The sequence below is a fragment of the Falco punctatus genome (assembly GCF_963210335.1).
Source record: "Falco punctatus genome assembly, chromosome: 18".
NCBI classification, from domain to species: Eukaryota; Metazoa; Chordata; class Aves; order Falconiformes; family Falconidae; genus Falco; species Falco punctatus.
The window spans coordinates 5,641,291-5,691,804 of record NC_137598.1 but is presented as its reverse complement, the minus strand read 5'-3'; the positions used below and the strand labels follow the sequence as shown (position 1 = coordinate 5,691,804).

General features: G+C 46.8%; 4 protein-coding genes across 4 annotated transcripts in view; all 4 read right to left on the bottom strand.

Annotated features, from left to right (window-relative positions):
* HOXC10 (homeobox C10) overlaps positions 1-5,800 on the bottom strand; it is a 9,941-nt gene extending 4,141 nt beyond the window's left edge. Inside the window, exon 1 of the mRNA XM_080368953.1 lies at positions 2,489-5,800. Coding sequence (XP_080225079.1) covers positions 2,489-3,269 — 781 coding nt within the window. The 5' untranslated portion in view covers positions 3,270-5,800. The remainder of the gene's footprint in view (positions 1-2,488) is intronic.
* A 5,858-nt stretch (positions 5,801-11,658) lies between these two features.
* On the bottom strand, positions 11,659-24,834 carry HOXC11 (homeobox C11). Its single transcript, XM_080368954.1, has 2 exons — positions 15,988-24,834; positions 11,659-14,619 (listed from the first exon to the last, which is right to left on the bottom strand). The coding sequence occupies exons 1-2, from the start codon at positions 16,661-16,663 to the stop codon at positions 14,387-14,389; spliced, it is 909 nt and encodes a 302-aa protein (XP_080225080.1). The 5' UTR covers positions 16,664-24,834; the 3' UTR covers positions 11,659-14,386.
* An 823-nt stretch (positions 24,835-25,657) lies between these two features.
* Positions 25,658-38,547, bottom strand: HOXC12 (homeobox C12). Its single transcript, XM_080368956.1, has 2 exons — positions 35,610-38,547; positions 25,658-34,834 (listed from the first exon to the last, which is right to left on the bottom strand). The coding sequence occupies exons 1-2, from the start codon at positions 36,172-36,174 to the stop codon at positions 34,596-34,598; spliced, it is 804 nt and encodes a 267-aa protein (XP_080225082.1). The 5' UTR covers positions 36,175-38,547; the 3' UTR covers positions 25,658-34,595.
* Positions 38,548-38,646: 99 nt separating this feature from the next.
* HOXC13 (homeobox C13) lies at positions 38,647-49,289 on the bottom strand. Its single transcript, XM_080368918.1, has 2 exons — positions 48,567-49,289; positions 38,647-46,327 (listed from the first exon to the last, which is right to left on the bottom strand). Exons 1-2 carry the CDS (start codon positions 49,195-49,197, stop codon positions 46,071-46,073), a joined length of 888 nt encoding a protein of 295 aa, XP_080225044.1. The 5' UTR covers positions 49,198-49,289; the 3' UTR covers positions 38,647-46,070.
* Between the last annotated feature and the right edge of the window lie 1,225 nt (positions 49,290-50,514).

Here is a 50,514-nt window from a genome sequence, read left to right as displayed (position 1 = left end):
ACCCCATCATTTATCTGGGCTTTCAAAACGAACCACAGACGCTGAAATATTTGCCTAAAGGCGTGATATTTTGTGGGAAATAGACCTATTTTCGCTGGTCCTGGAGATCCCCCGAGCAGCCTTTCTGCCAAGTGTATGTTTCGTGAGCCGGGGTTGTATGAAATAGATTTGCCTTTATGAGCTGTGTGGGCACATATAGGTAAATTCAGAGGTAATTGTAATCCCATATACACTCTCCTCACTCTACACACTCGTATAGATATGCACACATACACTTTGCAAAGGCAAACGTATTTCACACATACATAAATAAACACAGCAAATACTTGGGCTTTGAATTTGGTCATGAGAAAATCCTGGCACCAGCAGCCGGCCAATATTCCTGCCTAAACTGCAGGAAAAAAGCCAAGCGGACCGTGCAAGTGTAGCAACTTCCTCGGCACCGCAGTCACGCCCGAGTCGGGAAATTCACAGGAAAAACTTGATTTAGCCAAAGGCACCTTCCAAATATGCTGGTGTGACATGGACCCAATTCGCGCTTGGAGAAAACCTTGAATGCTACCAAGCCCTGGAAATCCCCTTGGAAACTCCATCACCCCCCCCAAACGCTTAAATTACAGGGAAAGGTCTCTTACCTTCTGCAAGAATAAAAATTCGGGTTCAACATAAACGAAAACTGAAGCTATACAAGATTTTAAAAGGAAGCAACAGAAACAGAAACAGGCAAAATCCGCCCCAAATTGGATCTGACCATTTGAAAACGCTGCAAACACCACGAAATGCCTTTTAAAACGCAAAAACACTGGGAAACTACATCTTTCTCCACGCACCCATTTTAAATTTAACATCTGAAGCGAAAGAAAACCTTTATCTGTATTTATTTATTCCTTTATTTACGCCCCAATTACAAATCCGACCCAATATTATCTTTCTTTCGGGTTAACTCCCACCAAAACCTCTCTTGGCGTGGTTGTTGAAGGCGCTTTGTGCAGATAAGTTTGGAGGGGTTTTGATAACCTTGACTTTGTGGGGATTTTTTTTTTGCTTTTTTTTTTTTTCCTGTGGGTATGGGTGAGGGGGTGTGTGCAATTGCAACTCAACTGCCAGATAATATCATTTCCCTTTGGATGCGGAATGGTATTAAAAAAAAAAGAAAAGAAAGAAAGAAAATAAAGAAAAAATAAAGGATAAAAAAGAGAAGTGTTTCTGGGGTTTGCTTTTAAAAAGGCCAATTTTGGAGAGGGAAGCGCCAGAGGATAGGTTTTGCTGGTGCCACAGACCCGAGGTGTGTGTGCATGGGGGTCCACACACGACCCACATGCATGCAGCCCTGCATGCACATACAACGCCACATTTCCCAGCCATCCTTCTGCTGCTGGAACCCTAATTATAGCACGGATCCTGACACACGGCGGATATTTTAATCCACATACCACAGGCAAACCATGCAACCCGTTGCTTAGATCTAGGCAGGATTTTCTACCAACTTTTTAGAGAAATTAAATTCATCCCTTCGCATGTTCCTCACTTATTGACCTGAAAGAAGCCTCAGAATCCACCTAGCTTCAATTTTGGACAGGAACAAACCCGAATATTCACATACACGTAGATTTCAAGCCATATGCAATCTCTATAGTGAAAATAAAACGTCTTCCATGAAAGCCTCTTTTCAGAAAATACCAAATTTAAAACATCTGCTCAACACACAGAAACATTTTTTGCCTTCGCAAACAAGATCTCAATTCGCCAGGAAAGAAAAAAAAAAAAGCAGCAGCTTTTTCCTCTCTGAGTCTCCCAACGAGCTTCCAAGCCACGAAATGAACCACACTGCACAACTCCAGCCTGAGATGTTTGCAACTGCAAATTAGACTCTACGCATTTTAATTTTTTACCCTACTTCAACACTGAGCAAAGCCAAAGAAGACAAATCCTCTTAGCACACGGAAATAAAGCATTTACATAGAAAGCGATATGAAAGGGAAAATAATCAGGGTTCATCTGCCTTAAAAACCACAACCCCCCCTGCAAGCGACACCCCCAAACAAACAAGCCCCAAGTCTCGGCAATTTCAAAGCAAAGCCACCTCATCTTATCACATTCTGCAGCGTTGACTGCAAGAACCTTTTTTTTTTTTTTTTTTTTTTTTGCATAAGTACATGCACAGCAAATTTTCTCCATAAAAAGAGCGAGGGGACGAGTTCTCAAATAGCTGTCTGCTCCTTTTTCTCAGCTCTTAAATATATATTAAAAAAAAAAAAACCACACCAACAAAACAAACAACCCAAAGCAAACCACCCAACAGTTCTAGGAAGATTTTTTTTCCCCAAAAAGACAGCAACAATACAGAACATTATTGTGCCAATTTCTGGAGGAGAAGTTGGCTGGGTAGAGAGCACGTTAGTGCATATTCGCAGTACTCTAGCTCTTATTAGCTATGGATGATTACTAATTGCTGAAATTAGCTACTGGTAATGAATGATTCCCTTACCTTTTGCTTCATTGTCAGAATTGTCAGTGCTGGTGTCAGTGTTTTTATTCAGCTCTTTCTCTGCTTCCGAAGGACTTATTTTGGGTGCTGGGGCGCTTTTTTCTGTTTTAATTTCGTTCGTGGATGTGTTCTGAGTATTATCTGTTTTTGTGTTTTCGGGAAAACTCACTTTAGCCACCGGGGGCGGAGGAGGAGGAGGAGGTGGTGGTGCTGGTTCCAGATGCTCATTCCTTGGGTTCAGGCTCGCCCTGGATTCAAAACTTGCCTCAAACTCATTTGGATTGCTGCAGTTTGACGTCTTCTCCATGGAGGGGTAACCTTGGCTCGCTCGGTAGTAGCTAGGAACGGGGACTTCATGGTCATTTAGGCAAGACTCAGGCATTTGGTTGGGGTAGAGGGCCGTCTCTGTGGCATTTTTTGCCCTTTTATCAGCGTTATACATACAGCAAACATTCTCTTCCTTGACATTGGTTGGGAAGGAGCAGGATGGGAGCTGTCTTGCAACAGGTTGCTCGATCCTGTACGTATTTTTGGGGTCACACCAAGTGTCTAGCTGAGAAAGGTAAGATGGATAGGTGCTGAGAGACAAGGTAGCGCTATTCACCTCGTCCCTTTTGGAAAGAGACGGGATAATTCCACAGTTCCTCATGACTCCGCAGCTGAAATCGCTCCCAGGCTGCATGTACATCCCTTGGCTGGAGGAATAATTCTCCCCTCTACAGGTACCGGCCAACGAGTCCATCAAAAACGAGTTAGAAGTCACATTGTTGGGACATGACATTTTCAGAGAGGGTTTTTAAGGAGGAATACTCCAGCCAGGGGCTGACATCTTTTTTTTAGGGGGAAAAAATATCAAGCACCATAATTATCCACGCATCGCTCTCCCCCCCTCCACCCCCCCACGTGATGCCCAGGCCAATGAGGATTGAAAATGGCCTTGATGATTCAGACGGGGGCGACGTCACGGGGGTCAAGTTGTCGGGACCGGGAGCGGCACCGTGGAGCAACAGCGACATCTGCCAGCACCGGGCCGGGACCTGCCGGCGAACAAAGGCAGAGCCCCGCCGCCCGCTCCCGCCCGCCCGTTTGTTTACCAACGGAGCCACGCGTGGAAACGGGGCAAAGGAGCGGGGCCACCGAAGAAAGAAAAAATTACAAAATTTATATCGATTTGGAAAAATTTTTAGTTTATTTTTTTTTTAAATGTATAGGGGGAGAGGGTAAAATTTAAATTAAAGAATCATCCCCTCCCCTTTTTTCCCCCTCTTCCCGTGCCTTCTCGGAATTACCTTTTTGCGCCCCAAAACCAATTTTTAATTGTTGCCTCCCGACGCCCCCCTCCTCTCTCCTTCTCCTTCCTCCGCTCGCCTGCATCTTCCCCGCCCTCCCCAGCGAGGCTGGGCATGGGCGAGCTCCTCTGGGCTGAGCCGGCTGCTGCGCTGCTGCTGCTGCTTGGCGTTATTTTTATGCGTATTAAAATTATTTGGGTTTTTTAGGGGGGTAGATGGGGTTTGGGGGGTGCGGTGGGGTGATGCACTCGGCGCGGCTTTGCTTTCGCTGTTTCGAGAGAGATGTGGGAAGGGGGGGGGCGGGAATTGGGGAATAATTCAGAGACCCTTCAGGCAGGCATTTCCCCGAAACCCCGAAGCTCCTTAGAGCAGGTTGGATATTTCCCAGGCAGCTTTTTTAATGAAGAAAAAGACGATGAAAACCTAGTTTTGCTTTATATTCCCTTTTCTTTTATTCCCGGCAGCAGAACAGCTTCGCCCTCCCTGACTCTGCGAAGACAGCTTTTTTTAATTATCCACTTTCATTCCCGAACTGTCTTAAGTTTCTGGGATAAAATGGCATGTGTGGTGTTGTGCAGGGGAATGAAAAAAAACCCAACCAACATAACTCCTCGTGGAAAGCAAAAAAAAGGGGGTCGAATTTGTGCAAAGGGAACGACTTTGGAGGGTGACCTGGTGGAGCGCGGCGGTGTGGTGGGTTCTCTCCCCTCTCGTCCCCCCGTCTGCTCCCTCTTTCTTTCCGGAAAATATCTACCGGGGAGGTGGGCGGCGGAGGGGGGGGGGGGGGGGGGGGAGGGAAGGGAGGAAAATCCAACCTGAGACTAGCTACATACCCTGCAGAAGGCTTTGCAAACTGAAACTCCCCTGATTTGGTCGGATTTTATTTGATTTTCATTTCCTCTTTTTTCCTGGAGTGATTTCACGAGGAAAGTTACTTTTCTCTTCAATATTTCCTCTCTCCTCTTTTGTGGCGCAATTCGCTGCGATGGCAGCTCAAGTTGCTGTTTTCTTTTAAATTTTAAATCTCCGAGCAAGATTTGATGCCTTAAAGACGACGGAATTTAAACATTGGTAGTTATCGTGCCCTTTCCCCCAACTTAATTTTCTTTATTATTTTCTAAATCGTGTAGTAATTAGGCTCTATAGGGTTTTTGTCATCATTCGTCCTGGCGTGTTCTAATGCTGGTGGGTGAACTCTGATTTTAGGCGAAGCGGCGGATTAAAGCAATGGTGAATAAATAAATAAAAAGGGAGATAGCCCGGAATTTCAAGATCATTACGATTAGAAAGAGACGGGTTCAGAGTCACTTTCAAGGGAAACAAAAAGAAAACGCCACCTTTCATTAAAAAAAAAAAAAAAAGAACAACGGGGGTGGGGGGGAGAGAGAAAAAGAAGGAAAAAAGGAAAAGAATGGGGAGAAAAAAGAAAAACAAGGGGGAGAAAGGAAAGGGAGCAAAATCGTGGAGAAAAAAAAAAGTACATTGGAGCAGAGAAAGTGGAACTTGACCGTTTGGGGTGATTTGTAACGGTTTAGAGCAAAGTCCTGCTTAAATATTCTCACGTCTGCAAACCTGTTTTCCCAAAGATTTTCAAAAGCAGGGCTGTAAAATTTCCCTCGACTTAACTTTCAAGAGCCTTGCAGGTCTTCTCTCCGCATCAAGTAGGACAAGTTTCAATATCTTAGGCCGAAAAAGCCTAAAAGTGCATAATCCTATTTCGTGTGCCCCCTTCCCCAGCACAGTAAAAGCTTTCGTAGGCTTCAGACGCCATTTGGTTCCCCTGGAAAGCTATTTGCGACTTTATTGCCTCTATTTGTGTTATCTGCATAGGTCTTTTTAAAACAGTTTGATAGAAATCGTTCAGTTTTATGATATCCAACGAAAATTCCACATAATATTTATAAGCAAAGAATAAAACTTTAGTATGGGAGCCAATATTTTCTCATTTATAGGTGATGAAATTAAAGACCAATGCAATTTTGTATTATATTGTGCTTTTTTCCCCCCGGTTTGATTCCCCCCCCCCCCCCCCCCCCCTTTATTTTTGCAGCTGATGTGGCTGGCCAATAATTTATGCTGCTCAGTCAAACAGTTACACATGTGCATTTTTTGGGACACCAAAATTTGACCTCATAGCTTCCTGTATTGCCTGCCTAAAGATTAAATACGTTTTCCTGATTTTTTCGCCCTGCATTCTGGTGTGTGCTTTGTCGAAGGAGATATGAAGGAGTTGCACGGAGCCCATCAAACGTGACATTAAATAATTTGAATTTGCTTCTCCGCAGAACCAGGCGCTTCGCAAGAGCATCTCGAGCAAACCTCCCCATCCGGGTTGCTGGAGAAAGCAAAAAACGGTGCTGGAAACCTCATCTTTTATGAATGTCTAAACGTTGTGAGTATAAAATAAAGATTTACACCGTTCATAGGCGTTTTGTTTACTAGGGTTTGCCAGCACAAGCTAGCGATGTAAACGTTTGGAGGGTTTCAAGCCTGGTTCCCGAGTTGCTAATCAGCATCTTCGGGAGCACAGTGGGATGAGTAAATATAAAATCAGGTTGTTCATAAAAATATGAGCTGAAAATGTCTCGAAACTTCACTGTGATGGGGTTTTTGGCCGTGGAAAAAGAAAGTTGACATTAGGAAGCAGCACAGAGGCGTCTCCAGGAGACCGAATATTGTTTAAAGTTTAAAATAATTAGAAGTATGATAAACATGGGTCATTAATGGAAAGAGAAATAAAATTCATCAGCCTAAGTGGAACCCCCGTTGGGAAAAATGCTTTACTCTAATTACAGAAAATAAATACGAACAAATGCTATTAAAACTTAAAAGGAGAGAGTCTACCCGTGGTAAGGACTTTAATAACCTACTTTGAATTTTACACACTTTTAGGGGAACCATATACACGTCCGATGTTCATCCCCCGCCACCGTCGGGCTGCCACCCTTACGCGTTTCCTCGAAAGCTGCTCTCCCACCCCCACCCCCCAGCCGCGTGGGTTCAACCTGGCCCTTTTGGGCCAGTTCAGGGGGTTTTACCCAATGAACTCCGAGGCACAGCAAAAAAAGTGGGGTTTTGCCCTTCCTTTCACGGCCCCTGTTCTCCCGGGGAGAGGGGATGCCTGAGCGGGCTGTCCCCGCGTCCTCCCATTGTCCCCAGAGTCCCAGACAGCGCAATTGCCCTAAAACGTCCCCAAACCAGCGCTGGGGATGCCCGGGAAGCCGCGGACCTTGCTAGGCAGGGACGAGGGGCTGGGGGGGGAGATGCCAGAAAACCCCGTCTTCTTCCCATCACCCCGAGGAGTATATAAATGTCTACGATTTCCAAGACAAAGCATCTCTCGGGCTTCCTCGGAATATTTTACCTGTCCCCTTTTCAATCTAATTATTTAACCGTGAGTTATGTATAGAAAGTGTTTCTTATGCCCATTGTATTTTTTACCAAGTTTTCTTACGTTTTTATGACAAACATTCATTTTCGCTTCGAGGAAGTATTTGGTAGCAACACTTTAATGATTACCTTAAATTTGTATTTCTGCCCGGTATTATGCCCTATGTTGTAGCGGAAATAATTCTGATTTATGACAAAGTACACTGGAGTACAATAACAGCGATGCAAAAATAAAACCCACGCCTTTATATGTTGGCTTAGAAACTGTAAACTATCACCACAAGAAATCTATCAAACTTTACAATCCCTCTTACCCTGCTTCCTTCTTTCTGAGTAACTTAAGTCAAAGAATTATGGAATGATATTATGTTCCTTGAGGTGGTATTGAAAACTGTGTTCAAGCTTTTCTACCCCCAACATAGCACCCATGGACTGGATGGAGGTTGGACCCCTTTCCTTTCCCTTTGATCATTAAGGCGAAATTTGGAAAGTGTAATTCATACATAAGCAAGAGCAGGCAGGGTGACAGAGCACAACGATGTGACACGGGGATTTTGGAGGAGTTTATTCAGTGCTGAAATGTTTCCTTTAATTTTCCAGCCGCGTTAACAAACTTAAATATTGTGCCCACACACACACACAAAAAAAAAAAAAAAACAACCCACAGAGAGAGAGAATAATTTCTACCAGAGGTGTGTAGGTTCGGGTGGAAGCTCTGGAAACGTGGATTATTGCACGTTTGGAAAATTAAAGTTTTTTTTTGTGGGGGTTTTGGGGTTTGGGATTGTTTTTGGGGGGTTGGCGGTTTTTTGTTTTTGTTTTTAGTCTGGGAAATACTGGTGGCCGCGCTGCGGTTTTTAAGCTGCAAAATAACTGAGCAATGTGGATTTTGGAGAGCCCCTTTTATAAAGTTAAAAAAAAAAAAAAAGAAAAGAAGTGAAGTTGAAAGAGGCGAAGAGTAACGATGAAAGGTAAAAACTGCAAACAATGAAGGACGTGCTAAAATGTGGGTCTGCCCTGCGAGTTAAGAGCAAACCTCAAAGAATTCCTATTTTTCACATATGACGATAGGAAAATGATTCCTTTCAAAGTTTTTTAAAACACTGATAATTTAACAGGCGTCTTTGAAGCGGCAACGCCGGTCTGCTGAGCGCCTCAAAATAAACATTATTGTTTCAATTACAGTTTTAGCAGAATATCGAGAGCACCGCGAGGACGGGCGATTAACACTCCCGTTTCTTCTTCAGCAAGAAAAAGAAGCAATTTGGGCAAAATAAAATCCCAATAAATAGAAATTTCACACCTAGCCATGGAAATACGCTGGAGAGATCGGAGCTGAAGCTTGACCTTTTTCTTTTGCTGTATTTGCCTACATTTGCGAGTCTCTACCTTCCAAACGCACACACTGCCGCAGAGGTGGAGAGTGCTGGGAAACGTATGTGCAGGGAGAGGAATTCTCCTTTTTATTTTTTTTTTAATATATTTTTTTCCGTACCTGCAGCCCTCATCCTGAGAGAGAACCTCGAACATCTCCTGCTTCCTTAATCCCGGGCTCTTCGCAAACCCCAAAGAGTTTCGGCTGTTTTTTAAAAATTAACCGTCATTTGCAGAGTCACACACGGTTTATATCAAACACATCTTTAAAGCAGAGGACTGCAGATTTTCTTGAGCATGTATCACCTAATTCAAAGAAAGGAATTAGGCCGCTTTTTGACAATTAAAACGAACGAATTTACTTTGCTACTTGTGACACATAAACAATTGTAATGTTTACATTAAGCCTTCCCCCCCCTTTTTTTTTCCAAAATGAATAAAGTTTTTTTATGGGCTCCATCAGCAATATGTTCCAGCCTAATTCCTCAACTCTAGATTAAAAAAAAAAAAAAAAAAAAAAAAAAAGCCTTGTGAGGTTGCAAACCACATTCTCGTGGTTTCATGTTGTAATTTAGAAGTTATCAAAAGCAGAGAAACGTGCTTCCATCTAACATATGCTGTGCATCCCTCCATCCCCAACTTTATGAAAGGCGGATAAGCCAGGCCTTAATGAGCCGCCATTTTGGGGCAAAATAATAAAACTCATATTTTTAATATATTCCCGGACAGCGGAGGGGCAGCGCAGCTATGAGCTGCCCCCACACCGCCCTCGTGTCCCTTTTTTGGGGGGCATTTGTTTTTAGGGGGCCATTTATTTGGGGGAGAGCTATTTCTTTATGGAAGGCCATTTATTTTTGGAGGTCTATTTAATCATGGGGGACTATGTTTGGAGGTCTATTTATTGGGGGGGTCTATTTATTTTTAGGAGTTTGGTTTTTTTTTTTTCTTTCGGAGGGGGGGTAAAAATCAAATCGCAAGTTTGCAAACGCTTTGCCTCAAATCCGCAATTCCTTCCCCAAAGTTTTCTCCCTCTCCCCCTCTCCCTCCCTTCCCCTCCCTCCTCCTTTTGCCGGTGGCTTTGCAATATTTCAGCAGCAAATTCGCCGCCGGTCCCCCCTCGGCAGAGCGGTGCTTCAGGAGAACCAATTTAATTGCCTTTCGCCAAGGTTATGGGCCACCAGGGTCCCTGGGAGAGGGCTCCAGGACTCGGGGGCTGCTGCCTGCTTGCCTGTGCCCAGCCCTGCCTCTCCGCCGGGAGCAGCTATTGCTCCTATAAAAGTTCCTCGTACACAAATAAATGAATTCACCCTAGGATCCACAGGCGAGGATTAGCTCAATTGATGGTCGATTCGAGTCCACTTGCCAAAACCACTGGCTTTCTTCTTCGCTTTTGCGAAATCCCAGCTCTGGCCAAGCTGCAAACCAACGTCAAACCCGTGAGGAAAAGTGGAAATGGTCAAAAGGATGGATTTCCCCTCACGGCTATTGTGTGCCGCTCTTGCTGAGTTGTTCAGCTGAAGTTGTTTATTTACATGCCACCAAGGAGGTTTCGCCTTATCACACTGTCAAGTTTACGTGCTTCTGCCCTGGCACCTTCGGGAGAGGCTGCGTGGGGCCGTGTGGGTGCCAGTGGGTGCGTGTGCCTGGGTACGTGCGGCCCCGTCCACACAACGAGGATTCTGGACACTTTAATCCAGCACTTGCAGCTCTACAGATCCCCCCTCCCCAAACAAGCTTCTTTTTTTTCTTCTTCATTTTTTTCCTTTTTTTCTTTTTCTCCTTTCCTTTTTCCTTTCTTTTCTTTTTTCCTTTCTTTTCTCTCTCTCTCTCTTTTTAATTTTTAAAAAAGAATTAATTTGCTTTGTAAGGAAGCCAGCATTAAGTGAACATTATTATCCCGCAAGAAGCCAATTAGAAGCCGGCCCCCTCGCCTCCTTCCCTCTGCAATATTTCACAACAAAGTCACCCAGAGCTGCTTCCAATATGTTGTGTATGAAATCCAGGGAGCAATAGGAAACAGGTTGGGTTGGTGTGTTTGTACGTCACATGGAAAGGGCTTTTGTAATTAGTCTGGGTGTCATTAACGTAGAGCACAGAGCGAGCTCCCCAGCCTATGAGGGAGGCTTTATTGTGATGGACATCCAAGGTAGGAATAAAGCTGGTGGAAAAGCCTAAATGCGTGCTGGGAATTAAAAAAAAAAGGGGGGGGGGGCGGGGAAAAAAGAAAAAAAAGACGAAAAACTTGTAAAACTTTTACGCCAAACAAAGTTATAAAAACTTTTCATGCGTTAAGATATCAAAAGCTTTATAACAATAATAAAGACTGTGTGCCGTGTGTGTTAAACCTGCTTCGAAATGCATTAAATGCTGCGCGGCTGAGTTAAATATTAAGCATCATAAACGCCACGCGGGGTTCAAAATTAGTTTGGGGGTGGGGAGGGGGGGGGGTCGGCGGAAAAATGTGGGGGGGCCCCCCACCCTGGCTCCCTGGAGGCGGGGCGGCCGGAGAGCCGCGACCCTCTCTGATTCCACTTTATTACAAAAGGGTTAAAGGTGATGGACTTGACTTTATTGAAGTTCAAAGACATCATATATTCACATTTTTCTTCCTGTGGGTCTCACTCCCACCCCTGATCACTCAGCCCGCCTCGGAAAACCCCTCGCCATGGCAAGTTTTGGTTTTCTGTGGTTAAATGGGAGCCGGCACCCAAAACCCCGGCGCCGGACCCTCCCCTCGCCCCGCCGCATATGTCGCCCTCCGTATAGGTGCACACACACTGGGTTGGCGAGATACATATGTCTCAGCCCTGTTCTGCTTGTACGCTCCCCCACTGTGGTACCCAAAGCATCTTCAGCGACCCCCCCGCGCCCCGTCCTCCGCCAGCCCCTTCTCCCCCCCCTCCCCAGAACATTAACAGCCCTTTTCCTACATGGCACTGATGCTTAATGCTGCTGTAAACTCCCACATGGTCTATAAACTTGGATTTTACAACTAGCATTCCATTTTAGCTCGCGAAAACTTTGAACTAGGCCTACAGTTTCATTGTGCTGCAGTTGAACTGGAGCCTTGGAAAAGGCGGGGGGGGGGGGGGGGGGGGAAAGGAGAAAGCCAGGGAGGGGGAGAGAGAAGAGGGGGGGAAAAAATTCCCTGGGCAAGACTCCCTTATTTGTTTACTATTTACTGCGGAAGTCTTTTCCTTTAGCCAGACGGGGTAATTAAGAAAAATTAAGCTGTTTAGTGCTGCAGTCTTTATTACAATGTCTAGACTAGCCGCTTTTGTCCGGACAGCCGCTGCTGTTACGGAGCATTAACTGCCTCTTCTGACCTCCCGATATTCACCTTATTGCACCTCTCTCTAGTTTTCCTAACCTTGGGAAGGTTTGGCAAACACTCATTAAAGAAAGGTGCTTTCCCCCACCCCTCTCTCTTTATTTTATTTTTGCGGTGGAGGATAAGCCCCCTCCTCAGTCTGGTCCCGGCGCGCAGCTACATCTGCCAGGAAGATGGCTCCTATCTTCAGCTTGTCTATTTTACTTCGCAGCCCGGGGGGAAAAAAAAAAAAAAAGGAAAAAAATCCCCAAATCCCCTCCTTACGCCTAGTTTATTGAATGTAAAACTTAGGCGAGATTTTAGGCCGGGGGCAAGCGTCCTTTCAGCTGGCAGCCTTTGCAAAAATAAATATAAGGAAATAAAGCAGCGCTTCGCCATCCTCCGAGCCCCTTTTTCTTCCCTTTCCCACTCTTGTAATGAGAAACATGCCTCTGAACATCCTTTCAAGATCATATCGTGGTGTAACCAGGACGGGTCTATCACGAAAGCTTTAAGTTGGTTTGCATTTAATCGCGGGGGGGGGTGCGTAGGGGCGTTCAGATGGGTGCAAACGAAGAACATTTTTGTGGGTTTAGCATTTTTTTTCCCCTACCGTTGTCAAATAAAATCAGAAGACACCATCAAAGGGGTTTTCATTCAACAGGGTTGTATTTAAAAGCAAGTATGAGAATTTTACAAGAACACTCTCAATGGATGGGAATATAATGTGCTGTTTCTTGGCTGCTGGGGGTTTTATTCCCCCCCTCTTTGTCCCACCCCCCCCGCCCTCGTCCATATGCACAATCCCATCAGAAAGCAGGAGAGCATCCAGATTGGAAACCTCGAACATAACCCCCCCTCCCCCCCAAAAAAAAACCACCCCCCCTTCCGAATTGTTGTATTTACACAAAATACATGCACCACATCACCAACGGCATCTTCGGGATTTCTTTGTCCTTGAAAACGTTGTGTTGCTTTCGGACACTGCGAGAAAAAAGTCATTGTGCAAACAGGGTAAAAAAAAAATAATCACTTTTATGCCCTGTGCCTGGGAGTTGAACTTGTTTTCCTTAAGCAGGAATTTAAGGACTTGACTTTGCATTTGTGCTTTGTATAAGGTATCCTTGACTCATGGAAATGCAGCTTGTTTCTCGGTGTAATTACAGTTTCATTCATTTTTAAATTTTTGGTTTTTTACGAAGACTAATATATTGTTCTCATGAAAATGCAAAAAGATTAACTACAACCGGAAAACAGTGAAAGACATCTGGAGCCAAATTCAGAGTAGGATTAGTGGGCCAAGAAAAATCCTATAAATTTCAGTTCGCTGATGAATACAATGAACTCCACACCAAACGTGTGCTCTAAGGTGGAGGTTTCATATTAATGCCAGTCCTATTAGAGCAGATTGCAGCGAGTCCCATGAATACGGATGATGATATTTCTGATATGCATTCAGGTATTTAAACTCCTATGGAAGAAACCCACACCACAATGACCGCAAAGAGGCTTTTAAGAGGGGAAATTCTAATAAAATGGTCAAATAAAATCATAATGTAGAACAGCTTGCAATGTCTTTATTTGCCACAGAATTTCACAGAGTATCCCGGGGACTCACTTTACATACACAAAGAATTGGTTTTAATTATTATTCTTTTTCAGGATTTTTTTTCTCTTGTTCTTCGTCTCCCATTTCGGGGGGAAGGGGGGAGGGGGGAAGAAAAGAAAAGAAAATGAAAAAGAAAAAGGATAAAGGAAAAAACCAGCACTACGAAATTTATTTACAAACCATTTCAGAGCCAGTTATTGCAAATGTATTTTCTCCTGGATTTACCCCCTCCCGACTCCAAATGTAGGAATGATACTGCAGAGGATATATATATATGGATATATACACGCTCACTCCCATATATATATGCATATATATATTTTTAGATAGAAAAGGTGGATGGAGGAGGTGGAAATAATGACCTTCCTTAGTACACAGATGAGCGGGGTGGGTATGAATGTGCACACACACACACATAGAAGGACACACATGTCTGTGTGTGCATACGCACACACACACACACACACACACACTCTCTCACCCCAGATGAAGTGATTCGATCCTAACAGGGAGACTTTGGCCGCTCTTGTGATAACACAGCTGCATACTGAAATCACCGTGGTAGTAACACCCAGCACTGCGATTTATTCAAATGGACAGGGTGCCAAAATAATAATATACAATAAAATAATAATAATAATAATTAAAAAAGGGTGAATCCCAACCTGTTCAGGAAAAAAAAAAAAGAAAAAAAAAAAAGAAAAAAGTTAAATAAAATGTTCATGGAATTCAAGTCCTTGAAGCGGGAACTGAAAGAAAATCTCACTCCTTTTGTTACTCAGCACTGTCCCAGACATACAAATATAAGTAACGAAAAGGCTTAAACTTTGAGGTTGCTTTGTCGACTCAAAGGGCAAACCCATGCTCGCAACTGTTCCTCCTCAATACACAGACACTTCACCAGGAGAGGGGATTTCAAAAGATGTTCACAACAAGGGATTTCCAGAGAAATACTGCAGGCGGTCTCTGCTTAATTTTTTTTCTTTCATTCTTCTGTTCTGAAACCAAATTTTAACCTGTCGGTCAGTGAGATTTAACATCCTAGACAACTGGAGCCTTTTTTCTTTGTTTATATAGACATTGAAGAAAAATTCTCTCTCTAGCTCTCTGATCTGGAATTTCGAATAGGGGCATCTCTTCTTCCTCGTTCTGGGAGCACCTTAAAAGAACCAGAAGGCAGGGTAAATATCCTAAGGAAATGTAAGACACAGACCCATCTTCACAGCTGACCAGATAGATCGGAGCAGCTTACTAACTTCAGTTATTAATGCAGGGAGGAGATATCTTCCAGCAGTTCGCCTATTGTTAGGGGTAGCAGAGGTGAGGTTACACAGGGTCTTAAGGACCGTGGTGTAATTATTTTCCCACTGCACGGGGCTTAACGCAGGCACATGCAGACATTTTGGTTGGAGATAGGTTATTTTTTAAAAATAAAGAACAGCCTAGGACGGGAGGCAGCAGGCTGCTGGAGCAGGGTTTAGAGAGGCTGGAAAAAAAACCCCACACCACACCACACCACGCTCAGCTGCAAATCTGTTATCTGTATAGAAACAGCATGAGCAAGGTTGGAATTAGAGGAACTAGATATTATGTTCCGCATAAGTTTTTTATTAACTCCAGTCCTCGCCACACACGCAAAAAAGAATCAAAGTAAAAGAGAACTTAGCATCTGAGCTGCAAAAGGGGACTTGCATCGCGAAAGCAAATAGGAAAACAAAACAGCCCTCCCCTCTTCCCAAAAGATCCCCACGCTGAACACTAACTTGCAAAGCTGCCTAGATTCAGCCTTTAAAAAACGCTCCAAGACTGCCTAGAAAATGTGAGCGCATGCAAAAAAAACCCAACACAACAACAACAAAAAAACCCAACACAACCAAAAAACAAACCAACAACCAAACCACACACAACACCAGAAGACCCAAACAACCAACCACGTAAGTAAAAGCCCTTCCTGACAAAAGCTAGACGCTCCACTGGGCTTGGAGGAGAATAAATGCCACTTTAAACAGAAAAGTAGAAGAAAATGCTCAGCTTTGCCTGCAAATTCGGCAGATTTCCCCTCAGCACTGCACCCCCACCAAGAGAAAAGACTCAACATACAGTTTTAATTAAACAAAAAAAAAAAAAACCCAAACAAAAAAAAAAGCCGCCCCAAACATTTTGCATGCATCTTAACGCCTAAAAGAAAGCACAGGCAGCTAAAGTAGTGTTCTGCCCAATTGCCTTTTACCCTCAGCAACCCGGGACCAAATCCTTTTAAAATGCTCATGTAAGTTCATGATCAAAGTTAATATTTGTCACGATGGTGTGCTTTTAAAATTTCACAGACTCTAAGATACTGTGTCTGCGCCTAACATCTCCATTTTTTTCAAAGAGCTTTTCCCATCGTAAAAATTCTTCTCGTTGGAAGAAAGAGCTTTGTAGGTTATAATAAAATCCTTTGAATGCTTATAAAACTCCACATAAAATTTGACCGACAAAACACACGGGCTAGTCCCTTAACCTTTCCATTTACTGCTCTACCTACTCGAATTGCTGTTTTTGCTTCCTTCCTTGGTGACAGAAGAGGACGAGGCTGAAGACCCTGGGTTTGTGTTTTCCTCCTCATCTTCCGGGTCTATACCTTGCTCTCCGCGGGATGACAGTGCGTGGGGTTGGGACTCTGCCTCCACTTTGCCCTCACCCTTCTGCAGGCAGGTCTCCGTCGGATTTTCCGCCCCGCAATAGGCATTTTCGAAGAAGCGGTCGAAACCTTGGGGCAAGACAGTGTTTTTGTTCATGCTGGTGTAGAATCCCGTCGATGCCGGGTGGTTGGAGCTGGGGTGGTGGTGGCTGTACACGCTCTCGTTTTTCATTAGCATTTCGGTCATGGTGGAAGGCGGGATGCACTCTCTATGCATCAGATCTTCTGCGGAATAACACGAGGCGTAATTGCTTCGGTGGTGCCATTTACTTGAGGGGTCTAGACCATAGGAGACCTCTCGCACGGGCTGCACTTGCGAGAGGTTGGTGGAGTAAGGGTAGGAGATTTGGCGAGAGGGGGCCTGTGGCAAGAAAGATGACACAGTTGAAAATTCAGGGACGTAATAGGTACAGCTGGGGAGGTAGAGATTAGAAGCGCAACCTGCCCTTTCTCCAAACTCAGCGCTCCTCTCCTTACGCGACTGGGAGCAGAAGTTGCCCAGGTTCACCGAGTTAAACATCTTTCTCCTTTTCTTGCTCCTATAGCTAGATGTTTTGGATCCGATGTGCGGAGGGGAAAAAATTTGGGAAGGCGAGATGACGCGCTATCCGTCTTAGTCGCTCCGGAGGACACGTGATCCAAAGTAGATATTGTCATATATCAGTTTGGAGCACTTAGATGCGTAGGAGTGGTTCACTTAGGTAAGATCTCAGAGGTTCAAACGATTGGTTTGCAAACACCGCAGAAACATTATGAAAATCAATTGCAGATTTGTATTCATTTTCCTGAAGGCACACCCCTCGTCAGCATTCACAGCAGAACAAGTACAAGGGGTGGCTTGTGAAGTTACTGCTTTTTTTTTCCCTTGCCTTTTTTTTTTTTCCCTTCCTCCTCTCCTTACTATTTGGATTCTGCTTGCTGCTTTTCAGCAGGGTTTGGAGATGGGGTGGGGGGGATTTGGGCTGGGGAGGGGGGTGGTGGAGGGAGGGTCTTAGGGAGCTCGAACGGCGTTTTTCCACCCTTTTAAAAAATATTTTAATTACGCTGATTGCTATAATTTATCATTATGGCTATTTCTATCCTTAGAAGTGTTCCTGAACAGACTTTAGGTAGCTCAATAAAATCGCTGGAGGCGCAGAAGTAAGTTTTCCAACATTTCCCAAACCTTGCTGCAGGCGGGAATGCCCAGCTACAGCTAGGCTGCTAAATTATAACTAAAACTCTATATATCTCTCTATCTGGGAGTGAGGGGGTTGGTGCTAATTAACGAGCTTCTAACATACGCTAATTATGTTGATCTCTATGTGCACATCAACTATACATCAGCCAAGGTAGCATGCTTTATGGAGAATATACCATTTAAGCAATGGCAGTGTGCAGGGGATCGTGTAAAGTTTCCAACTTTAAAGTTAAAGCAGGCCTGGCTTAATGACTTTTAATATCGAATTAGTGATATATCAAGGAATAGAACAAATGAATTAAGTCAATGTCTAATAAATATTCGAAAACCTCTTTTTATGTTTGGTTAAATATTTATTACGTAAGAGTGGCATATTGAATATTTAATGCAATTGTTTATTGTCAATCAATGAACATACTTTCAGCAATACTCTCATCATTTATTCCTCCAGCTGAATTTAAAAAGATATTCTTATTAAAGTAATTTGTTTTCTCTCCTGTGCCCCGGGAGCCTCCTCTTCCTCTGTCCTTCTGCATTTTCATACTAAAAAGCAGGGATACCGAAGTGCTGCCAGATATTTTGCGAGTTTTGCAAAGAATTATTAGGCGGGTGGGGGAAAAAAATAAATCTCTTCTGCAAACTCATTGGAAAGGTGCACCTGAAGGACGCGTAACTTGCGCGGTACCAGGCTCCGCGGGGTTATCCCACTGCCTTTAAACAGTCCTGAAAGAACAAAATTGCCTGCAACAATTGGGCGCTAATAGGGATTTCACCTGGATTAGAAATCATCTGTCTGAGGGGGAGAATATTTCTCTGTCGAGCAGAGGTGGCTGCTTTCATCTATGGATTAAAATATTGCAGCACATATTCCCCTCCCCCTCCCCCCCCCTTTTTTTTTTTTATCCTTTTCTTTACAGGATGCTACTTAGGCATTTTCCCCCGGAACTATCCCTTTTCAAACGCCCAGTAAAAGGAAGAATAAATGAAAATATTAAATTGCCCACACATAAATCCGAACTAAACTCCATCATGGGATCTCTTTGGTGATGGGCTGAACACTGCGAACAAAAACTGATGTACCAGGAGAGAGTGAGATGCTTTTCTGGAGAGGATCTTGTCAAATCCGAGTTGCAGTCATTTCAAACAGCAAGAAGGAAAAAAGGCAAATCTCAGCATCAGAGCTCTGAGCCTTAGGAGAAGCAGAAAAAGCCTCGACGGCTGCCGTGTTTTCGCTTTGCTTCCCGAAAAAATAACGCATAAACTCATCCGAAAATAACCAATTCACCAAAAGGGAGCAACAGAGGGTCCCAGCCCCGCGCGGGGATGTCCCCCTTGGAGCTGGGCATCCCTGGGCAGCTCCTTTTTTCACTTCGCTCTTGTCTATTTAATTTTCTTTAGTTTGCCAGCACCCAGCCTGCTGTTTGCACTGTAACCCGGGGGGTTGCTTAATTCCTAGGCGAGATGTAGAGAAATGGGGAGAGAAACGCATCTCGAGCAGCCGGACGAGCTGCAGCCTCTGCTACTAAAAATATACATATCCTGCGATTCTGCAGCAATGCAAGGGGGAAAAAAAGGGGAGGGGAAGTTGATTTTCAGGGAAGAAAACAGCCTCACAAGCCCGTACCTTTCAGCCGAGCAGAGCGCGAAGGATTTCAGGATGCTTGGGCAAAAAAATACAGTGGATATTTCAGTAGAGCTTTCCAAAGTGTGGTGCTTATCAGGCGGTGTGACCGGATTTTTATGTATTTATTAGGAAATCTTGAAGGGAAACATGGCGGCTTCACATGCTAAGGTTGTGTGCTCTTCCTCACTTTGAGCCTTCTTCATCTCCTTAATGCAACAGCACACTCTTGATCATTTATTCTCATTAATATCTGGTCCGTCCGTGTGTGTCCCCCCCCCCCCTTCTCTAGCTTTATATTTTCTATTTAAAGAGCCGTTCTCATAAAACCCTTTTTATAAGGGATCCGGGCGTGTGAGTCTTTCATGAGTGCGTGTGTGTGGAGATAGAGATATACACACATATAAATATGTCTGTAATTGCAAAATGAGCTGTGTTTTCCTCTCTAATGCACCGTTTGGCTGATGAATACATATATATATATATATAAGGGCAAGAACTCTGGCTGCAGAGATGGATTTCTTCAGGTTTGTAATCTGCCCTATTTTATGACTTGGACGTCGTTTTGGGCAAAACTTTTAATTAAAGTGTCAGCGATCTTTTAACTTGGCTTTTTATGGACCAATATTAATACTAACTACAAACTAATAATGTTAAGCTATTGTTTATGAGTGTAATTATTTTTCCCCCCAAATCCCTCCTGTTTGAAACCTGCGTGGAGGATCTTCTCCCTCCGATCAAAAGGGGAAAGGCTTTAAGATATATTTTTTTGTTATATTTATTCTGATCTTGATTCCATAGGAAGCCTGTAGGCGTGAAGCTCTGCGTCCAGAGGAGGAACTTGAGCGTGTTGTTAAAAAAACAATACCCGAGCAGCTCCTTACACCTAAAACAAAGCACATGCACCCCCCAAAAAAGCCCAACACAAGGGCAAACAACAAAAATCCGTGTGGCATAAAACTCGCCTTCTCTCCTCTAGGTGCGTGAATAATTTATTGCTCTTCGTAGGTAAATACATCTAAACCAAGCCCTGGTGTCGTTTTGGTTTTTAAACCCAGTTTAAAGGGTAGGATTTGCCTGCTTCCTGCAAGGAAGCAGAGAAGAGGCAGCTGTGGAGTCACAGCACTTGAATTTGACCACCAAAGTGACCACCATAAAACGGAATGAAGGCTGGCGGCTCGCATTCCTTTTGGTTGCCCTTTAAAAAAAAAAAAAAAAAAAAAAAAAAAAAAAAGAAAAGCTATGCCCTAAAGTCATTTGCCTTAAAGCATCCAGAGCATGAGCATTTCAATCCCTTCATTTTTAAAATCTGCTTCATTTCCCAGTGAATGGGAAAGGTTACAGCGTGGAGGAGAAAATTAAAGAAAAGCTGTATGTGTGCTCTTTAAAGGGTAAAAAAATATTTAGGGGAACCTGAGAAGGGGGAAGGAAATGTCTGATTTTGTAGATTCTGATATAACGGTGTGTATAAGATGAAGCTGCCCCGTCTAGAAGATTATTTCCCCCCTTTATTCAGTTATTTCTCAGCCAGAGGAAAGGAAAAGGAGGCGGCAGGACCGAGCTTGTCGCTCCTTGTGCCTCCTCTGCAGCTGGATATATAAATACCCAGCTTTGTCCTGGCATCTCAGCCGCAGACCTCTCTACCCAAACTGCCCCAGCAGAAAAAGCAAAGTGCAAGGGAAAAAAAAAAATTTCCACCCCCCCACCCCCCCAAGCAACCCTCCCTTGCTCCTGAGTCTGCACTCATTTGCCTGATATAATGCAAACACTTAACACATTTAACAGCGTTTTCAGCAGGCAAATAGGCTCAAGGCTTGTAAGATGTGTTTTGCGTTACTAACAGGAATTTTAAGGGGATGTTAGAGGCATTTCGTGACCAAAAAACATTGTAGCGATTGTACCAAAATCAAAAACTTGGAGTTGTGAAAGTTGGCTTTAGCTGATCTGTGTAAACATCTGAAGTTATATTTTGATTTAGGTTAATCCTGTACTTGAACTCTTCTCAATAAATCATTCCTCTTTTTTTTTTTTTTTTTCCCCTCTCATTGGGGAGAGAAGATATTTTTTTTCCTTCCCCCCCAAGCTGGAGTTATCTGAATGCAGTGTAAATTTGTTAGCAATCTCCCAACTCAGGTCAAAAACTTTTTTGTAAGTATTGCCATAAAGAAGTCTTTGTCCGAGCCATACAGTGGGGAAACTACTGACGGGGGTGGGGGGGATGGGGGTGGGGGGTGGGAAGGAAGAGGGGACGAGAAGAAAAATAAATAGAATAGAATAGATTTTATACCAACCTGGCTTACCACGCTACTCATTGCTACTTACTGTGCTCTCAAGATATCTGCTGCAAAATTTAGACCCTGAACCTTTCCCTATTTCAGCCAGTTGATCAGAGTTTGCTTTGCCTCCTGCCTTGGGGGAAAAAATAAAGGATTTTTTCCAACCTGCATTGCTAACCTGTGCTCACTCGGGGCTGCAAATGCATTGTGAGTGGGGGCAAAAAGCACTTCTTAAGCAGATGCATCTCCCAGTAGCCGCAGAGATGAGCTTTGCTTTTGCTAAATAGGCTCCAACTTCTGATGTCTAATGACTTTGGCCTATCAGATGTTCTCAAAGTGATTTTTCCCTCCCTTCCACGACGGTACAATACTTCCTCAGATGGACTTATAAAAAAAAAAAAAAAAAAAAAAAAAAAAAGCCAACACACACAGAGAAAGAGAAAGAGAGGAAACTCAGGCCAGTAAACAGATTACTAGACACCGCGTATGTGTACAGGAAATCTGAAGGGAGAGACAATAGCTACAAGTGGGAAGCGCTTGGGAAATATTATTGTCCCCAAATGGCAAAGATAAATTTAATTGGATGGATGCCAGGCTGCGAAAGAAAACTATATAAGCTGTGAACAATTCAAAGGGGGGGGGGGGGGAGGGGGGAAAAGACTTAGATCTCTCTAGACCTGAGCTGCAAGTTCAAAATCATGTGGACTTAATCAAGATAAAAGCAGATTGAACTATGCTTCCCAACCGCAGGCAAGGCTGGGACTGTCTGGGATAAAAATGTGTGGCGGGTGTCGGATTCACATAGAAGTGATGCCGCAGAGGCGTTAAGAAGAGTTGGACTTAATAATAACCAATATAAGTAACACTTTGCCAATCGGCCTTCCCACTTATTTTTATTTTCTCCTCAGCCACGGGTCCTTCCCCACCTTCTCCACAGGGAGAGCTGAGGCCGGGGGAATATCAATGCCTGTGTGTTTCCAGCTATTTATTTACATTATTTTCCTCGGCACAGCTCAGTCGCAGGGAGCTGCTGAAGCATGTGAGGTTGGGGAATTCAAGTAAAACTTCACAGCGTGCTAAAGTCGCTCCTAGAGCCGCCGCGAAATTCAGCTTAGAGGAGACAGGAAACCCAGAGGACCTCGTTAAGCAACACCTATTTCTATTCCACAGCCTCCCTCTCTTTCCCCTCCCTCCAAACCTCTAAAAATACTTATTTAAGCACAAAGGAAGACATATAAAACACACCCAAACCTTTTAAAAATATCCTTTATTCGCCAGACATTCCCTCTTGATAACTTTAGCAGCGCCACTAAAATGTGAAAAACTGTGTAAAAAGTCGGAAATTGTGTCAGGGAAAATGTGTTTTCTGTTGGGTAACCCATTTATTCGCAAAATAGCCCCGAAATGCGAAGTTCAGAATAGAATGTGTGCTGCTAATCCTCCCCAGACTTATTAAAACCGCACACACGTTTGCATGCGTGGTATTTAATCCTTAAATACTCAGGAAATAATTTCCATGATTGCACTTCAATACTTTGGCTCCCGCATCCCCTTTTAAAATGTTTTTTACTTTTGAAATATTTTTTCCCCCACAACAGCTAGCAGCTAGATGTATTTCCCCCAGATAACCATTGATCAAAGGCGAATCTCAACAGTTTATGGGGATAACTTCAATAATTCGCAACTGAGGGCGGGGCGGCGCTGGGCTCTTTCTTCCATCCCCGCGTTAATCAGCATAAAATGAAACAAAATTTTTCAGCTGCTTCACGGGGTGACATTTTCCAAACGTATATCCAGCTTTTAGAAGATAAATGCTGCCGGCGAAGGAGCGGAAGGTATAGCTATGGCAAATGCCTGTGTCCACCCCTCTCCACCTACCTATGTAGCTGATGGATGGACCTGCCTTTCCCTATGCACTCACGGCCCCTCTCCTATATCCCCTTTTCGGCTGCAGAGGCAGAGGGACAGGGGCACAAAAATCTCTTCTAAACAAGTTGCTTTACTTTGTGCCCTCCGCGAGAAGCGCGGCTCCTTTACTCCCCTGCAGAGGATAAAGTGACGTTCGCATCTTTTTCTTCACCGGGGGTGAGGCTTGGGTGTTTTGCTGGTGCCATGGTCAGTTGCAATGAATACATACCTAAATTAAAAGTACCCAGACCTCTTATTAAAGTGCTGGCTTCAAAATACCTCATGTAGTGAGAACAGATAAATTATGGATTAAAAATCGGTCCAATAATCGGACTCTTACCTAACCCCTCCTTCTGGTCCCTCCCGTGCATTTTCTTTCTTTCTTCCTTTCTTCCTTCCTTCCTTTCTTCCTTTCTTCCTCGCTTTCTTTCCCTCTTTCTATTTCTTCCTTTCCATATTTATTAGACAACTGTGAGCCTATAGCATGGGTAATTTGTGCAATAGTCTGATTTTCTCTTACACCATAAATACGCATAGATCTTAATTCATTGCCATATTACAGTCATGTATGCATTCTGATTGAATACTTCTATGGATTTCTATCCCGTAGAGCACAGATTTGCCTAAATAACTACATAGTTATCTTTTCATATTAAACAAAGGCAAATATATGCAAAATTGGCTGCTCCATTGCACTAATCTCCTTCCACCCTTTCCGGTGTTAGGTATCCAACACAGCATTTCTTTTAACCTTTGAGTAAGATCTAAAGCAGAGGTCGAAAATCAGGGGGAATATGTGATGGCCTTTTCCCGCGGAAGTGGAAAATAAAGGAAAGAGGAGCCGTCCCCCCTCCTCCCGGTGTTTTTGGGGGCAGCCGGGCTGCGGCATCGAGCGATGCTCGGGCCCCTTGCAGGGTTACGGGTTTCCAGACGGTCATTGTCACGTCTATGGAGCCTCTCCGTGACCGGGGGGACACACACCCCATCGCCCCCCTCCCCAGAGGGGACAAAGCAGGAACAAAAAATCCCCCAAACGAGGAATATCCACATTTTCATGGGTTTCATCCCCGCTGAGGGCTCGGCTCGGCGCAGGCAGCCCCCGCGGCTGGCAGGGGAGGCGGGAGAGGGAGGGGAGATTTGGGGGCCGGGGTCGGGGGACAGGGGGGTGCAAAGACACAGACCCAGACCTGGCGAAAGTTCCCTCCCCGCCAAGCTTTTTCCTCTTGCTGCCGCTTTCCCACGGCTCAAGCGCGGTGGGTTTGGGTGATTTTTGCCGTTTCGGGTGCGTTGGGTTGGCTTCTCCTCCTCTTTATTTGTTTTTTTTTTGTTTGTTTGTTAGGTTTGGTTTTTTTTTCTGGAGTGCAAAGGTTCAGGGTGAAGTCAGCTCCGGGTGAGGAGAAAGGGAGACGGGGGAGGGACAGCACACGACTTACTGCAAGGCGAGAGGTAAAGGGACTCAGCGATTTTATCCACCCCGGCTTGCACCCGACCCCCCCTTTCCACCCCTTTCCCTGGGTGATTGTTTATCTATTATTAACCTCTTCCCCATCCCGGGCTCAGCCCCTGCTCAGATCTTTTCCAGGAGTCAAATATGAGCAGAAACCACCTTTGCCCACGCATTAAAATCCACATTATTTCATTCAGTGTATCCCCATTTTCAAGCACAGACAGCAGAGGAGCTTGGCTCAAAACCCCAAATGTCTCCTACACCCACATCCACTCCTAACCCCCCCCCTTTGATTACCCCTCTATGCCCAATTTTCCCCCTCTTTGAGACAAAAAATTCTGCCCCTCTCCCTCCCTCCACCCCCTTTTTTCTTTCTTTCTGCCTCTCTCCTTACCGAGCGAACTTCATTGTTTTCTGGAGGAAATGGTAATGTTCAGACATTAAACCTTAATTGGGCTTTTCTTTATGATGTTTAATTTCCTCCACGGCAGACGGATTTGCATCTTGCTGGGAAAAAGAGAAAGAAAAAAAACCAATACACCAACCCCCGAAGAAGAAAAAGAAGGGGGAAAGACCTTGTTTGAAGTCTGCAGTCCAGCTTAAGGGGGAGAAAGGATGAAAAAAATCAGTATTTGGAGCAAAAGGCTCCAGAAAACCCACTCCCCTTTTGCTCCTTCAGCGCTCGGCTCATCTCTCTGCCCCTCGCCGGCTGGACGGTGCGGGGCGAGGGGAAGGGGTTTGGGGTTTTTTGGTAATAATCAGGGTTGCCGCACGGAGCGGGGTGGTCGCCGGCAATGGCATTGCCCCCGGGCTGCGGCGGAGCAGCGCGGACGGCCGCGGAGGGGAGGCTGGAGCCTTAACTTGACCTTCACGTTGGAGGGCGGCTCCCGCCCACCCGACGGGCGGCCCGGACGGCTCCTCCCGCAGGCAGCGGCCCGGGCAGCGCGGCCGCCCTCCGCAGCCGCGCAAATCCACGGAGAGAAAACCGGCATAAAATCGTGTGTGTGTGTGTGGGTGCGGGGTGGGGGTTAGTGCGGGGCAGCTCCTGCCCCGGAGCCTCCCAAAAATCACAATCTCCGGAATTTATTTGCAGTCTTGAGGGGTGTGTGTGTGTGTGTGTGTGTGTGGGCAACTTTTATCCCCTGCCTAAAAACAAAATCCCGGTTATAGTCCAATAGACCCTTTCGACTCCCCGAGAAATCCGCTTTCACCCCACCGCATCCCCTTCCCCACGACCCACTCTGTCTTCTAAAGAGGCACATTTTTTCCCCAACCACCTTTTTTTTTTTTTTTTTTTTAATCCCGAAAACCATCCCAAAATCCCTTTTTCCCTATAAAAGGGGACAACGCGGAACCGCGGCAGCCAGCGCGGCTCCTTTTTCCAAATAGGTATTTTCTTTAGCCCCATTTAGGAAAAAAAAAAAAATCCATGGCAGAGCCATTTCATTGGGTTAGAGGGATTTTTTTAAAGTTTGAGGAGAGGTTCCTAGGACTTTGATGAATGCATTTTGGGTGGAAAAAAATAATGAAGTGCTTGTGCAGATGTGGAACTTTGTCGGTGTTCACCCGCCTTTGTGTGTGTCTGGGGGGGGCAGACAGATGCTTTATTTCACAGTCTCTCTATAAAGAGATAATTATATATCTAGTTATCCACCGGAGCAATAAATACTCTTCATCCACAATTACAGATGAAGATGGTTGGTTTAAATACCCATAAAGTCAGTGTTTGGGCTCTGGCTGGCAGTTGAAAATGAGGGATTGGGGGGAGAGGGAGTGGGGGTGGAGATGAGGTGTAAAGAACCACAGCGGGGAGGAACCCAAAGGAAAAGTCCTGTGGTCCCGGCAGCCCCCCCAAAAATGAGCACGACTGGGTAAAAATATCTGAATATTGCTTTATGACCTCCCCGGCAGCGGGGGGGGGGGGGGGCCGTGGTTGCGATGAATTTGTCGATCTTTGGCTGGGCGGAGGTGAGCTGTGCTGTACTCGTACCTTGCTCCTCAGTTACACACCGGAGCTGTGCACAGATATTCCCACTCCAAGGGGGGGTTCACATACAACACACCACCCCCCCACCCCCACCCCCCATGTACTTTCGTGGATTCCCGCAAAACCACATGGGATTTATTTTTCAGAGAGGAGAGGAAAAAAAAGCCCTGGCCCACACCATTATTAAAATATAATTTTTAATATTATCTCTATCTCAAGATAGTTTGAGTTGAGGTATGTAGGGCCTTTTTTTTTTTTTTTTTTTACTTTTCTTGATTTTACTGGACCTGACGCCTGCCCGACATTCCTCATTGCTACCTTGGGTCTCACACTGTACTTTTCCATACCTAATTTTTTAAATGCTTTCTCCTTTAGCAGCGTCTCGTCTCACCTCATAATAGTTTACTGGGTAATCATAAAAATAAAATGAATTTCCACACTCTCTGTAATTATCGACACTTCTCCACCCGACGTGTAGGTTTGGGAGGCACAAGAGTGTACTGGCTGCAAAAATTAATATTAATACACTTTCCCTTTGAAATAAATTAATTTTGGCAAACGTTTTTATAATGAGATATCCTGATGGTTTATATGTTCTCTGTGGCAGTGTTTGGCTAACCCAAGCCTAAAATTAAAGCACAAACTCTCTTAAAAAATTACAGGTAGATTTTTAACGCGGATTTGAGGCACATGCGCTCATATTCCAGCTAGACCAAACCACGGGCTAAATGTGATTTATTCTGACTGAGAGGGATATAAGAGTTCTGCATTTTTCTGGTATCAGAAATGGTGGTGATGGTGGTAGGGGGATCCAAATTTCTGCACTGACAAAAGCTGGCTAGATACTTTACTTTCAAAAATAGTAATTTTTTGATCTGAAATAGGGAGAAAGGAGAGCTCCCCTTCACTTAAGCTGCAGAGAAGGATAGTTAGTACGAGATTTATTGGGGACTGAGGGGCTTGTATCTTTATTTCCTATTTGAGCAACATGAAAATAAAGTCGCTTAATGAAGTCTGACTCTAAAAAAAAAATAAATACGGAGTTTGTGGAGAGTCAACAAGACGCAGCCATTAGAAAATCCGCGCAATTTAGCCGCAGTAAGGAGTACAAGCCGACTGATCTTTTTATCTTTCTCATCCTTTTCATCTTTATTATCACTCTTGTTAACAACACCAATGAGACTGGATACATATATCTCCTTTAAATGCAGTCATCCATGGAGCCATTGTAGTTGCTAGCTACAGATATATTAATTAATTTATTCTCTCAACAGTAAAATATTGCTGTGTCTACTTGCTACCTACCAAGCAATAAAAAAGAGGCTTTCTTTTCCCCCTCTGCACTTCATTAGGCTTTACCTATAAGTTTCTATTTGAAATGATTTGCTTAAAACTAATTACTTGCAATGTACTTCATTTTCCTCTCGCAGGGTCTGGAAGGTTTCAAAGTGGGGTGGGTGGCCATATGTTGATAAATGCTGCTAATTATTCCCACTCAGTGTTTATTTTACATTTATGAACCCCCACTCGGAACCAAACCAAGGCATTCTTCGGCAATAATGCACTGGCATATTAATGATAGGGGGGGGGGGGGGAGCATGGGCCTTGAAAACAGTCCCTATAGCAGCACGGGGCAGGAAAGCAAACAGTTAATTTATCACGGAATTAGCCAAAGGACGGAGCCTGAGCCACACACAGTCCAGGAGAAGGAAATCCAGCCATTCTTCTTACGTTAATGGCAATTATTATATTTATTGTTAATTGCTGTAATACTTGAAGCTACAGCCCTCTGAAATGCAGCTGCGAAGAGGTGCTTTGCTTTTGTCTGGGTTTGGGGGGGCTGAGAGGTTTGGGCTGAGGCGGGAATGCAAAATATTTCCACGCATGGACACGGGCATCTCTAAGCTGCTGGACAGGAGCCCCCAGATCAGTATTTTCCCCCGCGTGTCATTCCCACGACGCCCGTGTGCAGCCCCCCCAGCACCCAGCCCCTACTGCTGCACCCCCAGCAAGCCAAGGTGCCCCCCACCTTCATACCCACCCCCCGGCACCCACGCTGCTTTCACCTCGCTCTTTGTGCTGCTCCTTTTTGGCCAGGTCCGAGGGGCTGAGCCCACACAAAGCCCACGCACACCCGGGGGCACCTATATGCCCCCCCAGTCTATAGCACTCCATGCTCTATAGGCTACGCCTTTACTCTTTATTTGGGGGGGCGTATAGAGGGGGAAAAAAATAATTTCCAGGTCCCTCCCCTCCAGGCGAAAGCACCAACCTGGGTGTCAGCGACGTGGCCGGGTTTATTTTCTCTTGCACTTTTAAATCTTCCTGTTCTTCCTTCTGCTAAACCAGCTCTGGGGCCGCCTAGATTTGGGTGTAGAAAAAACCGATTTTGGCTCAGGAAAAGGGTGTTGTGAGAAAACGAGGAGCGGCAGAAGGGAATTTTGATTGTCTACCTCGATTTTCTCTGTTGCTCGCGGACTGGCTGATTAAACTTTGCTTAAAGCGGCTCTTAATGGCTTTGAAATGAGCTCAGCCCCAAGTCGGGCCGGGCTTTGCAGAGGGAGTTCAAAGAAATCAGACATTTCTTCTGCACAAAGGTGTCAAGAACATATCTCCTGGCTCAAAAAAAAACCTCCCTTTTTGTATTCTTGCTTTGCCCATTGTATTTCCCGCATTGAGTCTAGGCTGGAAGTACGGAAACAGGAATAAATCCCTAAAACTGACCCTCACTCATTAATATTTTCTACGATTTCTGCAGTAGCTGTGAAATAGCACCTCGGTCTTTGTCATTAACGGTAGAAATATTCCTCGCAATTAAAGAGATGAGGGTTTTCTCCCTTCGCTAACAAATCCATTTTAAAGCCGGAGCAGTGAAATACGCTGCTGAATAAAAGAAACCAGTCCAGAAATAATACAGATTTTATGGCGAAGCAACAATTTGTTCTATCCGCTCGCTGGTAATAAATAAGTTTTATCTATTTTCGCGAGTGTTTGAATGTCTTTGAAACCCAAGTATTCCTGCTCAAGGTGAACCCACTTACAATATATACAATTTATGTCACCCTATAGCACTCAAACCTGTTAGGAGTAATTCCTCCTCCTGCCCATTTTCCTCCAGATTGGTGCAGGGACACAGAAAGAAGGAAATAAAAGTGGTTAAAAGTCTAACCTGAGCTTGCTCGTACAATGTATGTGCACTTATATTCTCCTGGAGCAGGAGAAACAGACGGAAAGTGTGCACACCCGTGTTAAAAAATAATAATAATAAAAAGTTGAAAAAGTAACTATTACAGGAAAAAAGTGAGTTTTCACTCTGTAGAAAGGCCAAGCCCTGCAGATGTCCCCAACTACTGCTTCTGCATGTCCCAAAACTCAGATCTCCCCGGAGGGGAGGCTGGGTCTGGCTGCTGGAAGGAGCAGAAGTGGGGCCCATTCCTGCAGAAATATTTGCTTTCCTCCTTCTTCCTCTCCTGTCCAAATCAAGCAGCTCTTGGAAAAAAAACCCAAGATTCAGCTGCTCAGGACTGGGTGAATCCTCTCGTCATTTTGGAAGCCCCCAGGTGCACCCACCCTGTGTTGGGGAATCCTGCCCGTGAAAGTGGAGGAAAATATATTAATTTCTCTTAATCTCCTGTTTTTCGCAGAAAACCTGATCTTAACTCCATCAGGCTGAGGCTCAGGCCAGTGGCCCCCAGTGTGCCCAGACAGGAGGGTGGGCTGAGCTGGGGGTCACTGGGCTTGAGGCTGTATGCGGCCAGGACTGGGGGAAGGACCAGTTAATTCGCCATAGACCCCACCGTGGTTTTCTTTGACATTTCTTTAATAAAAATCCCTTCTCCATCTTCCAAAAGCTTTTTTTCCCCCCGGCCTCTGGGAAGCGTGTGACATCTCCCCCGAAAGGAAAAAGCAGAGAATCCATTATATACAAATATCCGCTTAGAGAGAGATCGAGGAAATAATAATCTAATTTATTTAAATAGGCCTGACGGGGTTACTTTTTTCTCTTGTTAAATGAATCTGCTGCGAATTTACGCCGAAGAAACGCAATAACGTTGGTCCTAATAACCATAACAATAAGCATCAACACGCCCGAATCTAAACCCAGTCTAATATATTTCCAATTTAAGAGCTGTGCTTTCACGTCTCATTCCCATCTTAAAGTCATACCCAGGCTATCTTTGACATTCCTCTGGTTCCTATATCCATAAGGAAACCCATCCTTATATATACATATGTACATATAAACCCATATGTACATAGGCACCGTGGGAGCCCAGGGGCAAGGAGAGGTATAGTCCTCCTGCACCCTCCACCAGAGACAAAAGAATCACAATTAGCCCACATTCGAGCTTCTTTAAAAAAAAAAGGCGTCTCAGTTGAGTTTTGCTTCCAATTAATGCTACGCGCAGGAGTATAATTCTCATTAAACCAGCAATTTGGAGATTAACTTATGCTTCTTGTTTCCCTAGGATTTTTCTAATTATATTTAGAGCAAGCAATATTTCTTTCCTTTTATAACGCATTTTACACATCCATTTAATTACCTTTTTTTTTTTTTTTTTTTTACCAAAAGATGATCTACAAGCCACAGAAGGCATGGCTGGCTAATATATTTTTTTGGTTTTGTTACTCTTTTATTAACCTTACAAGTTAATACTAATTTTAAATAGCAAACAGTAAATCACCAAATAGATGTTTTGGGCAATTTTATTTATTATCAAGAAATCACATAATAATACATTATTTTTATTATTATCATTATTTTTATTATTATTATTATTATTGTGAAGCAACTTTTTACATGACTATATAAAGCCAGAACGTGCTATAACAGACATTTGCATAGACCCTACATAGAATAGCTTGAGGTAAGAAACATTACATATGAACTATACTGCGAAGGATGCATATTAACAACCGCAATAACCTAGACTAGGGGATACAAGCAGAAAAACCGATGCCACGTACACGGAGAACAAACACAGAACGAACAGAAATCCCACCGAGCCGCCTTTTTAAAGCAATCTGGAAGAGAATATTGCATATATTTTCGTTTTCTTCGGCATTTTCTCTAGGGGTTGCTGCTGGTGTCCTGGCCTTTGTGTTGGGAAGGACGGTGGGGTGTTTTTTTCGGGGGATACAAGTGCCCCTCGGTGGGTGAAGAATAACGAAACGGATTGATTTGTTTTTTGGGATGGTGGGATTGAAACCCAACACAGCATTCCTGACATCTCACCGTAACTCACCCTCATTCCTACCTTCCCCAGACCCCAGCCGCCCTCCCCACCGCCCCTCATTGCGGGGGCAAGGGGGGGAGGGGCTGTTGGGGGCTCAGTTCAGCAAAACCTGCGTGGGTTTGGTCCTTTATTTCCTTGGAATTACACCCCCCCGCTCCCCACGACACTGCACAGCCCGAAGCGGGGCCAGCTCAGCCCTGCGACAAGGTGCTTTGAGAGCACCCAAAGCCACAACCGCCCCCCAAAATCCCCCCCCCAATCACCCCCCCAATCACCCTTCCCACCCCCCAAAATCTCCCCAAGACATTGCATTCCTCCACATCGCCTTCCTCCTTTAATTGCACATGGTTGAGCTGGAGCATCTAGAGATATATCTATATACGTGTGTGTTTTAACACATCCTAGGCTTTATTGCACAGCATCGCGCCAGGCGATACCCTCCGCGGCGGCTCTTTTGTGTGGGAGGAGGGGGCAAAAGGGGACCCTCACCCAGAAGCCAGCATTGAAGGAGGAGATGGGGGTTCTTTCTTTGGGGAAAAAAAAAAAAAAAAGAAAACACAAGTGGAAGGAAATAAAGCTGTGACATTTCCCGGGCTGGGAATTAAAAAAAAAAAGCACACAGGGGTGGGTGGAAGAAGAGGAAGCAGCCGGGGAAGGAATGGGGCTGAAGGGAGAGGGGGGATGTCTGCTGGACGCTCCTGCAGAAATAAAGCTGAAGGAAAAGGCTCCTTTCAGCCCAGGGAGGGATTTTTTTTTTTTTTTTAAGGAGTCGGCTCCATCCTTTGCAGCTCGTAAATAAAAGCATTCCTCGGCGCTGCTGGTCATGACCATGAACGCGGGGAAGCGGGAGCACGTGGTGAGCATCCAGACTTCCCAGAAAACGCTGCTTTGCCATAAAATTAATCCCCCCTCCGATATAAAACGAATGGAGCAAAGCACGGCGCGGCAAAGCACCGGGCTGCAGCACCACCGTCCCCCTCTCCCACTTCAGCTTGAATTAAAAATTCCTAATTTTTCCCACTTTTTATCCTAAATTACAATTTCCCGGTAATCTTCCCAGGACCTTAAACCTACTGCTTCCCCCGTCCTCCCCTCCCTTGCCTCACTTCCCCCCGACCTAAAAGTGCCTCGATCACCAACCTGACAAGGAATCGCCAAAACTGGTGTTTTTCCCCAGGAAATCCGAGCACACGTACAAAGAAAACTTATGCCGCATCCTACCAGGCCCCTCTCTATTGCCCTGAAAGGGAAAAAGCTAGACAAGGTTTTTGGGAGACAATCCTGTCCCTCCACAAAACTGAAACCTTTTCTGAAAGATGGGCAGTCTCTATCTGCAGCGGGCAGGAGTTTTTAGGGAGGGAAAGAAAAGAAAGCATCGCCCTTGCTAGAAACCTACGGTACTACAACCTGGCGGGCACTGGGAAAGGGAGACATAGCTGGATGGGACATCTTTCCTTAAAAAATCCCAAACCCTCTTTTAAAAAAAAAAAAAAAAGTCAGAAAATAGCGCCCAGGCGACAAAGCACATCTTTTCAGTTATCCCAGGGAAGGAAAAATGTGACTCCAACAGGCTGTTATCACCGGAGGGTACAAAAAAAGGGTTTTTTTTCTACCGATTTTCCTACGGTGTCATCAATAAACACAGCAAAACAGCGTGCATACTCCACCAGCAGCGCTTTTCCAAAGCAAAACATAATATTTTTTTTAAGAGGAAGGACGTGGTTTCAGGATAAGTGTAGAGAAACGCTGTGAATTCAAATAGAGAGAGAAAAAAGTCTCTGAAAGGCTCAGTTTGCATGGAAGGAAATTCTGATCTTTTTTTTCCTAGGAGGGTTTTCTAGGGGTATGTGTGCGTTTTCCTTTTCCTTGTGACATTCTGGCTTTGAGGACAACACCGCCGCCTCCATCAAAGCCTCATATCTATAGGGACATAGTGTGATACACATACCTCATATATTATATAGATATATACCATGTACACCGGATATATACACAGTCTTTGTCGCCTCTTCCTAGAGATCCTGATTAAGCCTAGAGATACTGATTAGACGCAAACCCTCAATTTAGACTGAGAAAAAAACATCTTGGGTCACACCGTGCACTGAAAAAAAGCATCTTCCATAAGGGTGCGGGGCTGGTCCTATAAGACAACATACCCCATACCCTTCCCCATACCCCCACCCCCATTCCTCTATTTTTGCTATTTTCCCCTCCCGCTTTCCCACTAAACACCAAACCAGCCCTAAACCCTGCGTGGCAGCCTAGGAGAGGGTCCAGGACCCACCCTCATCACCCTCAACCCCGGTCTCGCCGCCAACCGAAGGCGGGCAGGGGTGGAAATGGAAAGGGGGGGGAGCAGGACCTGCGGCCCCCGACGGCCCCGACGGTGCCCGGCGCTGCACGGAACCCTACCTGTGCTGCTGGCAAAGGACAAGTGGCTAAAGTGGCGCTCGGAACCTCCCCGTCAGCCCGCCGAGCATCTCTGGAAGCCGTCCGTCCCCCCGCGGTGCCGGCGGAGAAGATGCATTATTTTATTATTATTATTATTTCGCTGTCGGGTTTCGTATTTTAAGGGAAACCGGTTATTTATTAATATTATTTCTTTATTCATTGATTTCTGGGTAAGGATGGGTGGGGGGGATTAAGAGTGATCAGGTAAAGTCCCGGGAGCCTGGGTGAACACTAGAGTCTATATGGGTTTTTTGTTGGTGGTTTGTTTTTGTTTGTTTTTTTGTTTGTTTGTTTGTTTTTTGTTGTTTTTTTTTTTTAATACCCGACACGGACGCTTTTAAAACTTTAAAAGAAAGAAAGGGCTTGCTCTCTCAGGAGGAGTCTTTTCTTTTTCATACGCCGGTTCTGGAACCAGATCTTCACCTGCTGGTCGCTCAGGTTTAATCGGTCTGAGAGCTCCCTCCTTCTTTGGCGAGTAATGAATTCATTGACCATAAACTCCCCTTCCAGCTCTGCCAGCTGCAGCTTGGAATAGGGTTTTCTTTTTTTCCGGGACCGTGTGTGCATCGGGTACCAAGGAGCACCTGGCAAAGGGGGAGCGAGAGTTGAGCACTTGGCAAGGGGAGAAAAAAAAAAAAAAAAAAAAAAAAAAGCCTCTTTAGAAAAAAGGGCACCCACAGCACCCCTTCCTGCACCTCTCCTGTGGCCCCACTGTCCCCGGGGACCCCAGCTGTTCTGGCCGTGGGTGCTTAGGGATGCTCCCAGGGCCACGGGTGATGCGTGAGGCGGGCACAGGAGGCAGAGGAAGGGAAAGGTGGGGAGCGTTATAAGCGGGGCAGGGAGCAAAGGACTATCAAGGAGCGGGCGACTAACCTGGGACACCCCGGGAAGGGCTCCGGCTTCGCTAACAGAAAGAAATCTCTACCCCGATGCCAACTTTGAAGGCTGTGGAGTTTTTTTTTTAAGCATGCCCCACTTCTCCCCCCTTCCCTCGGGCAGACACACCTCTGCGATGTCCCCAAAAAGCACCCTGACGCTCCGCCAGCCCTCCGCGCCGCGCAGGGATGCGCAACCATTGCCCCTCTCCGCGTCTCTCTCTCTCTTCTTTTTTTTCCCCCCTCTTTTTTTATGGGATATTTACATGTTTATAGCCTTTTCTTTTAAAAGAAGCACCACCTAATAAAACATTAGGGATTTCGGTGCTACCCCTAGTGGCCTCAGCACACATAGACACGCCGCTTCCCATCGCTCAGCCCATGAATTACACCACGAAGGAGCCCCAAGCCGGCAAGTTTCCAAGCAACCCCCCCCCCCAACACGACCAGCTCCAGCCCCGAGACCCTCCTTCCCGGGTCTTACCACCGTTGCCTAAAGTGCTGCCTTGGTTCAGGGGGGAGACCAAACCCCCCGCTTCGCCGCTCGTGCCTTTATTCCCTTCATTGAGCAAGGAGGAGCTGGAGTCTGACTCCAAGGACTGGCAGGACGGAGGGTCGTGGGGCACCGCCTCGCTGGCCGGATAGTCATATTTGCTGAAATTCCCCCCCATGCCAGTGGGGAGGCTGGACTCGAGGGGCAGCAAGGCACTGTCCCTGCCCCTCTCCTCCCTCTTGAGCCCGGTGCTCTCGGAGCAGGTTTCCCGGTAATAACATTTGCTCTCCTCCACCCGGGCGAGGTCGCAGGCTCTGCCGAAGGAAGGGTTAATGGAGACGGGGCTGCTCAGGTAGGGCTGCGGGTACCCGTTGCAGGGCTCCGAGGATGCCCAGGGCAGGGAGCAGACGTTATCCCGCCGGGGGTAGGAGAGGGAAGGCAGCCCGGGCAGCTGCCCTCCGGAGGCACGGAAATTGGGGAAGTAGAAGGTGTCTCCCGTGTGGATGTTCACCAGAGGTCCCACAAAGCCGGGATTAAGGAGGTTGTGCTCGCCCATTTCCGCGGGCCTGACCGAAAGCTTCTACTTTATTGCTATCTGACATTAAACATAGTTAAACCGACGGCTCGGCCCTATTGGTCCGGGGGGGTCACGTGAGCCCCAAATTGCTCTGGGAGGGGGGGGGGCCCTCCCCTCCCCTGGCAGCCGAGACAAAACACAACAGCAAGTTCCGCCTTTTTACGCCTTTTCTTCCCCCCCCCGGCCCCTTTCACCCCCCCTCATAAAAAAATCATAAAAAAATCCCATAAAGCATTTTATTAAAAAAAAAAAAAAGCAACGGCTCCCAGCGCTGGCTTAAGAACCGCGAAGCGCCCTAAAATGTCATATTTAGCATAAAATAATCGATAGGCGAGGGTTTTGCCCCAAAACTGCTGCGCGCCCCTCCCCCGGCAACACTTCGGGGCCCTCCACCATCTGCAAAAGAGAGGCTGGTTCTCATTAATTAGCTCCTTTATTAACTAAAACAGTTCGAATTTACAATATCTCCCCAATAAATTACTATTAGATATTGTGTCATATAAAGTTTACGGGCTTTTTAAGTAGACGAATGATGGTGCCCGCAACAGGCTCATATTTACGCGCGGCGGGATGGGAGAGTTGGAGGCTATTTGCGACCTTTTCTGCTCTTTTTTATTGTTATCATTATAATTTTCCCCCCTCCTCTTGGACTAGGTGGCTTTGTCGCGGGCTGGGGGAATGCAGCCTCTTCCCAGGCTCTTGCCACTCTCTCAAGAAGGGATGGAAGATTTTTTAACAGTCCTCGATTGCTTTTATTAATGATCTGTGTCGAATAAAGCAGCCAGAAGAACACGACTGTATATAGCCTTAATTTACTCGGTATATATTCCATATGCACCAAGGCGCACACACGTATAGATTCAGTGTTCAAACCTTTTTTTTTTTTTTTTTCCTCCTTCCTTCGTTTCTGGGAAAGAATAAAAATTATAGTCCTCCCCCCCATTTCTCTGGTCGCCACCCCTGGAAGCAGAGGCACACACACACACACACACAGAGCTCCTTCCTCACCACCTTATAGCAATATATTCTACCCTCGTAACACTACAGAGCTCTTCTTCCCTCCCACCCATCGTCTTCTCTTGGTCATACTGAAAGGAGCTGCTGCAAAGGAATACAAGGGATGAAAAAAAAAAATCAATATCGGCGTCTTTCAGTGCAAAATAAATACGTTGGCGGAAGAAAAAAAAATGGAAAAGGTGTATTGTATGGAAACCGGGGACACGCAAAGACATATGAAGGTGTTTTATGTTAGATTTTTTTATATAATTTTTTCCTCTCTTTTTTTTTCTTGCTTCTTCCCCCCCCCTTTTTTTTTTTATTTTTTAAGAAACAAAAATGCCCCCCCGTCCCCCGTTTGCTGGATTTTTGCATGGCTTTGCATTCTTCCCTGCCTTAAGCGACTCCCAAGCGCTCCCCTTGCCAGGTTGACTCTGCAAAGTACCGTAAATATTCCTGTAGAGGTAAAACCGCTGCGCGGGGGCGGAGGCGCTCCGCGGAGGCTGAGCCGGGCGGGTGTAGCCGCATCTCCCCAACTGCTGCCTTTCCAGTCAGCAACTAACCTCCCTCACCGATATTTTATATATTTCTCAAGTACAAAATCATTTTTTCCTCATCTGGCAAAATGCTGGGGCTTCAGCTAATCCCCCCTCCCATCCTTGCAAGAAAAATCAGGTGCCAATAAAATAATTCATTTAGGTGCTTTTTCGTCTTCCATGGACAGCTTCTGAAGGTGGAAAACCTATTTTCCATATTTCCCATCCCTGGCACATCTATGGATATGCTACATACATACCTTGCAGAGATACGTGCATACCTTCCTACGCGCTTTGCCTGCGAAGGAAGAAATACGACTACTAGAAATATTTTGCTAGAATGAAAGTTTAGCACTTTTTTTTTTTTTTTAACCTTGCCAAGGAATTTTTCTCCCTGCAGGTATAAGTGAAAAAGCTGCTTGCGATTTCTCCAAGAGTGTCTTCTCGCTGAAGAAGAAGCGCTCGCAACGCTGGGCGAGCGTGGGGAGGAATAGTTTATATAAAAATGAGCACGTGATCCCCGGAGGTTGCCATCTGAATTGGCTTTGTTTGCTGGGTTTTTTTAAAGAAAACCCTTCCTCCACCTTGCTCTTTTCTTTGCAAAATTCCCCATTTAAGACGTGCCCGGGTGCTGCACGGCTTTGTTCTCCACCGGACCTTGGGAAAGTACATTTCTGCTTCAGAGGAGTCTCCGGGTATTTGGGGCTTTTCCTCTTTATTCAGTCTGATTTTTTTTTTTCAGGGCGAAACAAAAAATTTAATAAAATTTCACATTTACCTCTAAGGAAACATGTGGGGAGGCAGCTACAAGGGCTGAGCTGGGGAGCAAATGAACCACAAACACGCAGTCCTGCGTGGAGAGATAATGTCAGCATGGGCATCATAGCAAAGCAGAGGGAGAAAAGCATCCCCGATTCCCTTATTTATTCTTTTCTCTCTCTCTCTCTCTCTTTTTTTTTTTTTTTTTTTTTTTTTTTAAGAGCTGGAAAATGCACAGCCGTGCTCAGAAATATATTAAGCGATGCACAGCGTGGAGAATAACTCCCTGCTCTTGGTGGCCTTGAATAGTGCTCCCCAGCTCAGCGCTGCTCCTGCTGCAAGCAGGCAGCAGGTCCAGAGAAGGGAAAAATAGAAAAATACAAATCCTGAGGACCTTTAAGCAAAGCTGCCGCGTTTCCCCGGGAATTTCTTCCCCATTAAGAATGCATTTCCCAGTTCAGGTTGAGCGCTTGGGCTTCTCTAATGCTCAGCACAGGCTGAGCAGTGTTTAAAAACGAAAGGCTGAGCCGAGCCCTCCTGCTTGGGGACTGGCACTGCTGCCTCAGCCTCCTTCGTGCACAACCCACCCCGAGCGCCGGCCTCCAAAAATATATCCCGATTGCTATCCCATATCGCTCTGAGCAACCCTCATTCTTTTTTTTCCTGCGGTGTTCCTCCCCCGAAAAAAGTTGCCCAGCCCAGCAAAAAACAAAACAAAACAAAAAAACCCAAAAATATCTACAACAAACCCTGAGCCTTTCCCCATCTGCAGGAATCCCGGTTTTCAGGTAGAGAGACCTTTTCGACGCCGATATTTAATAATCCTCGGGGAGGTTTTGGGTTTTTTTTTTCCCACCTCCACAAGTTACACACGCAGCTTTCGGGAAATGCTGGTGGGAAGAAGCCGGGAGAAGCTCTTTGCCTATGGGAGCCGGGAAAAAAGAGCCCCCGGGAAAAAAAGAGGGAGAGAAAAACGCTGGAAAAGCAAGATTGCAACGTCTCAGTTCAAGGTCACTGTCTAGTGTAGTAAATAGGATCGACATCTTATGCTAATGACTGTCTCGGATGAGCATCACTCACTGCACGGGGAAAACAACCCCAAGTTCTGGGTTGACTTTTCTGTGCTTTGCCCTTTTCCCCCCTCTTTGGGGGGTTTATCCCTGCGCTCCTCCCTTCCTCCTCTTCCTCTTCCCGTTTTGCACTCCCGCAACCCTTCTCTGCCAAGCGTGAGAAATAAAATTTCCCCTTCCCCTCTTCCCCCATTTCATCTTCCCCCTGCCCAGACCGCGGGGCTGAGCTCGGCTGCAGCTCCCATTTGAGCAGGCTCTTCTTCCACCCCCTCCAGCCTCGCCTCTTCAAGAAATAAAAAATAAAAATAATTTTTAAAAAATCCATTAAAATGGCCTCAGTCTAATGGCCACACCAAGACGTTTACACTTCAGACGGGAAGGACTTAGCCCCACTTTAAGTTTTCTCCCAGAAAAGACCATGAAATCCAATTTTCATACGGCAAAAGTAGTCTGCAACATCCTTCTGCCTGGAAAAGGGGAGGCGGGGGGGGTGGGGGGAAAGCAAATTATAAGGTCTCCTTGTGCGTCTGCAGGTTGGAAAAACAGATCCCGTCATGGCTCAGCTTTTCTGCTCAACCGAATTTCACCCCGAATTGGTTGGGAGTTGTAAGGAGTTGTGGTGACTCGAACAAGAAGTTAGTTGCCAGGGTCAAAAAGGAAGTATTTAGAATAAATATATAGATACATGACACGGGGAATAAAATAGAGACAAGGCTTTGGAAAGCCCACAGAACTGTTATTTCGGGGTAGCTATATATCATTGAAACCTGCCCCGGCTACTTTTTCTGATGTGGAAAATGCAGGTCTATAGACACCATATAGATACACAGAGTGTACAAGACACCTTATATATCTCTATATAAGAGGGTAGTAAAATGGAATACGTAGGAGCCTGGCAAAAAGAAGAAAAAAAAATAGCATGGAAAAGTGGTAAATGGATACGAATAAAAATGTCTACGACACTTCAGCTCATCCAATATACAAATCATCTGGGGCAGCTTTCAGTTTTAACGAAGGCAGGTCCCAGCCTCGGTGCAGGGAATAGTTAAATGCCTGGAATATCATTATATTTTTCCCCAGCTTTGCCAGCAGAGGATCTTCTCCTCCTATTAGATTAATGTAAACTGATGCCTGCATCCTTTGTAAGGCAAAGGTTTAGTCCCCAACTCCAGGGAAGTTTGCTTTGTCTGCCAGCTCTGTTTTGGGTGAGAAGTTGGCGTTTCGTACTGTAATTCCCTTGGAGGGCTGAAAACCCCCAACAACTGTAACAACAAACCAGTTAATGGTCTAGAATTCACGACTCTTGAGCAAATCGCAATTGGAGAGCCTGAAAAGCGTGATCTCACTTATTTAATGTTCCTTGTAAAGGAAGAGAAAGTGGTGGGGAGGAAAGGGAGTTTATTAAACCCACGGCTGGTCCAACTGTGGGCTGAATCAGCTGAGCTCCCTGCCAGGCAGCAGCTTCCCCTGAAGTGGAGGCGACAGGAGACACGACATTTTGCTGGATATAATTCTTAAATACCCATAAACACAAGGGTTTCCCAAAATGTGCTGAGCCACGTAGGCAAGGCGGTTTATAAGCAAGGAACCAACAGTGCTGTAGGAGTTTGTGGGATATGCGTACACACACCCCGTGTTGGCTGTCAGTGTCTTAAGAAATAATTTCTTGGCAAAGCCATTGAAAGACTCTTCTCTTTCGCTGCTACCAAAAAAAAAAAAAAATCGTCTTTTTTTAAGTCCAAGCGCTTCCATAACAAATAGAAAGTTAACCAACAAGAGCTATACTCACCTCTGCACTGAGCACAGGGCTGCGAGAGCAGAATTCTCCCTCCAGATTAGGAAGTTATTCTTTAAAAAATGCATTAGGGAAAAAAATGTAGACAAACGTGAGCGAACTAAAAGGAAGAAAAATAAAAGAAAGAAAAGAAAAAATAGAAGAGAAAAGAAAAGGAAAAAAGAAAAAGGGTAAAAGGAAAAAAAGAAGAAAATTGCGGGATGGGGGGGGGGGGGGGAAAGGGCGAGGGAAATCCCTTGTCCAGGATTTTACCATAAAGGCGGCGGTTGGGAAGTTATTCAAAGTCCTTGATACAAAGGAAAGAGAAGGCTAAACTTGGGAAACTTCCTTTTCAGGGCTTTATTGTTGGCCATTAGCCCGCCTGTCTAGACTTCAAATAACACCTTGTTTATCTGTAAACAGGAGCGGAGCTGCTTGGGGCTGGCTGGTGAAGAGAAGATCAAGGGTGAGGGTCCCCTCGCTTATTATCCCCGCAGCTCGTGATGTCAAGGTCAAACAACGCCTAGTCACGGTCAAGGGTAGTACAGGAGTGACGTCACGGCCTGCTGACCTAATACCCGGCGCGCGGCGGGCCGCCAGGGAGCGGATAAACGAGGGAGGGAACGAGGAACAGGCGATTCCCAATGCCATTTCCTAGCGTGGGTGCGTACAAATCAGTGGGGAAGGGTAGAAATTCATCAGATTTGTGCTCCCGAGAGGTCACGTCCGAGGGAGCGCGGCTTCCGCGTCCGCGGAACTTCAGCAGGGAAACAACGCGCTGTTCCTCGAGGTCTGCGAGGGCGCGCAATTTTTATTTCAATTTCTTCTCCTCGGCCAAATGCCTCCTCCAGTGCTCTTGGAAGAGGATGACCAAGTAACTTCAGATGTAGATTATATTTTGCCCTTCTGGAAAAAAATAAACCACATCAGCCGTGCCCGGCATCGGCAGGAAGGATTGATGTAAAAGATTACACAGGCAGTGTGTGTGTGTGTGTGTGTGTGTGTATTTCTAGCCGACCAGCCCCGAAAACACATTTTTTCACCCAAACGGTCGGGATTGAAGGGAGGACAAAGTGTCCTTGGATGCGTGCGGGGGGCAGAGGAAGGTCTGTCCGCCCGCGCTCCCTCTCCGCCCTCGAGGGTCTAATCCTGACCTCACCCCTCGGCCACTTTAGGGGCGCTGAACCCCGAGGGTCCTGAGCATGTCGGGGACGGGGTCCCCCTTCCCTTTGGGGGTCTACATCGCCCCCAAATCCCAGCCGGCACCTCGGCATCCCCTGCCTGCATCCCTGGTCCTTCCCGGCTTTCAGGTGGTGGTATAGCCCCGAGGGGCGATGGAGCGGTCGAGCGACGCAGGAAAAAATAAGGATATTTTTAAATATCGTGGGAAGCGTGGGCAATGGCAGGAGATCGCTGCTGATTCCGTGGTCGCGCCAGTATCTGCCAAGCAAGACCATCAAACCCTCTTGGTGCTCTGAAGTGTAATGAATTAATTTCTTGTTTCTTTTCTGGTTTTGCGTTTGTTTGCTTTGCTTTTTTTTTTTTTTTCCCTTCCCCTTTTAATTCCTCCCACACGAGTTGAAAGAGCGATCGACACACAGACAGCCCTTTCCCCCTCCGACAAAATCAAACTACAATTGACAAAAACTTCCAGAATTGAAAACTCCGTGAATAACTTGGGCTCAATAATCCACGGCCGTAAAGAAAAAAAAAAAGTATTTACCCATCTCCCCTCATTCCCTGCAATAACCCTCGCCTAATATCCTCAGTTTTATCAACTTCCCCCCGCCCGCCCCCCTGCTCCCCCTTCCCGAACTGGTGAAATTCAGGTACAAGGCGGAAGAATACAGAACACGCGCGGCCGGGGTGTCGGATTTGGGCTTGTCTGGAGTTGCTCTCGGGCGTTGCAGTGTCTGCACACACAGCAAGACTTTTTTTTTTTTTAAGAGGGAGAGCTTTTTTTTTTTTTTACACCCAAAACACATATTCTTGTGGCTCTCGTGGGTTAGGGCAGGTTTTACCAACGGCTTACTCCCGCTAGAGCAGCGGCGATGGGTTTCTCGAGGTATTGCCATATTTCCTAGCTGAGCGTCTTTTAAAAATAATTAAAACAATAAGAATTAAAGCTCTGCCGGTGCTTCCAAACCACCGAAACAAATGCGGGAAACACCGGCAGATCAACCCCCGGGTTTCTCCGCTCATCAGCTGCGCACTCGGAGAAATGAGGGACGCGGAGGTGGGCTGTGGGTGTCAGGGACCCCTTTTTTTCCGCCCCCCCTGCAAAGGGATGGGGAGCCGGGAGGGGTCGATCCAGCCCCCGGTTTGCCCCATCCCCGGTGTTAACCAAAGCGACGTCCCACCTTTCCAGAGATTTGGGATCACTCCGGGAAGCATCCAAATCCATACGGGGCTTTCCCGGTAGTTCTGGTGGTGGTATGGGCTCCATAGGGCACGCTGCCACCGCGCTGAGCCCGGGGACCCACGCTATACATACACCCCCCCATGCATCTGTCTTTCAGACTCATTTATAAAGCTATATGTACACCCATACGTACAGACCGGTACAGACCATGAGATCTACACGCCACTTTCTATGACAATATAGAGGCTTGCACTTGCACTTGTACATATAAAACTTTATATATATGTATTTAAGATACATATTATCTACCCACCATTTCACTTAATAATGTAGAGGCTTGCACTTGCGTAGATATGTATGAATTTATGTAGAGAGTAGAAATACGTTATTATATGTGGTATATTATATGTGCTAGACTTATATACAGATCCCCTTAACACCCAGGCTTATATAAATTACATGCACACAGTCAAGCCCCGCACACGTACATGTAAATATAAATATATATACAAAAGAAATGTATACACACCGACGCCCAGATCATAAAAAGAAACGGACATACACGGTTATATGCACATACCATTATATAGCCTCCTATAAATGTGTATATATATTATATATGTATAGTTATGCATATCAGCACGGACACGAGTGTATCTACGCGCGCGTTTCCGCGGACACCAACGCTAATCTTTTTTCCGTATAGCTTTATATAGCTTGTGCCTGCTCTGTCTGCCCCCTCGCATAAATATATGCGCACACTCAATGCAAATTTCACCCGCAATAACATTGTTTTAGGTTACGTCGCTTTAAAAGCCTTTTCTCCCCCCTTCCCCTCCCCTTTTGATCATTTAACGAGGTGATTAAATCCAGCAGATATTAAGGTAGATTGTAATCCGCCTATGGAAACAATTTCCTCTCTCGTATTTCTTCCCGAGCTGCCCGGCCGGGCCGGGGCCGCGCAAGTCCCGCGGGCGCGGAGCGGGGAGGGCAGGTCGGGAGATGCTTATCTGGGGCCGGAGCTGGAGTCAAACAGGTTTAGCGAAACGCGTCCTCTGAGAGGGAGATTTAAAGAGATTAGAAGCGTCTCCGGAAAGTCAGCGCGTTTTCACCCGGGGTAATTGCGGGGGGCGGGAAGGATAAAAAAAAAAAAATAATAAAAAAAAAAATTAAAAAAAAGCGCACTCAGTTGGCTCAGTCTCCGCGGATTTATTTCCTCCGCTTTTTACTCCCCCTGGGAACAAACCCTCCTTGGGAAGCCGCATCTGCCCCTCGCATCCTTCGCCAGCTTTCAGCAAGCCCCTTATTCAGCGCTTTATGCCCAAATGTGCCGGTTTCCCCCTTTTTTTCCATCCTTTCTTTGCGGAGGTTCCCGCCTGGGCTGTATTTGCGGTGGTGGGGAGAGGAGGCGGCTGGAGGGAGGGAGGGAGGGATGGGAGAAGCACAAGGCTACAAAGAGGTGCACAAAGAGCCTCTCCTCAAGGCAAAACAACAACAAAAAAAGATATTTATTTTAAAGAAATGTCATCTGCAGTCGGTACATATCATCTGGACACCACAATATTATATACATATACAAGACATTAAAAAAAAAAAGATGCTTTTACATATCCAAAGAACACTGTCGATAATTACCCAGTTTAGAGAGGGAAAGAAACAAACTCCAAATACAATATTGTGCATTTTCCATCTTGTCAGCTGAGAAAAGACATTCCAGTTTTATGGCAGAGATATGGAAACCCTCAAGAGAACATACCCGAAATAGTCTCATACAGCAACTCACTTCCATCTAGGACCTACAATCAATGGTTGGAATAATCAAGCGATACTGAGCAATGGTTTGCTTCCCAAATAGCAGCCTTATTTCTTATTTTCGGTCCCTAGCGCCGAGAAAATAAGCAGCTGATGCAACTTTGCCATAGGTTCTCCATACATTTACACATCGGTGGGTGAAATGGCCCGAGATATGAAAGACTGGCGAGGGGGTCGGACTATACATCGTTACAGGGCGACATTCAGAGTTTAACATAACTACACTCTTAGCTTATTATTATTTTCTTTAAAAAATATACACAGTTTAACCTTATCGATGGATTTCTCAGAGCAAAACTGGGGTTTTCACAGTCAGAGCGGGGCAGAGGGGTAAATCAAAGATGCGCTTGGTGTTTTTTTTTTGCGGGGGGGGAATATGCACGTGTGCATTTCTGAATGTAGATTTTTTGTGTGTGTGTGGTTGGTTGTTGGTTGGTTTGGGTTTTTTTTAAATAATGAATTGGAATCAGCAGAGTCCCGATGATGTTATCATACAAACTACCAGATAAATATTTACGTTTCTTGCTTCCTTTTCCTTGCCCCTTCTCCTCCAAAGTCATCCTCTGTCAGGTGGCGTGGAGATGCGCTGTCTTGGATTTGCTCACCACCTTCTTCTCCTTGACCCTCCGGTTCTGGAACCAGATAGTCACTTGCCGCTCAGACAGGTTGGTGGTCGCCGAAATCCTCCTCCTCTTCTCTTTGGTGATGAATTTGCTGGCCGCGTACTCCTTTTCCAACTCCTTCAGCTGGATTTTGGTGTAAGGGACCCTTTTTTTCCGTCCCCTCCGATAGCTGCTGACTTCGGGTTGTAAGGGGACCACGTCTGGATTAAAACAAAACAAAACACACAAAAAAAACATAAGGAAGAGGGGAAGAAGAGGAGTGCTGCATCCCGGGGTGTGGGATGGGGATTTCTGTCCATCGGGGAGAGAAAGAAATGGGGTGAAAAGGAGGATAAAGAGTGGAGGAATGCGAGCAAAGAGAAAAGGGGGGAGAAAGAAAGGGAAAAAGAGATAAGGCAGGCAGAAGATGCATCCAGCGAGGGGAATAATGTCATAATAATAGGAATAATGCCATAATATTAATAATTCACGTGGTGAAAGCCTGTTTTTCTTGGCGACACTATCTGCGCTGACAAACGAGGAACACCAAGTCAACCCGCCGACTAATGAGCGCGGATAACCAAAGGCACCTTCCCAATGGAGAGATTTTAGACAACATCTAGACCTTCTCCCCCGTGTTCTTCCTCCTCTTTCTTACCTTACCCCCGTCCCTTTTCCCCCCCAGCAGCAAACATTCCCGGGGATCCTCAAGATGCGCACTCCCCAACATCGAGCCTGGTGCAGAGACAAGTGCATCCTCCGCATCCCAGCCCCTCCCGCCGGCTCGGTGTGGCTCAAGAAGCCCCTCGGGGGGGGGGCAAACCTCTCAAGAATAACCCCAGCCCCCCCCCCCTCCAGTGGCTTTCGCAGGGACGGTGAGGAAGGGGAGATACTGTGTGCTTTGCCAAGGGGTTATGGAGAATGAGCTCAGCAGGAATGCGGGGAGCATCTTCACCTCTGCTCTGCCGGTACCGGGGGGGGGGGGGGGGGGGGGAAAGCTCCCCCCAAGCTTTTGCGCAGCCCCAGCCCCCTGACAGAGTTGGGGGGGTGACCTGGGCTCGGAATCTCCTCGCCGCAAAGGTGTGACCCAGCTGGCTGGAGCAGGAAGATGGAGGCGAGCTCTCCTCGGCAGGCAGCACAGCCCCAGTTATGGCTGAGAGGAGTTAACTGGGGAGCCCCTGGGGGAGCTCTGGGGGCGATCAGCTCTTTGGAGGCGAAATTAGGGGTGCTGAAGGTGCCGCAAAAGCCAGTGGTGGTGGGCAGGAATCTCCCTCGGGGAGGTTCACCAGAACCCCAGGCGATGGGGAGAGAAAGCGGTGGGGGTGGCAGCTCCCTCAAATGCAGCCTGAATGCAATGACCCTCCCCAAAAAAACCACACACCCACCACGCAGCCAACAACGCATCGTCAAATTCCCCCCTTCTCCCCAAAAATCTCCCGGGAAAGCCCGTTCCTCCATCCCTCTTTCTCCCAAAGAAAGAAAATAAATAAACCGATGTGTGTGCCCCCCCATTGCCCTCCCCCTAAGAACTATCGCGACCCGTCCCTTCTCTCCATCTAAGATGCTGCAGGGTGTGCTCCCCTTTATTGTGGTTACACCATCACCCTCCGGCGCGTCCTTTCCCATCGAACGCTGGGACTGGGGGGCTGGAAGGAGTCTGGGGAGGGGTACCGGGGGGCAGCACTTACCGTCACCTTCCTTCCCCCCGCTGCCGTCGGGGCGCGGAGCCGGCCGGGCCCGGTGGGACCGGGAGGGGAAGGGAGCGAGTGATTTGCTGGGTTAAAAGATGCTCCAAGGAAGGGTTTTGCCTTCCCGGCTGACTGCGGGCTGTCAGGAGGGCAGGAGGCCTGCCCGACCTGGCGGAGAAGCCCCCCCGCCCCCCCTCCCTCCCGCCTCCCTCCTTCCCCTCCAAACAGATTCATTTGTCACTTGACACCTATTCCTATAATTGTGTGTAATTGTGATATGATTTACTGTCCCAGCCCCCGACACTTCTCATTCGACCGAACCGCTAAAGAAGGTTTAGTCGTGTTTTTTTTAAAAAATATCCCCCCCCCCCCCCCCGCTTTTTAAGCTTTCTGCATTATAGAAGCGGCAAGCGGAGGGGACGTGAAGAGAAAGGCACCGGGAGACGCTCTTTAGGTGAGGCAACAAGAGGGAGGAGAGAAGAAAGGGAAGAATTAAACGGCAAAGTTACTTTCCAAGCAAGCTCACGGCGTGTATTTTGATTCAGAAACGATTGCTTCACCTTCTTTCCCATACATGTTCATACACATTGCCTTGCACAGGAGGCATTCCAGAGCCATTTCTTTCCCTTTAATTACATATACAGGCATACACGTATCTCTCCGTATATGTGTATGTATATGCACACTCATCCGCACACACGCACATCCCCACCTTTGGTGGGAGCTGGCGGTCGGGAAGCAGACGAGCACGCCGGTTCCCGGGGCAGCCTACCTGGGAAAGGTGACTTCCAGAGGTGTGCAGACTGCGATTGCTCTTTGGAGCAGTACACTTGCCCATCCCAGCCATTAGAAAGAGCCCAATGTTGGTAACCTTCCATGGGAAGCAAAGCGTCGTGTCTGGGTTCCGGGTGACCGCCGAGTCCCGGCACCACCGACACGTCCAAATAGCCAGGGACCGCCTGGTAGGAGCTGGGAAACCCGGGATAAAAGGCGAATTCTTTGGCCCTCGACGGCAGCTCCTCGCCGGGCAGGGGGCCGCCGGCCTCGGGGTATTTCTCCCCCGGATGGTAAGCGCAGGGTTTCTGCTGCAAGTTGACTCCGTGGGAGTGGGACAACCTGCAGCCGTAGTAGCCCCCACCGAAGGGGTAACCGTAGCCCAGCGCCGCGCTGGAAGCCGTCCCCGACGGGCACTGCCGGGGGGGCTCGGCGGCCGCCAGCTCCGCGTACGCGGCTCCCTGCGGCGGCGGCGGCGGCGGGGCGGTGGGCACGGCGAGTCCCGCGTGGGGCATCATCTCCCGGCAATGCCCCAGCCCCTCCATGCGGTTCTTCTCCCGCGGGGCGTCCTCACAGCGGCAAGCGAGGCCGTCGGGCCAGCGCGGGGGGAGGCCGAGCGGTGCCGTCATGTCATGCCGCGCTGCTCCCGCTGCCGCCGCCTCCTCCTCCTCCGCCGCCTCCTCCTCCGCCTCCTCCGCCGCCGCCGCCTCCTCTTCCTCCTCCTCGGCCGCCGCCGCCGTCGGGGGAAGCTCCGCGCCGCGCCCCGCCGCCCCGCGACCCCCCCAACATATCGGCGCCGCGCGCGCATGCGCCGCCGTCGCGCGGCCGCCGCTCCATTAAGAAATCCGCGGCAGCCACGCCCCCCAGCCCCCCCCGCCCCGACGTGGCCCTGACCACGTGACTCCGTCGCCACTATCATTGGTCGGCTGCTCCCCCCCCATCAAAGGCGGCGCCCCCCCCCAACCCGCGCCCGCCCCGTCGGTTGGGGGTGGGGGGACACGGGCGGCACAAAGAGTCGCGCGTGGGGACTGGCTCCCTGCCCACGCGTGGTGGGTGCCGTGGGAACCCCCTGCCCGTGTCTCCACGCACACCCCGAAACACCGCGGGGGGGACACACACGGGGCACCTTTCCCTGGAAGGATCCCCCGCCCCCTCCGTGTTTCGGCGCAGGGAAGGGTGCTCTGAGCGACATTGGGGGGGGACACGACAAGGACAACCACCCACCCGTGACGGTTCGAGGGGGCACTACGGACAAACCCCCCGCGATGCTTCGAAGGGGCGGCCAAAAAGCGCGCGCCCTCCCTTGTGGTTTTTTTTGCGGGTGGAACCTGTTGACTGTTTTTTCCTTTGCAAGGTGCTTCCTCCCCCCCAGTTTTAAAAAAGGGCAAAATCTCTGCCCAAACGCTCCCCCCCTCTAATTTGCCTGCCAGACCCCGAAATAATTTGATCTTCCCCCATTCAATGTGTGTGTGTGTGATTATAGATGTTTGATAGTTCAGTGATTAATATTTCAGCGGAAATGTAGGGTCGAGATGAAGCGGCAGGGGGGCACAGGGGGGTCTGTTGGTCCAGGCTGATTTGTGGGGGGTTGTAAAAATGTGAATTACTTCGTGGAGCGGGGTTGGGCTGCCACGGAACTGGGGGGGAAAACAGAAAAATGGCAGGTTGCTGGCTGGGGGGGATGCGGGTGGGGAGGGGAGGGAACGGGGGGGCTCGCAGCCCTCGGGGAGCCCCCGGGAGCAAGTTATTAGGGGAGGAAGGAAGCTCAGGGAAGTTTCAGCACCCCCAAAAATAGAAATAGAGGAAAAAATGGAAAAAAATGTATTTTGAGGGGAATTTAGTGCCTCAGCCTGTGAGAAGAGAGGTGAGCTCCACCTGCGCTGCATGACTCCCCCTCCCCCCCGATTTTCCTGGGGCGTGCCATGGGGAGTGGAGTCCTCCGAGGG

What these genes read in the sequence shown, in the direction of transcription:
- HOXC11 (XM_080368954.1), bottom strand. Translation starts at nt 16,663, where the DNA reads ATGTTTAACTCGGTGAACCTGGGCAACTTCTGCTCCCAGTCGCGTAAG. An exon ending in AAGCAAAAACAGCAATTCGA is followed by an intron (nt 14,620 to 15,987) that starts GTAGGTAGAGCA and finishes GGTTCTTTTAAG; the next exon opens with GTGCTCCCAGAACGAGGAAG.
- HOXC12 (XM_080368956.1), bottom strand. Translation starts at nt 36,174, where the DNA reads ATGGGCGAGCACAACCTCCTTAATCCCGGCTTTGTGGGACCTCTGGTG. An exon ending in CAGCACTTTAGGCAACGGTG is followed by an intron (nt 34,835 to 35,609) that starts GTAAGACCCGGG and finishes CCCCTTTGCCAG; the next exon opens with GTGCTCCTTGGTACCCGATG.
- HOXC13 (XM_080368918.1), bottom strand. Translation starts at nt 49,197, where the DNA reads ATGACGGCACCGCTCGGCCTCCCCCCGCGCTGGCCCGACGGCCTCGCT. An exon ending in CTGGAAGTCACCTTTCCCAG is followed by an intron (nt 46,328 to 48,566) that starts GTAGGCTGCCCC and finishes GTTTTAATCCAG; the next exon opens with ACGTGGTCCCCTTACAACCC.